The sequence below is a fragment of the Ctenocephalides felis genome, unplaced genomic scaffold (assembly GCF_003426905.1).
Source record: "Ctenocephalides felis isolate EL2017-DRISC unplaced genomic scaffold, ASM342690v1 CF-g0.4_SCAFFOLD_01886, whole genome shotgun sequence".
Lineage (NCBI taxonomy): Eukaryota > Metazoa > Arthropoda > Insecta > Siphonaptera > Pulicidae > Ctenocephalides > Ctenocephalides felis.
The window spans coordinates 133,374,140-133,446,228 of NW_020538040.1; the positions used below are offsets into that span (position 1 = coordinate 133,374,140).

General features: G+C 30.0%; 1 long non-coding RNA gene across 1 annotated transcript; it reads left to right on the forward strand.

Moving 5' to 3' along the window:
- Positions 1 to 22,305: 22,305 nt before the first annotated feature.
- On the forward strand, positions 22,306 to 55,051 carry LOC113377907. The gene is made up of 4 exons (XR_003367120.1): positions 22,306 to 22,363; positions 22,622 to 22,719; positions 22,800 to 22,952; positions 54,850 to 55,051. It is a non-coding gene; the product is annotated as an uncharacterized LOC113377907 (long non-coding RNA).
- Positions 55,052 to 72,089: the final 17,038 nt, after the last annotated feature.

Below are 72,089 nucleotides of genomic sequence, written 5' to 3' on the forward strand. Positions count from 1 at the left end.
TTTTTTAAAATGACCTGTATAAAAGCCTACATATGGGTAGAATATCAAAGTAAATTAACTTAAAAAAGCAATTTATGGATTGAGGCATTGGATCTGTTTACCCAACCTGCGGGATAAAAAGTGACAGATGACAATTTTTAGAAAAATAGTAAAGAAACACATTTTTCTAATTAGGATTGAATTGGGAATTATATTGAGCATAGTTCGATAGTTGCGTTATTTATTAAAGTGAATAATACATCTGCCAAAACATTACTATATCTTATATTATTTTAATTTCTGGTACATTTCACCTACTTTTTGGCAATAATAATGTAGAAATTACATTTTTCTTGTATATTATATTCTAATATTATCTAGGCTAGTGAATTGATATTTCCACCAGATGACAGTTCGAATGTTTTCAATATTAAACAATGATAAGTGGTTTTTTGTAATTTTTGCCATTTATTTCTACAATATTACTATAGTTTTATCGTTCATAAATCTTAGAAATTTCCTTTGACAAACTCCAAAAAGAATTATCAAAATCCGAATAACCATTTAGAAGAAGTATCAAATCATACATCCGTATATATATTTTTAATTATACAAATATATCAGGGTAGGGCGAGGCACAAAAGTCCAATTTGACTTTCAGTAATTACACTGTGTAAACTAAATGAACATGACAACACATCAAACTATATCAAAAAAAACAACTGTTGAATTATGTTCAGTAAAATTTCCAGTTAATTCCTAAATTCTGTCACCTGTACCTTTTCGCCCCATAGGCGGTGTAAGAAAGGACAGCCATGGAGAGAACAGATACAGCGTCTTTTTTTAATTTTAAAAAGATTTTACTTCATAATAGATACATTACTAAAATGATTAACTAATGTGAAATACAAATTTTATTCGTACATGTTTATACTAAGATTAAACTCTTTATATAACCTTGATCTTGGTGTATAACCTTGATCTGGTATTTTGATAGAAATATTTGTCATCAGAGTTTGAACAACTATTAATTTAATATATATATATATATATATATATATATATAAACTGATTTTTTCACACTCAATTTACTTTTTTATTTACTATTTCTATGTTAAAGGTGTAAACAAAACACAAAAAGATTAAAGGTGTAAATAATACACCTTTGCAAATGAAAAAGTTTAGTTGGTCCTATTTACCTTACCCGCATGTAAGCTGTTCTTGATTATATATAAAAAAAAACTATTGAATCTAACTTGAACATAAAAATACATCTTACAAAACGATTAAATAACATATACCTTAAAATTTATATAGCTATCATGAACTAAATGCAAGAGCTTGAAACCAAAAAAATAATACTAACAACAAAAAATACTTTTGGTATGAATGTGGACACATTTCCATTTATCTCCTGATAATGCGACGTTAAAAAAATTAAGGTGATGGGTGATTACACAGCTTTTGCTTTCTATTTTAAAATAGTATCACTAAAAATTCTGTACTTTGCTTGTTTTTGAAATAATGATGATGAACCTTTTTACCCGCGGACCTTTGAGCCCCGTCCCACCCTACCAATTAAATGCTTTACTTATGTATATTTTTAATAATTCTTAAATCACTCATTGAAATTAATATTCATTTATTAATAAAAATGTAGTATTGGGAAAAACTATACAGAAATTGAAAATGTATAAAAAATGTATTTGAAAGTCTATTTTGACTGACAATAAAAAGTTCTGAATTTTTTGTCAACGGCGGACTGTTAAATGATAGGATGACAACAGTGTTTTACATTTAATATTTTGTATAAAAATTGATAATAACTGAAAGGTACTTACTGTATTTTGCTTCAGAAAGCTTCAATAATATCAAAGCCAAGATAATCCTCCTCATAAGCATTTTCACTAATTTTCAATTCATTACCACTTAACAAATTTGTCTTCATTTACACATTACTTGAAACTTCAATATCACAATTATTTGTAAAATAATAAAATGTATTTTCATTTTTAATCATATCACAAAAAGTAATTATTTCATTATTCACTCAATATTGATATTCGATATCACTGAATCGATTTATTGAAACTTTTCACTACTGATTAATTTAGTGCTTGACAAGGAATGAATGAATCTTCGATGTCAAAGTTCAATGAAAATAAGACGAATTCGAAATAACATTTTTTACGTATCAGATATCTATACATAGGGGAACTGGGGGCTTATTGTAACAGTTTTTTTTTAATTTAATATATCTTGAAATTCACTGATTATATTTTTACAAAATGAATATGAATAGTTTCTATAACTATTCCTCTACTGAATCCAATAAACAAAATTGTATTACTTTTGTTCATTATTTCACAACTAATGATTTTCTAGAAAAAGTGTGGTGTTACAACTTACCCCTTGTTTGGGGGTATTTATAACATCGACCGGGGCAAGTAGTAATGACGAAAATACCTCTGATAATTTATTTATTGTTTGTATTTCAGAATGCTAATGTTGCTCAGTACTTTTATTCATAAATTAATGTAAACTTTGATTAATTCACATAAAATCTTCAAAATGTCCTGTCACAGTTATTCTTATCATGAATCAACGCAAACAACAATTAATACAAATATAAGATATAGTGTCTACTGTAACACAATTTACATGTAGGTACCCGTATCTTACAAACTATATACGTTCCACCAAATTATCTTTAATTGAATTTGTAGATAATAATTTTATCTCACAACTAGCCCCAAGGTTTTGTTTCAATTAATAGCCCCAAGTGTTATTTTTGTACATTAATGAAGGTGACTAATTTAGCAATTTACCAATCACAAAAAATGTTACGCATTATTAAAAATCAAAGTAAGATATTTAAAATTTAAAATCAGTCGACAATAATAACAAGAATCAAAGCTGTTTGATAGTGCAATTTCATATTACATGTCAAAAATGACGCACCTGCACAGTTCTGTTTACTGCGTCAGCCTGCGGGCCAGTAGCTATTGGCAATATTATGCAGGATGTTTTACATGTCCAATCGATACAAAAAATATATTAATATTGTTCAATATCCTATAGAAAAACGACTGTTACTACTCACCCCTGTTACAAATTGCCCCTACCTCCCCTACACATACATATATAAATAGCTGGATTATTCAAATAATGAAATATCTGTCAATAATTTTATGTTCACTAAAATTATTAGTGGAATTATTCAAATTAGAGTTTATTTGAATATTCAAAATTGATTTGAAATCCGAAAATTCATTTATTATCTTATTCAATTAGCACTATACAAATTTTATTATTTCTAAAATTGCTGGTTAATATATTATGATGAAATAATTTTATGTTTACACAAACAAATTCGAATAATTTTAAATGAAAAGAAAAATAAAAATAGTATTATTATACATTATTAATATATATTTTTCTATTAGTATGAACTACTTAATAAATTTGAATATTAAAGTTTGATAGTATTAACAATAAAATTATTTAAATAGTAAAATTTGATAATTTCAAAAATAGCTGAATTAATACCAAAAAACTTATGTTTACAAAAAATATCAATAAATTTTATTTTACTTTTCATATAAACTATTTATAGAGAAATATCAAGGTTTTTTTACTATAAATAACAAAATGATTCCAATTGAATTAAAGAGATTATTATTTGAATATTTTAGTTTCGTGACAATAATATTTAAAATATTAAGACAAATTGAAAATCATGTTTTTAATACTATATTTATAAAAATTTCATTTATTTTACTATTCATATAAATTAAAGAAATATAAAAGTTGTATGTTATTAATAATGAAATGTTTCAAATTGCATTCAAGCGATTATTATTTTAAATATTTAATTTGTGATAGTAACATTTAAAATATCAAGATAAATTAAAAATCATTTTTACAATATTATATTTATAAAATATATTAAAAGTTTCATTTATTTCGCTATTCATATAAACTAAAGAAATATTAAAATATTATGTTATAAATAATGAAATCATTCAAATTGTATTAAAGAGATTATTATTTAAAATTTTTAGTTTCGTGGCAGTAATATTTAAAATATCAAGACAAATTGGAAATTGTTTTTATAATAATATATTTATAAAATATTATATTAAAAATTTAATATTTATATCGCTATTTATATAAAAGTTCATATTAATATAAACATATAAAGGAATATTAAAGTGTGCATTATTTTATTAATAATTTTATTAGACTGTATTACGTTGTTAGTAATGAAATTATTCAAATTGTATTAAAGAGATTATTATTGATTTTTCTTAGTTTCGGGACAGTAATATTTAAAATATTAAGACAAATTCGAAAACATTTTTTCAATATTATATTTATAAAATATTATATTAAAAAATTTAATTTATTTTACTATCCATATAAACTATTTATAACAAAATGTTATTAATAATGTAGTGATTCATATTGTAATAAAGATATTATTATTTTATCTTTTAATTTCGTGATAAATCAGTACATGTTTATAATATAAAATATTATATATAATAATATAAAATATTATATATATATATATATAATATAGAATATTATATTGAAAAATGTCATTTCTTTTACAATTCATTTAAATTATTCATCAGTGAAATATCAAAGTTGTATATTATTACTAATAAAATTATTCAAATGGTTTTATAATATTATATTTTATAAAAAATAAATATTTTTATTAATATTTAATTCTTCTATTTTTATTCATTTTTTTATTATTAATAAAAATTTGGAAAATTGAAAATTGTACAGTAGGTACTACATTGACAAAAATTATTTCTTGTAATTTCAAGTTATTTCTTGTGAAAATATTACTTGTATCGTTTTGTGCTGTGATTTATTTTATATTAAATATATTTAAATATTATTTTTTAATACATTAAATATTTAATAATATTTGAATATATTTCATATAAAATAAATCACAGCACAAAGCGAGGCAAGTAATATTTTCATATTTAACTTACTTACATGTTTAAAATTTTTAATAAAAATATAATGAATAAATGAAAATAGAAAGTAAAACAGATTTCAAATGGTAATGGAAGACAAGTGTGTATAATAACTAAAAAATGTTATTATTATCACATAAGTTTATAAAACAAAAACAATAACTGAGTTAGTATCATTACCTAAAATATTTAATTAATTATTAAAATTTATTAATTTACGATGCACACTACACAATTTATTTCAACTGCACAGAATTTATTTCGAAGTTCTCACAAGGATTTTAAATGACGAACTGTTGTATGATTATTCTTGGACAGTATTCTTAGTTTTCTTACAATTTATACAAAGAATCTCCGATAAGATTTATCAAAAAGTTGTCAAAGGTCATAAACGTCACTGGGAAACATTTCGAATATACAAATATTCCGAATGCAGAATTCTATTTACTCATGCCAGATCTTGTCATAAAGTGTGAATGTTGACATAAAACTGACTAACTTTTATTAGACAAACTACACAAACAATAAAGTGAACAAGTGATTTTTCGTTAAATAAGTTAATATTATTTTCAAAACGCAATAAATTTTTTTTAGTTATATTTTTTGCAAAAAGTCAGATTTGTTAATAATTTGTTAAATTTTTTCTCGACGTTTCAAGGCATTCTAAATCATGAGACCAAATTTGGAAAAAAGTATGTGTGTGTGTATGTGAGTCGATTTTGACCTTTCGTCGACGTTTTTTCAAAAACGGCTGAACCGATTTCAAAAATTTAAAAGCCATTTGACGTAACTAGATAAAGACTAGTGTTTATTAGTTTTGCATGATTTTGAAAATTCAAAAACTATTATTTGGGATCATGCTGATTAGTTTTGGACAAAGATTGGCCAGGCCGTTTCTTTGTAATTGATTGTTAAATGAAATATCGACGATTTTAATGAATCTTTGTATAGTGCGTTCAGTACGTGGTTTTAATAAACATACTAAAACATTATAGTTCTACAAAATATAATTATAAAAAATCATTAAAATTTTGTTTATTTGCCCGCTTTTTTAAAAAATACTCCGTATATGTATTAGGCTCACTTTTCCATAATGTGTAATAACAAATTGTGGCAAATTTCTGGAACTTTCTTCACCAATAAATAAAATAAGTCATAGTCATTAAATAATTTCAAAACTTTAAATTTTTTGAAAACTTTGAGAAAGTTAGATTTTTATTTATGTTTGTAGAAAGTTTTTATTTTGAATTTTTTTAACTTTTTTCTCAAAGTAATCGCGTTTCGTAGATGTCTTAGAAAAGAAATGTCGAAGCGCGTGGGCGCCGTGTCGCGGTCTAACGGTTAAACATTAGCATGGAATTCATAGAAATGTAAATAAAATTTGTATTTTGTTATTAAAATCTCTATATAATATCTGAGAATTTGACTTTTACATTAGTAGTTCATTTTCACGTTTATAGAGTCATTATATTAAATTAATAAATTTATTTGATCATTGATATATTCATATTTAGATATGTAGAATAATTTTTACGTTAGTTCACTTATTTTAACATTTATAGGTTCATTTTAATTTTAGTAAATTTATTTTAAAATTAGCATATTTATTATCAGTATAATAATAGTAAATAATTCTTTATATAAGTACATTAATATTTATATTAGGAAATTGGTTCTAATTGGTTTTTATGGTAGTAATTTTATTAGCATTAGAATTAATATATAATTTTAGTATTTATTACAAATTATAGATACTCTGCTAATAAAAACATGTTTTAAAAATTTATTTGAACAAAGCAATTATTTGTTTAATGCACATATTTTAACTAAAGGTTATGGTTAAATATTTTATTATCCATCGATGATAATCTGTACAGTTTGACAAAAAAAACAAAAACAATATAAATATTGATGAACAAACGCAATTTCATTACTTTTGTGAATACGTAGTTTGGCGAATAATCCTTAATTAACAATATATTTGTCAAATCTGCTACCCAAATCTAGATACAAACAAAAAGGGTTTAAATGAAACACTATATACTGTTCACATAAATTCTATTTTGGTACACAGAAATAATTAAAAAATGTTACATACACATATACATTTGTCATTTTTGTTACTTAAAACATTCATCCAAACCAAACTATAATAGGTATCTTAAGAATAAATTATATTAATTACTATATGGTTTTAATAACAATTTTAATTACGTACATAATACAGATTTATTTATTGGTTATGATCATTTGGTTTACGAGCAGTTTTATATATTACTATAGGGGGAAGTCCCTAAGTGGCGGGCACCTAAGGTTATTTATAAATAAATCAAAAATATTTTACGAAATGTTTATTAAATTATGATTTATATTAGATAACAAAGTTAGAAATCAAACTAAATTACAAAACCGCAATCTTTGCTAAAAAATAATTAATACTATCAATCAAACTTTGCTAAAAATATGAGTTTAAACAGTGGCACATAGTACCGGACATTTCAAAATAACCTGCATTGATCACATATGTAGCTATCTCCACGCTCTGGAATGTCTACACATGTGTCTTTGACGAATGTTCTTAGATATTGCAAAAAAAGTTACTATTTATCCACCCTTTTGGTTGGGCGACGCCGATGCTCTCAGCTTGATGGTACCTACTAAAACTGGTTAAAAGATCTAATGATATTCTACCATTTTACAGATAACAATCAAGTACAACTTTTATCTTTGCATACCACTCAAATGTAAATGCATAAATATGCTAGAATTACTTCCATTGATCTTCAGGTGACGCCTTAATTTTACGCCTAAAACAGGAAAAGGTTGCTCTCGTCGTAACCGTGTGCGTCACAGGCGAGGCTTGGCGCGTGATCTTGTACCTGTGTGCCCCCAGTGCCCCTTTCACCTGTATTTTGAAATGAAAAGATCGCTTAAATAATACGTATTAAGTAGAGTGTCCGGTGCTTGGTGCCGTCCGGTGTTACGGGACTTTCCCCTAATATATTTTTTCTAAATCCGATATTGCCGGACAAGGAGAACCTTAGGCTTACTCTTTTGGGATTTTCATGAAATTTCGCATGGTTATAGAGTTGATAGCTAAACCGAACACCTTAAAATTATATGGGACTATGAGAAATGGTTCATTTGTAAAAATTAATTCAAGTTTTGAAAAATAAATACCGAGTCAACTTTTTTGACAAAAGTGCAAGCCAGCTCTTACACTCACTGAGCTCATACACTGTACGCGAATGTAGTGAGCGCAGTCTTTTTTTTTTTCAATACTTTAATTATTTTTTATAAGTAAACCACTTCTCATAGCCCTATAAAATTTTAAGGTGTTCGATTTGGCTATCAACTCTATCACTATGCGAAGTTTCATCAAAATCCCAGAAGAGTAAACCTGAGGTTCTCCGAAAAACGAAATGATCGTAACGTATAAAAAATCGTTAGCCATACCTTTTATTGAATTAACAATAAATAAATAAATACTATTATAATAAATACATAATTATTTCTACAATAAATAAATATCATTACAATAAATAAATAAATAATCTTAGACATATTTACATTTGAATGCAGGTTCTTTGGAATGCAACGATTTGGATTCGTAACTGGTCATATTTTGATTGTCATTATTTAGTATATTAATTATTGGTACTTCATTTATCGATTATTTGCTACAATACGAAATTGAATTTCTTTCAAAACTGATTTTGTTAAGATTCATTACAGACTAGTATTTTCATAGAGTATGTCTTATAATAAATATAGTCATATAAATAAATACAAATCAATAATACGTCATGTGCAATGGTGAGAGCTTATCATGGATGGAACCGATTATTTCTATCGATTCGTTCTTCAATAATGCAGTTTCTAGGAAATTCGCTACGACCATAGATATTTATATCAGGGAATCTACTTTTGAAATTGAAAATGTCGATCATATTATATTTACAAGTTACTGGAGCAATATTTACGCTCAGTGCTTTTGCTCAGGGATGGAATTATGCAAAAACCAATATATTATTCTACCTGGTATTCAATACACGTTGATTTGATAAGTTTTCCCATGGTAACTTAATTCTATGGACGATAACATTTTACATAAATTTATATGCAAACGATCTCATGGTCGCGTAGCACCACTAGGTTCTTTAAATTGGGTTAGTGTCACAAAATTCTGAAGCGAAAATGATGTAAATACTATATATTGCCATCTGATTTTTTTTTAAATATTACATGCAACTTGGAATGAACCACGAGAAGTATGAACCACGAGACTGACAATTATTTGCCTTAGAGCAATGAACCAAAAAATATTTTTTAATAAGGAAATTAGGCTAATCATAAAATACATTTGTATATAGATCACAATAATCAATAGAGTGTGTATATTTTTTTCTGTGCATTATGTCGATATCTATGGTGTCAATATAGTTCTGTTATTTTGAGGCATACGACGGATTTATCTATCAATTATCTTCTTTATTCGAGCCAAGATAACTTGTAATAAGTAATATGACAATAAATTTGAAAAGTTCCAGGAGTTGTCTCTCCGTCTATCGTCTATTTGTTGCTGAACCCATGTACTGTATATTGATGTGCCGTAAAATAGACCAATGTTATGGCAAGGCCATATTACGTTGCAGTTTTCATACAAAATCGTACTAAATGTTGTCTCATATTCGACAAAAATCTGTTAAGGCAATCTTTGCAGTTTTTAGTTAATTTTTTTGTCTTATTGTTAAATTGTATTTTTTGCTATCTATAAAAACCAGGTATGTTAGCTCCTGGAAAAAGGCGACAAAATAGTTTTCTTCTTTCTATCTTAATAAGATCTTCAGGTTGACTCGCCTGGATTTTGGCGAACCTTTACATGGTGATAGGGTGGTAAAAATAATTTCTTTAAAATATTATAAACTTATGAGAAGTAAGTGGTTTAATTACAAAAATGAAATAAGTTTAAAAAATTGGTTGTGAGCTCTATCTGTTCTTATGGTCATCATTACGTATAGGCCACGATGGGCTTATTTTCAATTGGAAACGTATTCTGAACTATATTTTCAACTGAAAAAGGACATCGCGTTGCCCGATGTCAGATTGCCAGAGCGAGGAATCGAACGCGCGACCCCATCCACATCGGTTCACGAGTTAACGATCGGCCACGACAACTATATTTCATATAATGTACTAATTTTTTATTTTGTTCACTTTATTTTTATATTGTCATTCATAAATATTGTATAAAATATTTATAATTAATATTTTTTTATATATACATGTAATTAATATGTAATCGCTATTAAAAATTGACATATCCGAAAAAAATCTGTCAATGTTACATTAGTTCTGAACTTTGTCGGTAAAACAATTTCATATATTTTAATTGCTGCTATATTTTACGATATTTCTGGAAAATCGTACCTATTGCAATTCAAATCATATCAGTATCATAATCATATTATAATTCAATCCCCGGAAAGCATATTTGATTTGTGTTTAAAATTATTTTGCTAGTTATGACGATGCATTATTTTTGAAATAGCATATAAATTTTAACAAATCATTTTCTATGGTTTAATTTTCTATGGTTAAACCACATGTAACCACTTTTTGGTTAGTTTGGTTAATTTAGTTAACTTTGGAAGAGAAACCCTAAATAACATTTCTATGACCGAAATATTGACAAAACTGCTCCAAGCTTGTTAGAATTAAGACCATTTGTTAAACTCTGAATTTGAAATTTTCAAAATTTGTCGATTTTGAAAGGCCATCCTTTAAAAAAAAAGCTTTAAGAATTTGCGCATTTAATCAGGATTGTAAAATGGAACTTAGTTTGATATTAAGAAATGAGCATGAACATATAAACCGAAAAATAACCTGATATTTGTTAACGCATTTTATTATGCATGACCATTATCAATTTCTTTCATTATTGAGCTTGTGCCAATGAAAAACATTTGAACTGAATACGTATAATATATGTACCTATAGATTCTTTTCAATTATATCAATTTTGTTCCCAAAATATATGAAATTAGTTAATAATAATAAGCAATCATTGCAATATTTAACCATACAAACATAAAACTAGATTAAAAAAAAATGTACACCAATGGGATTCGAACCCAATCATTTTTAACTTTCTTATCTCTGAACAGGGCGCAAAAATTGGTAGAAAATCTTGCATAAACGAGCGGTTGTTTTTTTTTAAGTTTAATTAATTTTTATAATTAAACCGCTTCTCGTAGGCCTATAAGATTTTAATGTGTTTGATTTGACTATCAACTCTATCGCCATGTAAAGTTTCATCAAAAACCCAGAAAAGTAAACCTCCTTGTGAGTAAAGTGCCTTAGTTAGTATTGATTGGGTTATTTTTCGGTTTTTATTTTCTCACTTCATCGATATGTTAATAGAAAGTGCGCAGCCTATTTATCTAAACTTAAATTAAATTTTATCATCAAACCACTTCTCTCAGGCCTATAATATTTTAAGGGTTTTGTTTTCACTAATAACGGTATCACCATGCAAAGTTTCATCAAAGTTCCAGACGAGTAAACCTGAGGTTCGCCTTGTAATTTCCGGAGAAAATCAATCGCTACCAAAAGGAAGCTGCAAGATAATCTATCGTTCTACATTTTCATTCAATAGATTATTCTGGTGATAAATATATCGTATACCTCGAGCTTGGTTCTTTGTAAGCAGAATAATTTATATCTTTTACCGCGTCATAATTATAAGCAAGATATTCTATTGCGAATCTATGAATCATAACGGTTTCAAATATTTGCATATATTATATAGAAATTACTATATGTTGTTTTGGTCAGTAACATGCTCTACAAATTATCTTATGAATAATATGCTAATACGTACTATGTGGACATTTTATAGCTTTACATATTATTATAGTATCACGTATCATTATCTGCAATACACTATTATTAATTACAATCAAATACATTGTTAGTGTTACTTAATTCTAAGAGGCGTCATCTGCGAAAAAAATAAATTTTCGAGAATGGAGTGCACAATAAAACGAGTTTTACAAAATCATCAGATAAAAAATACAAGTTAAGTTTCTGACACAAAATATTTCCTTGTTGGACAACATAGTTCTTTATTGTGATGCAAAATGTATCACAACATTGTTTTACATAAAGAATACGATAAGAATACATTTTATATAATTAAGTATAATTTTAAATTTATATTTATGATAGAAACAATAACAAATAATTGTATTTATAAAAAAATCTTGTGTCTCAATCTTTATAATTTTTTCTTTTTGTTTTGCAAAACAAAACAACATTGTGCTCCAGCTTCTTTAAGAAATAGCCCGTATCTACAAAAATGATTATAAATTTCTATTTTTGACTGCCGATCGGCTAATACCAAAAATTGAAATATCACTTTTTCATCGGACATAGACTATGGCTTTGTGGTCTCCAAGATCAGAATAATGTGCTACAATCAGTAACTTGTTTTTTTTTTAAGTTTTGTGTATTATTAACACAATTATTTTTATAAAACACAACTCCTATTTGAGTATACAGGCATATCAGCTACATGTACTAATAGCAGAAAATTGAATTAAACGTGAAATTTATAATTCTTCTGGAAGATTTAGTAGCAAGATGTAGTACATTAGCTATACATACACAAATAAATTAAATATTGTACCATTTAAATTTATACATTAGAATAACCTCCCAATAAATTGGCAATACTTGAAGGTACACTTTGTTTGTCCTGTGCCACCACTGGTGGTCTACTATGCCAATATGCTCGCCTTCTATAATACGGTTCCGCATATTGCGGATCATCATAATAATTTGCAAATTGATCACCACGATCATAAGGTCCATAATACCCCGACCCCGTATGGTGACCCCCATTATGAATATGCACGTGCACATCTTTGTGATGACCAGAAGGCTCCTCGCCCCATTGGGATTTCGCACTGTGCGCCCAGAGATAAATTTTCCCAAATACTGCACTCAAATTCAGCAGCAGAAGTGTGGCACCGATCAGGAGTCCTTTTAAAGAGATGGCGGTGAGAACCACCAAAAGTGTTGACATCACACCCATCTTGTACATTATTGGCAGCATGGCGAATTGAAGTTTCTTGATGCGACCGAAAGTTCGAGGTTCTGAAAATATAGAAAAGAAAATGTCAGGTTTATTTTAATGATACATCTAAATAATTGCAAACAAAATGTTAAGTAGGATTGTAAGAATAAATACACTAGATTTTATTTTTCTTCGTGAAAAAAGTTTGGGGAAAATCCTGTCTGTATCTGACTAACTTGTATACAATTTAATCAAAAATCCTGAAGTCCTAACTTAATCTGTATGAGTCTTTTATTGTCAACACCAAGGAAGCAACCCTTACGAAAAGGTCATATTTCTGATGAAGAAAATGATTGTGGATTTGAAAAAGTAAGGATGAGATATGTGTGAAAAGTCTTATTGGGACAGTACAAAATGTAGAGTGAGGAAAATAATTGGGAAGTTTCAATATACTAACAAAGATGTAAATGAAGAAATGCTGCATAGTGAGGAAGTAAAAAAAAAAACTATATTAATAAGTAGCACGATTATAAAATGACTAGACAACTATATTGTAACCACATCACAGCTACCCGATAGAAAAAAAAATAGAAAAACTGAAAATATTGTAATAAAGAAGAATGAAGATGGCATCTTGTTGTGGGAAATAAAACACCGATTCTGAAAAGAAAAAGTTAATGAAATATTTAATTTACAGTGAAGAATAAATAGTGCTCTTCGGATAAAATACCAATAGATATTTGCTTGATGAATTCTGGATTTTTTAAAATTTTGTGCTTATTTTCTGAACTGCAATTACATGAAAAGCAAAAAGGTTTTTGAAGATAGTTCAAGAACTAATATATTATAATAATGAACAATATTGTGAGAAAACTTAATACAGAAAAAATTGGTTAAAAACTGGTAAAAGCCATATTATGTAGAAATTTATTAAAACTAGCGATGTATGGCACCGTGCCTTAATACTGGAACTTCCCGTACCGTAACTTTCATTATTCGTATTTTATAGACATATTATAAGAGCTTATGAATCGGACGACGACGTTTATGTATGTTTACATAAAAAGTGAATAAACAAAACTTGATCAAGCGGAGTTAGAATGAAGGAATTTATCTCATACTTCTAAGAATTATATAAACTGAATTGCAAAGTTATAAGTATTTATTTCAACTCTATTTGTGAGCTTTAGAATTTTAGCTAGAATCAAATTTAAAATCCGAGTTATTTTCGATATACAAAAAAAATTTTTTTTTTTAAATAAAAAAATGCCTTTCTCAAAAGCGTATCGTTTCTTCACACTGTCACCACAAGCAAAATGTTTTTTGAATCATTCAAATCAGATGCTTCGTTCTCTCAAAACTACCATGTTTTGCACATTTGGTTTCGTATTTCCGAAACAGTCGGACCTCTCTGTCAAAACTTATCAGCACCTCTCTTCATCAATAGAAATCGAATGTTTTATTAGTTATTCTAATCGGTTGATCCGTGCGCCCGAAATCGTGGACGAAACTACATGCATACGCACACACATCAATTTTTTGTAAGGCATGCTAAAATGTTCAGAAACCTTGGATATGTAAAGATATGCAAAAATTTCCATTTTCGACTTTTAGACGATTACAAAAACTCACCCTACGGAAAGTTAATAATGTTAACATTGAAAAACAAAAATTATATACCTGTGTGTCCTGACCAAGAAAGAAACAAGTTTCAAAGAAACTTTTTGTTTTCATTTGAATTTATTTTTCAGAAAACAAGCACAAATATATATATATATATATATATATATATATATATATATGTGTGTGTATTAGGAGACATATCTACCACAATAATATTGTAAAATATTGTATTTTGGCTTGACTTTAGTGGGTACTCGAAATTTTATGATTTTGCTGAAATTGAAAAAGTTTTTTGCAAGATATTTTATGGAATCACTTGCGGTCGGCGTTTTCTATCTAGAAATGAATATATTTTTTTTGCTATATGACTTTTGACTTTGTATGAAATCAATTTGAATATTTGGGAGAAGTCTCTTGGTATGAATGTTTTGTTCTCGACACATAACTAAAACTAGTTGTAAGTAAATAATCGACTTAATTAATAACAATTGAGATTTAGTACTTTTTAAAATTGTGACGAATAAATTCTCAACTGTTTAAATAAAGTTTTCACCACAAAGATATAAAATTTATTTTTTTCAGACAAACATATAATATTTTTAATTGTTTTAATTATAGTGCACAAACACGCGCTTCTATATACAAACACGAAAAAACGGTCCGGCCGATCTTCGGCAAAAACTAATCAGCAAAATCTTAAAAATTGGTTCAGGGCTTTTTGCGAAAACGTGGACGAATTATCCCATAGGCTGGGTAAAAAGGGACAGACATCGGGTAAATAAATACAATGTCTTATTTTTAATTTTGAACGAAATAATAGCTAAAATATTTAACCTATGTAAATACAAATTTCATGCGCATATTTTCATAAAGATTATACTGTATAGTCCGTATATAACATTGATCTGGTATTATGTCAGAAATATTCATCTGCTATCTTCAACTTAATTTACTTTTTCATTTACTGTTTTTCATTATTCACACATTTCCATGGTAGAGGTTCAGTAGTTTCTTTTTATCCCACACATCTGTTGAATCTAACTTAAAACTAACAATATATCTTATACAACAATTAGATAAGGTATACTAAAAAATTATGTAGAAGTCCAATAAACTAAACAACAGTGCTCATATCAAAAAAAAAACTCCAAAATATTATTGCCAAAAATTCTCTACTTTATTTGTTTTTGAGATATTGGTGGTGGACCTTTTTATCCGCGGATTTTTAAGCCCCGCTCTACCCTATATATGTCTGTGTGTATATATGTGGTTACTATGTAACTTTTACAAAATAAAATATTGCGGAATCATATTCGTTGTCTTGAATTTACATTTGTTATTTATTTCCACATTCTGTATGTAAAGATTCCTCCTAATAATTCAATTTATGTGCAAATGTAATTTATACGTAATGACGTTTTTGGAATTCAGATTAGACCAATTTCTTTGTATTTTTCAAATATCTTAATAAGGACAGAAAAGCCCTAAACTCTGAATAAATAAAGGAATATAATATTCGTGGATAATTTTTTGAAAGCAAAAATATTCTATGAAATTCGATGGCATGAATAACACATTTTGTGCTCATTTTATTCGTTTTTCACATTTATAATCCTGTTTTAAAGTTAATTTATACAAATTTAAAATCTAATAAATGTGAAACTTAGTGAAAAAATATTGTTGAAAATAATAAAAGCAACTTATAATTAACTTCCCAAAAATTTTTGTTTTAGTCAGACAATGCGATTTTCTCATCTTACGTTTACTCGACATTTCAAGTGATTCTGAATGGTCCGTGTGTATGTGTATATGTGAGTCGATTTTTGAACTTTCGTCGAAGAGAATTTTCAGAAGAGTGCAAACAATAAGTAAACTAGTGGTGTATAGCATCGTGCCTTAAGGCAAATTGCTGGAACTTCCCGTACTGTAATGAAATATTCGAGAAATTTTAAATGTTTTCAAATATATTATTACAAATACTGTAACTTTCATTATTTTTGCTATCTTGTTGTATATGAGCAAATCAAATGTAAATCATAAATGACTTTATCTCCAGAATATTAACAATCGTCATTTCACTTCGAATTCAATTTCAAAAAAATAGTTGCCTAATTTACACAAAATTGAAAAAGTGAGCATTTGCAAATAATTCTGTGCGGCATTTTCACTTATACTGTGCTTAGCTTGGCAGCATTTTCACATTTTTCAATTGTTTTCACAAAATTGGATAAGTGCTCCAGTACATAAACAGTCTAAACGCACTTGGGTAAGCATTTGTACCAGAGTAGCGCTTAGACTGTGCTTACCTGGGTATTTTTTTGAATTTTTAATCCAAAATTACAAAAATATTTTATAGAAATTAAAAAAGATGTAATAATTTTTTATCTTCAAAAGCAATTGTTTTGTCAATACAAGCAAAAAGTTTTTTAGATCATTCAAATCGGACGCTTAGCTGTCTCAAAAACTGCCATTTTTTGCACATTTAGCTCTGTATCTTCGAAACGGCGGGACCTGTTTTTGCCAAAAACTAATCACCTCTTTTCCCAACCATTACAAATAGAATGTTTTTTAGATCATTCAAATCCGATATTCCGTTCTCTCAAAAACTCGATTTGTATTTTCTGCACTCTTTGCTCTGTATCTCCGTAACGGCTGGACCTGCCTTTGCCAAAAACTAATCAGCACATCTCCGTATCAATAGAGATCGAATGTTTTTTAAACCATTCAAATCGGTTGATCCGTGCGCCCGAAAACGTGGACGAAAAAATGCGGACATACAAAACACACACACATACACACACATCCATTTTTTCTGAGGTATGCCAAAATGTTCAGAAACCTTCAAAACGTCGAGAAAAGCAAAAATTTTCATTTTCGATTTTCGGCCCATTACTGTAACTACCCTACGGGAAGTTAACAAGAAATTTTACACGAGATAAATTAAATTAATAGTTATTCGAACTCTGATGATGAATTTTTAGGACGGAGGAGCAGAGCAAGGTTACGTACAGTGTTACCTTTGTAAAAAAATGTACCCTTGAAATTTGTCTTTGGCATTGGTTGAATATTGTAACTATTCTTTCGTAAAACATCTTCAAAATTGAAAATAAGAAATTGGACCTGTTTGTCCCCTGGCCGTCCCATTTCACCCCATGAGGTAAAAAGGACCAGGTGACAAATTCGAGGAAAACTGCAAAAACAAACACATTTTTACAGTGATTAAAAAACAGGTTTTACTGAACATAGTCAGATAGTTGTTTGCTTGATATATGTCATTTGTTGTGATATAATTGGTTCGGATTGCACAATATAATTGCTCGAATTTAAATTGGATTTCTGTGCCCTAATACACAAAATTGAATTAAACTTGAATACATAAGAAACTTTATATTCGATTGTTTGTCGATTTATTTACAAGGATTTAAAAGCTTACTATTGCATGAAAGAATCACAGTAAAAGAACCGTGCAAAAATAACTCGGAATGCATGTAGGTTTTATGACATCGAAATGCTTCCAATCTCATTTCTCAGGAAATGTATTGATGACATTGTTGATACGTTCTAGTTTGATGGTTGCACGTAACTAGAACACTGATGCTACCTAAAATAATGGAAATTTATGTCGAAACTTGAGTACGAGCACGCGAACACAATTTATTACTGCAACTATTTCTTCATGTGCAAGTTTCCGATACTTCGCCAACACGAGAGTGCAGTTTATTGACGATGGCGGCTTTCGGCATCGATCTTTAACAAGGAATTCTACTGCCTTGAAAAGGAACGTTAAGATTCTTTCTAGATTTTATTCTTTACGAAGTCACATTTTTATGTGTTCTTTTTTACTTCTCGTAGGGTAAGTTATAGTGATCGCAAATAATTGAAAATGAAAATTTTCATGCTTTAGAAAAAATGAATTTTTGTGTGTGTGTATGTGTGTGCGTGCGTGTTTGTGTGCGGATACAAATTTTTGTCGACGATTTCGGGAATACGGATCAACTGATTTGAATAATTTAGAAAACATTCTATTCGTATTAATAAGGAGACATGCTGATTAGTTTTAGGCAAAGGCAGGTCTAGCCGTTTCGAAGGCATGGGGAAAAAAGAACGAAAGAAGGTAATTCTGTTTTTGAGAGAACGAAGCGTATGATTTGAATAATTTAAAAAAAATTATTTGTATTGACTAAACGAAGAACTGTTTAAATTTTTGTAAAGGCAGCGGTTATGAACTCTCGATATTCTCAACAGTATGAAATAGCCGATTTGCATTATTGAAAAAACATTCGGTACTCGATCGCGAGGCGTTTTTGCAAAAGGCACATCCTGCCGTTCCGGAGGTCAGGAGCGCAAAGGGTGTAAAAATGGTCATGCAGTTTTTGAGAGAACGGATCATCCGATTAGATAAATTCAAAAAACGTTTTGCTAGTGTAGAAGGTGTGCAAAAAATGGTTTTAGAAAAAATGTTGTAGTTTTGAAAAATTTCAAACAAAAAAAAATTCAAAATTTTCAAAAAAAAAAATTAAATTTTCAAAAACTCAAATTTTTGAAATTTTTCATTTTGAAAAGAAAATCTAAATTTCGAAAAATTCGAAAAATATCAAAATTAAAAAAAAGAATTTTTACAAAAATTTGAGAATATGTTTGAATTTTCAAAAAGATCAGATATTATCAAAAATTTCCAAATTCTAAAAACAATAAAAAAACGATTTTTTTCGAAAATTCTAAAAAATTTCGAACTTATAATAAATTTCAAAAAAATCAAATTTCAAAAAAAATTGAAGTAATTTCTTATAACATACACATAAGTTGTTTGTAGAATACGCTCGTCGCCCAATAAGCACTTATTAATTTACAGTAAGTAGTTATAATAAATAATGATTTGAAATTATTTAAAACAATTATTGATTATTTTCTTTCCTCGAATTTTTAATTACGATATGGGAAGTTCCAGCAATTTGCCTTACGGCACAATGCCATGCACGAATAATAGACTATATCATCTAATGAGAAAAAATCAATTGCTTAGCGATCAATTATGGGTGCACCTTGGTGAAATATTCAACATTGGATTTGGTTGACGATGACGGGGTTTTGTGTCGATCTAGGAAAAGGAATCTTACTTTTTCTAGAAATAACATGTTTTAAAAAGAGATTGCTATTTGGAAAGTCAATATTCTTGAAAGCGTTTTTTCCTTGAAATACTAACTTGTATTCAACGTAGAATTCTATTCGAAATAATGCTTTGTTTTTTCAGCAAAAATATCAATTATTGACTATATTAGAATAAATTTTTCGTTTTTTGCATGATAAAAGGGCATTTCTTAAAAATAAACTTTACTGCAATAAGTTTTGCTGCGGATGCCAAAACAGATATATCGTGCATAGATGCATTTTTCCTGGGAAATCACTTTTTCATGAGAATGGTTTATGTATCATAATCATAACATATAGGGTGTAAGATATATTATGAATAATATTATTAAAGGTATAAAGTGGTACAAATTTACCTTCTAATGACACTGTCTCTCTAAATTCTTCAGTATCTTGTGATTTTGTCGAACTTTGACAATCAGCTAGAGACAAGTACAAGCATATGATTAAACATAGCCAAAATACTCGTGAAAGTGGTTCCAAAAATACGTTTTTTGACATCATGAGAGTTGTCTGTGGAAGAAAAATATAATTATTAGACAAAATAAAAGATTAGATAAATCTATATGTGTATATATATATATATATATATATATATATATATATATACAGAGAGTCCCTGAACTTAACGTCAAGCCAAAACGGGATGAAAGTATTGACCTTAACTGTTCTGACAAAAATTATCTCACGTTGTTTCAAATTATGAGCTTTTAAGTGCGACCTGGAGCTTTAGTGAAATTATGATCATTTTTCGGTTATTGTGGTTAATTTTTTTTAAATTTAAACTTTACAATTTTCGATTTACTAATTTCCCGTAGGGTAAGTTATAGTAATCGCAACAAAATCGAAAATGAAAATTTTTGCATATCTTTACTTTTCAAAGGTTTCTGAATATTTTAGCATACCTTACAAAAAATGGACGTATGTGTGTGTATGTATGTCTAAATACAATTTTTCGTCCACGATTTCGGGCGCATCGATCAACCGATTTGAATGATTCGATTCCTACAGATGGGGAGATGTACTGATTAGTTTTTAGCGAAGGCAGGTCCAGTCGTTTCGAAGATACGGCGAAAAAAGTGCCAAAATTGGTAATTCAGTTTTTGAGACTGATGACCCTTCGAGATCGATTTTTGATACTTTTTTTGAGCAGTATGACCACCTAGAGAGACTATTGCTTTGCATTTAGCATGTGTGGTAAGTCGGTGAGTGGTGTACATCGATTACGCTGTCGATACTTTTTGAGTACTATCGACGAGAACTATCGATACCGGCAAATATATCGAGCTTAAATATCGATACCAAAAGTACTTACTATCGACCGCAAAGTATCGATCTTTACTCAATACTCGATATATCGTTCTAAAACTAGTTTCGGCTTGACGTTAAGTACTGGGATGCCTGGTATATATTCATATGCAAGTAATGTACTCATACTATTCTGCACATCATAATGTTATAGAATTTTATAGAGATATCCATATTATAATTTATTATAAAATATTTTTCTCGTCAAAGATATAGTATGGTACATAAATTCGTCGACTTCTATTCTACGTATATCTGGATTTCAATGTCGATTTCAGTGAACATTGATTTGACTTCAAGATAAGAACTATAGATGGATATACAACAATGAGGAGCAGTTTCTAAAAAGGAGAAAAAACCTAATCAGGCTTTTTTCTGCACACGTATCATTAAATAGTATAATAAAATTTCTAAAAGCTTCGCTTTCATTCAATTACACAGTTCATTTGAACTAATGGAATTTGCGTGTACAATTTCGTTCTCACTCATAAACGCAAGTAAAGATATCATTAAAACTAAAACGACTTCATTCTGCAGAATAAAATTTATTTGATAAGGATTCTGAAGAATACTTAATTGATAAGATTTAATATCAAAATTATTTATTCTTACCCTGAAGTTTGATTTTGCTATTATCAAGTATATCATATGATATCATAAACTCGTATAAGTACAAACAAGAGTGCCAGTATATTCTAGTTTAAAAGTTCATAAGGGTATATGTATATGGGTCATTCTTTTACAAATCGTACAGATTTTGGGCAAAAAAATATATGACATTTTAGAATTCTGAAAATTTGTTTACAGATACTATTCATAAAATCATTTGACACGTATTTCAGGATTTTGCTTTAAAAATTTTTTTAAATGAAATATTTATGATTGAAATTTGAATAATTTGCTCAATTTTGATGGTCTTCCTCTGCATTAATCTTAACATCTCCAGTTGTGGTGAACAGATCAGTATGTTTTTTTTTATTGTACTCATTTTGAATTCAACTTTCTGTTAATTGAAAAAAATAAATTGTTTTTGCAATTTTTTAACAAAAAAACCAGTCTATTGTTAACATAGGATTTACATACCCTTTCCCCAATTCGGATCGATTGAAATAAACAACATAATTATATCCGAAGAAGTTGTCTTTGACAGAAAATAGAAACAATTGGAGTATTCTAAAGATTCGGGCGCACATGTTTGCAGGCAGTCCTAATGAAACAACATCGGGTAAAAGTTTCAATTATTTCATAAAACAGTATTGTTAGGATTGTTAGATATTAATTATTAGATATGTACTCATGTTTCTTGGCCTCTGATCAACCCAGATAGATGGGCAGGTTTCAAAGAGCAAAATACATCTATTTTTTATATTATTTTCACCTAAAACTGAAGTAAATGTTTTGTACTTTTTAAATTATAACAAAAGATTTTGAATCAGATAATTGCATAATTGAGATGATTTTAAACGCCCATGGATCATTTCAGGAACATCTATCAACAAAATATAACAATTGCTCTATAAGTGAACATTGCGCTCAAATGATGATAAATGGATCAGTTTCTGGTTAACCTTTGACCCACAGGTGAAAAAATAGGTTTAATTCATAATATTTTTTAAATATGCGATATAGTGTTTATTATTTACACAACTTGTTTATTTTAGATTATTGCATTTGATAATCAGCAAAAGATTGAGATGCTGCTTCACAAATTGGTGTAAATTCTTGTCAGATATGTTCCTTAGTATATTCAGAATTGTTTGCCATATATAAGAACAGAATCCCAAGTTTTGCAAGGGATCTTTTCATTGAGCAAAGTAAGTAGTATTTTATTTTATATAAATAGTTTATTTTTGCAATTAAGGGGCCGTATCTTCGGAACGGCTGGACCTGCCTTGGCCAAAAACTAATCAGCACGTCAGCCGATCAATAGGAATCAAATGTTTTTTGAATAATTCAAATCGGTTGATCTGTGTTCTCGAGAGCGTCGACGTAAATGTGTATTCGCACATACATACATACATACTACACACATATACATTCATTTTAATTAATATTTTTGGCTTATTAGGATATGCCAAAATATTCAGAAGACTTTCAAACGTGAAAATTAAAAAAAATTCATTTTTGAGTTATTCGCGACTACTATGACAAACTCTACTAGAACTCAAAAAAAAAAATTATAGTAACGCGAACCAAAATTTTATGATAGATCGTTTTTATATTATATGCCAAAAATGACGGACTTACACAGTTCTGTTTATTGTGTCAGCCTGTGGGATAGTAGCTTTGACAATATTATGCAGGACATTTTACATGTTCATTGAAGACAAAAAATAGTTTAATATTCTATGGAAAAACGCCTGTTACAGATTGCCCCTAGCTCCCCTACATGCAGTGTGGAGTATTAGTACACTAGAACTTGAAAGCTTATAATTATATATGTCTATAAAATATTGTTCAAACTACATAATAGTTGATATATGATAATATTGCGCATAATGAAATTCTAGTACAAGAATGCATAATAGCATCGGAGCGCGTATTTGTGTAGTAGTGCTAGTATAGCATATGAGTATTCGATTGATCAGTACAAAACAGATTGATAACACGTGGTTTGTAAATCACTAATTCCAATGCAATTTCTCGTCTTCGCGCCTTGTTTAACAATGAAATGAAATTCCTTCAAGGTGAATAATAAATTCAGCATACTTTCTGTCAGTTTATACAAAAATCTACGTGACGCTCGACTCACCTGGAGTTCATTCCGCGATCTACGAGCAACAAAGAACGCATCAAGTTTTACTCTTAACGAAGATTTGACCGAGTAACGGTCGAAGAATGAACACTTCGGCACACTTTCAATTCACTAAGATAGATCAGAGATAGATAGATCGACGTACAAAGTCTAGGAATTCAATAGTTGAAAATTCAGAATGGTATTTGAATTTGTTACGCACCTGACTTATAAGGAGAACGTCAGGTTTACGCGCTCGCGAATTCGACGGAACTTCGCATAGTGATAGTCAATTTTTTAAAAATATTATATGCCTATGGGAAATTAGTAACGCTTTTTTGATATTACACGACTTGCTGAATGCTTCGTTAGATTTAAATACGTTCAAAATTTTCATAAATATTGAAAATTATTAACTACCCGTAGGATGAGTTATAACAATCGCAAAAAAATTGAAAATGAAAATGTTTATTAACTTCCCGTAGGGCAAGTTATAGTAATCACAATCAAAAAAATCGAAAATGAAAATTTTTGCATTTCTCGACGTTTCAAAGGTTTCTGAATATTTTGGCATACCTTAGAAAAAATGGATGTATGTGTGTGTGTGTGTGTGTGTGTGTGTGTGTGTGTGTATGTATGTATGTGCGGATACAAATTTTCGTCGACGATTTCGGGAACACTGATCAACCGATTTGAATAATTCAAAAAACATTTGATTCGTATTGATAAGGAGACGTGCTGATTAGTTTTTTGGCGAAGGCACGTCTAGCCGTTCCGAAGATACGGGGCAAAAAGTGCCAAAAACGGTAACTCAGTTTTTAGGAGAACGGAGCGTCCGATTTTAATAATTCAAAAAATATTTTACTTGTATTGACAAGGTGAAGAACCATAACCAGGTGAATTTTCATAAAGGTAGGTCGAGCGGTTTCGGAGATCTAATAAAAAAAGTAAAAAAAAAAGTCATTTGACGGTCAAAAATAATCATTAGACATATGCATATCAAATTATCAGATATTTTATAGAGATTTTAACGTAAAAAAAGTATAAATTTGGCTTACATTTCTATGGGTTCCGTACCAATGTTTACGCGTTAGACGGCGACGCGGCGCTTACGCGCTTTGATATTTCGTCTTTATGAAGTTAAAGCAGTACGATTGCTTTGAAAAAAAGTTTAGATCTTCCAAAATATGTCAAAATAAAGAAAAAAATTTTTTTCAAAAAAAAATTTAAAAAAAAAAAAAAAAATTTTTTAATTTTTTTTTCAAAAAAAAGTAATTTTTTGTCCAATGTATAGTTTCTCAAACATCTTATTTTTTTTAAGTAAAATTTTTTCAAAAATGTTAATTGTTTTTAAACAAATAATAATTTTTGGTACGGAAAGTTCCAGCAATTTGCTTCAAGGCACGATGCCTTAATTGCCTTAAGACAGAATTCCACTTACAGCTAGTATATCTTTACGTTTGAGAAGTTTCTGAATATTTTGGCATACCTTAGAAAAAATGGATGTATGTGTGTATGTTTGTGCGGATAAAAAATTTCGTCGATGATTTTGAGAATATGAATCAACCGATTTGAATAATTCCCGTAGGGCAAGTTATAGTAATCGCAAAAAAATCGGAAATGAAAATTTTCATATATCTTTACGTTTCAAAGGTTTCTGAATATTTTGGCATACCTTAGAGATATTGGATGTATGTGTGTGTGTGTGTGTGCGGATACAAAATTTCGTCGACGATTTCGGGAACGCCGATCAACCGATTTGAATAATTCAAAAAACATTCGGTTTGTATTGATAAGGAGACGTGCTGATTAGTTTTTGGTGAAGGAAGGTGGAGCGGTTCCGAAGATATGGGGCTAAAAGTGCCAAACACGCTAAGTAAGTTTTTAAGAGAACGGAGCGTCCAATTTTAATAATCCAAAAAACATTTTACTTGTGTTGACACGATGAAGAACTGATTAAATTTTTGGGAAGGCAGGTCTATGGGTTACGGACACTCAATAAAAATAAATTTAATAAATGTCATTTGGCGGTCAAAAAAGTTTATTGCACATATGTACATCAAATTATCAGATATTTTATAGAGATTTTAATAATGTGTACACATTTTGTTTTTTTTTTGGGTTCCGTACCAAGATTTTTAATTACGGTACGGGATGTTCCAGCAATTTGCCTTAAGGCACGATGCCATGCACCCCACTAGTTTAAAAACCATTTAGTTTACTGTGATAAGGAGAGTTGCTGATTAGTTTTTGGCAAAGACAGGTCCAGACGTCTCGAAGATACGGGACAAAAAGTGCTTAAAGTTGTAATTCAGTTTTTGAGAGAACGAAGCATCCGTTTGAATAATTCTAAATTATTCAAAAAACGTTTTATTTGTATTGACGAAACGAAGAACTGATTAAATTTTTAAGAAGGCAGGTCCAGCGATTTCGGAGATCCATAAAATAAGTAACAAAAACGCGATTTGGCATTCAAGAATGATCATTAATTATATACAAATCAAATTATCAGATAGCACATATAAATTTTAATAATATGTACAAACTTTGTTTATATTTCTATGGGTTTCGTACCAATGTTTATCCATTGGACTGTGATACGGCGCTTACGCGCTTCGATATTTTTTCTCTAAAACAGCCACGCAGCACGATTCCAGCAATTTGCTTTAATTTAGTACGTTTTGACACGAATTATGTACAGTCATTGATTAGTTTATACCGTTCATAAATTCTGAGAGAACACAACAAAAAAGTATTGATCTTTTTCGGAGTTTTAATTAATAGTGGAATCTCCAAAACAAAATAAAAATTATGATATTTCTTAGGTGGGCACATGCATTTCCAATACTAATAGATGTGTATTGATGACGCAAAATAATAATGAAACAAAAGCAAACAGCAAAATGAAACAATATATTGTATTACCGCATAAAAATATAAAAAAACACCATAACCACAACCAATGAACCAATTACGTTTATTACAGTCATATTTAATAATAAATATATAAACTATTAGTGCATAGTATAGTGCCTTAAGGCAAATTGCTGAAACTTCCCGTACCGTAATTTCAAGTTTTTAAAATCTTTAAATTTTTTTGGATTTTGAATTGAAAATTCCTTCCCGTAGAGTAAGTTATTATAATCGTCCAAAAATTGAAATTGAAAATTTTTACATATCTTCACGTTTTCTGAGGTTTCTGAACATTTTGACAAACCTTAAAAAAAATGGATGTGTGTGTGTATATATGGATACAATTTTTCGCCCACGATTTCGGGCGCACGGATCAACCGATTTCACGGGTTCAAAAAACATTCGATTCCTATTGATAAAGAGATGTGCTGATTGAAAAGTCAGTCCAGGCGTTTTAGAGATACGGAGCTAAATGTGCAAAAAATGGCAGTTTTTGAGATAAATAAACATACGATTTAAAATTACTCAAAATATTTTAATAGTCTCATGTACATTTTTGTATCTTTTGTATTATAAATCGTGCCTGATTTTAATGCAAACTATTTTGTTTTATTATTATGTTTTACCTTCAAGTAATAAATACCTTCATTTGTGTACTATATTCAGATTGTAGATAAGAAAATATATATTTTGGTTAATGGTTAAATCATATTATATAGGATCAAATCATATAAATTTTGTAGGTTATTCAAATTAGTAAGTAACGTTGATAGTTGTTTTTTCCTAAAGAAATATTTATAGGTTAAATTCTAACTGTACATCCATTAGCGATGAATGATTGAAAGAAAGTCAAATCGCTCGAAAAACATGAGGAATGCCGAATGTATAAATATATTTTTCAATAAAGCTAAGCAAAAACTTCTAACTTTTTTGTTAAATTCCACGCGAATGAAGTCGCAGGTATAAGTATATATATATATATATATATATATATTAGGGTGGTCCTTAATATGGAAATTTTCGAATTTCCTTGCTCCCAAGGGCTCAAATGGTTCCAAATTGATAAAAAATGATTCTCTGAAAGTTTTAGCTTTGAATATTAACTTTTAGACAGTGCGCAATTCAATCAAACTTCGTATGGAATTAGCATTGAAAATTTTTTGAAAATAAAAAAAAATTTTTTTAGGTATAACTTAGCGAGAAATGAATTGAAAGTAAAAATTTTTCATTCTTCATTTCCAGTCATTTTTTATTGAAAATTCGACGCTTTGCAAAGTTTTTGAAAATTTTTTCATGCTATTTCCATACAAAACTTTGATTTGAATTGCGCTCTATGGGGCGGGGCACAAAAGTCCAATTTTACTTTAAGCAATTTTATTGTGAAACTTATGTGAAGTAATTGTAAATCAATTACTTCACAACAAAAAACACATCTCAAACAAACAACTATCTAACTAGCTCAGTACAACTCCAGGCTAATTCATCAAACAGGTTCAATGTCTTATTTTTAATTTGATTTTACCAAATTAGCTACATACAAGCTACATTATTTGACCAATATAAATATAAATTTAATGAAAATATTTTTTTACAGAGATAACACTGTATATAACCTTGATCTGGTATTTCGTCAGAAATATTCTCCAGCAGAATTGGAATAAATATTAATTTAATTCTTCCTTTGTAAAATTGATATTTTTACCTTAATTTACTATTTTTAATTTGTATTGTTTACACCTTTTCCAAGGTAAATGTTCTTTCAGTTAGTGTTTTTACCCCACCCACGTGTAAGCTTTTATAGAGGTTATATAAAGAAACTATTGAATCTATCTTAAAATGAACAATGCATCTTATAGAGCAATTATATAACGTATACTTAAAAATTATATCAAGGTCTCGTAAACTAAACAACAGTGCTCACAGCCAAAAAAACTAACAACGACAGAAAATACTCTCGTTATGGATTTTTAAATTTGCCGTTTATTTCTCGATAGCAACGTCGAAAAAATCAAGGTGATGGCTGATTATACATTTTTTCCCTCTACTGTGTAATAAGTTGTTAAAAAATTCTTAACTTTACTTGTTTTCGAGATGTCGGCGGTGGAAATTTAAGCCCAACACTATTCTATATATGTGTGTGTGCAAAAAATAATTTTGAATTTAATTTTTTTTTCCTTCTGATATTTGTTTTTAAAACAGAAAGTTTGAGTAACTTGTTTTAAGGTACAGTGAGCATCGTTATTTTAATTTCATGCATATATGACTTTTCCTACAAAAAGTCGTTCATAACATCATGAAATGTCGCAAAAGAAAAAGTAAACGAAAATGAAAACACCAAATTGTCTGTTCTACTTTTTAACTTAATCAACTGTTTTCTTATCAGGAAGAAAATAATAGTTTTATTTACTGAAATATTTACACTGAATTTCTGTTAATGATATTTTAATATTTTGAAGATACAGGCTAAAATAGCCGGATATCATCATATGTTTATTTATGCAATGAGTTAGCATATATTTAAATAATTTTAAATGAAAATATTTTAAACACTTTCAAATATCTCAACAAATTGAGTAAATAATACTTTGAAATAGACGACAAAAGTGTGTCACGTAATTATTACTCATATACACTGAAAGTGCAAATCGTTTGGACAGAAATTAAAATTTTTAATTTAACACGACAGTTGTTGTTGTAGTCACGTGTAATTGTAATATTTTATTTTTTTTAGAGCGGACAGTAATCATAATAATAAATCATGTTAAACATAAAGCTCGTACATGATGAGTTTTGTATAATTATTTTTTTTCAACAGTGTGCTGGATTTCTATGAATTTTTTAATGTATTTACTCTTAGTTTATACAATAATAAATTTTTGAATACTAGGGCATGTTACATGGTTTCGAGAAAATTACAATGTTGATCATGAACAATTAATATTTCTTGAATTTTGTGAAAATTGTGACAAATACAAAGAAATATTTCGAATCTTTGTCGTAGGTACTGTACGGTTCTAAAATTTTCAATATAAGTTTAGGTTCATGAAAACTTTAATTTTCTGTTATTTTACTGTTAATGACCAATAAACGATTGGGCCGGATCGTCATGTAAAACCAATCAAAAGTTATTTCCAAAATCATTCATTTATTTGAACGAGGAGAACATAAGACTAGCATAACGGATTCAATGAGAAAAGAACTTCTGCTTTTAATTTAAACAAGTTTTCAAAATCGGTGCAGTAGTTTTGAAGAAAACGTCCGCAACCCTTGTCTTAGACGCTTCAAAATAAAAATGAAAATAAAATAAAATTTGAACTATCTACAATGCGACAAGCATACATTTTTAATGGTAAAAGGAAATTAAAGGCCTGAAAAATACTCGGGCATGATCTTGTAAAAATGGCCTTTTTTTAAAAAAAAAAACTAGTGGGGTGCACGGCATCGTGCCTTAAGGCAAATTGCTGGAACTTTCCGTACCGTAATTAAAAATCTTGGTACGGAATCCAAAAAAAGTTACACAAAATGTGTACACATTATTAAAACCTCTATAAAATATCTGATAATTTGATGTACATATGTTCAATAAACATTTTTGATCGCCAAATTATATTTTTTTAACTTATTTTTATTGAGAGTCCATAACCGCTGGACCTGCCTTACCAAAAATTTAATCAGTTCTTCATCTTGTCAATACAAGTAAAATGTTTTTTGAATTAATAAAATCAGCACGTCTTCTTATCAATACGAATCGAATGTTTTCTGAATTATTGAAATCAGTTGATCGGTGTTCCCGAAATCGTCGACAAAAATTTGTATCCGCACACACACACACTCTCTCACACACACATACATCCTGTTTTTCTAAGGTATGCCAAAATATTTAGAAACCTTTGAAACGTAAAGATATATAAAAAAAATTATTTTCGATTTTTTTGCGATTACTATAACTTGCCCTATGGGGTTGATAAAAAATTGGCATAATTTTTCCAGAGAAACATAAACTTTTCTTAATTTTAAAGTTTTTAAAAATCGGTGCAGTATTTTTGAAGAAAACGCCATCAAAAACAATATCTAAGTTCCCATACAAATACTTTTTCCAAGTTAAGTTTCAAACGATTTAGAATGACTTCAAACTCGAGAAAAAAAAAACAAAAATAGCGCATTTAATTAATTTAGAGAAATATAAACTTATTCTTTAAATTTAAGTTTTAAATCGGTGCAGTGATTTTGGAGAATCCCTCATCAAAAACAACATATGTGTTCACATACACATACTTTTTTCAATTTTTGTGTCGAACTTTTCAGAATAACTTTAAACGCGGAAAAATATAAAATTAGCATATTGAATTTTATGAGAAAAATAAACTTTTCCTTAGAGAATTTAATTAAAATTTGCAATCCACATAAAATTGTACGGTACTATGTGAACCGTCGACTCATATAAATGATAATTTTTTTAATATTGAACAATGTTTCTGAATGCAGAATTGTAATAGTCATATGTAATAGTTATTTTCAGCCAGGTTTTATATACAAGCGCAAAATAAATTATTTTTTAAATAAAAAAGTTTTGAAATATAGTTGCATACAACACAAAATTAATAAATAAAGCTCTCATACTGAAGCGCTTTAATATAAGTAATTTCTATGCAGTTTGCTCATTAATAAAGTAATGAATCATTAGCTTTCACTTTTATCTCAATATATTTTTTATAACGTCTCCATCAGCAAAAGTGCATTTTTAATAGTTTCAATATGCAACATGACCATCTGCCAAGAGAAAGCGAGAAAAGTCATAAAGTTATTTTCAGTTTTTAGATACAAGTACTTAAACCAATAATAACTTTGCAGTAAAACACGTATGAATCTTAAATTGCGTAACTATGGAATAATGGATATTTTACGATTATATGTTTAAATGAGAACACATGCAGTTCCATTCAACGAACTTTATGGAACATAAATGAAGTTAGTGTGAATTTAATCACCCAATTGGTTCCAATTTATACAAAACGAATATTGATTATTCATTCTGGTGGTGTATGGAAACGTGTCTGAAGGCAAATTACTTCAACTTTCTATATTATATGAATAAATTGAATAACCAAACAAATTTAAGTATACATAGGTACAGGTAATATAATTAGACATTGCGGTTTCTCAGCTTTAGATAGTTTCAATTGAACTGTTAGGATTGCTGACGTAGTCTAAATGTAAAATACCTTTTGTTAATAGATAGTAGCCAATTTAGATATCTATTAATAAAAAAAGTTTTTTGATTGATTGCATAGTTTTCGTTTCGCATTTTTTGAAAGGTGGAAAATCAATTTTTGTCATATCTTGCTTCTGTATTTCTACGAAAGTAAAGAGGCATTTAAGCTTACAAAAAGGTATGAGCTGTTTGTGATGACCAAGCCTTAAAAAACGGCAGTGTCAAAATTGGTTCTGGTGATGTTTCATTCAAAAATGATAAACGCTCTAGTCATCCAGTTGATGTTGATAACAAAGAAATTGTCTACTTTTATTCTTACCACCCAACCGAATGACCAATTCTGAAGTCTACATTACAACAGCTTATAGAACTCTTATATTCTGATTGCTGTTTAGAAATAATACAAATCAAAAATAAATGAAAAAGTATCTGCTTGTCGCCGATAGTTTATTAGTTGTTTGTACCTACATTTGTCAACAGGGTGAAGTTGTCAACTGGATATGGCACCATATATTGAATTATTCCATTATATCACCATGACATTTATTTATATGTTTATTTATTCATAAGCAAGAAGAAATCAATAAATGTTATTTTTATTGTGGTATTTCTCTCTATTGTGGTATAAATAAAAGTTGTATCATCTATAGTAGGTCTTATTTGTCTTATTTCGAAATTGGTTTCCACTATAAATCAAACGAAATTTTACCTTTAGATTGATCTTATTTTCGAAGCTATAACTGCCAAAGGGCATGATATATCCACTCACATCACAATATCCTTGCACTGATTCAGAGAAACAATAAAACTTATTATATATAATACCTATTTCGAGTTCAACAACAATTTCTTATTCAAATGTTCAGTACCTCAATGGGTCCCCCAATTTTTTCCTCCATAACGGAAATAGCACTTCAATACGTTGAGTCCACAAGTTTCAAATTATCTTTATTATCGAAATGTAGACCACATAACATGCCTTCCAAACAGTGACAAAACAATTCTGGTAAATTATCATAATTCCAATAATAAACACTCACAATTTACTTTTGAACTAGGAAACAACAATTCCATCAGCTTCTCAGATATACAAGTTTACCGCCGAAACAATAATATAATTACCAATTGGTATCATAAACCAACTCACTCTGGTCGTTACATTAACTGTCTTTCGTACCATCCCCTCTCTACTAAAATATACACAACCATCAATTTAAAAGATCATGCTTTATTATTGTCACATAAGAAATTTTTGTGAGAACAATCCTAATATCACAAATCTCAAGAAACAATTCTTACCTACAACGTCTGATCCGATCCACAACCAGAAACGGAATTAGTACCTCCAAAACCGACACAAAATTTCAACCGAAAAACCGATCCGTGAAAACTACGTCGAAACCAATTCACTTTTTGTGAATGATCTGTACTACATGTGGGAAAAACTCTTTACTAAGCATAATATTAGAGTAGTCTTTGTTTCTGAAAACACTTTTTCAACGCTATTTACAAAATTTAAAATTAATCCGAAAATCTTAAGTAATCCAGTTTTATAATAAATTGTCTCAACAGCGACAAAGTTTATATAGGCGAAACTAGGCAAAATTTACATAAAAGAGTTTCTCAACATAGAAATATGTAATTAAAAATAAGAATCAGAACAAAACAATGCTCACAGCACACATAAATAAACTTCAGCATAGCATCGATTTCCTTAACCGGAGTATCTTACATTTTGAAACTAATTTATTTGAAATTAGTATTTAAGTATGAATAAAGCTTAGAATAAAGCATACATTTAACAATAATATATTTATTTATATATTTACATTGCATGTAATATGGTCACAATCAAGTGATAAGTGAATAGAATTCGGTAATGGGTCTGGCTTATATACCCTAACCTCAACAATGTGGACGTTTTCTATTGGCCATTGTACCATTGGTTGCCATTTCTATGGTGGTCATTTGGAGGGTCGCTACAAAGCCATTAACAAACGTACTGACAGTAATTCGCTTTGTAATGAATACAAGATATTCCTCGACAAATTTTCAGACCGCATTGAAAACGGAATGAAGCGTGTCCCCTTCTTCTTACCTTCGGAAACCATACGTTTTACCATTTTACACATTTAAATAAAATCTTTGTAAAAACAATTCATTCCATGCTCAACCTTATAACAAATATGTACACAAATCTAGTTTTTTTTTAACTTAAAATCACATTTAGCTTTAAATGTTTGAAGTAATGATAGCTTGTCGTTACCTTTTGTGGTAATTAGTGTAATGTAGTATTATTTTGTCTGTACTAGTTGTTCCACTGAATGACGGTTTCGATGTAGACCGAAACGTATGTATTATAAAGCTATAAGAAATATTATATATATATATATATATATATATATATATATTTCAACTGCAACAGACCTACTCAGAACTACTCGTCCTATAAGCTGCTTACTGAATACTTTACCTAATGATTTACGAGAGGCTAGCCGTCTGTTAACCATTCTCCTATGAGTGGCGATTATATTAGATTTAGATCTATTGTCTAATAGTTATGTACGTTAGTTACAGCTACGCCAACGAAAGCCGAGTTACACTAGATATTATATTTGAGATCTATAACCACAAGTGGAAATTTGTTATCATTCTGCCAGATATTTAGCCGACCCGGGTTGAGATCGAACCTCGTTTGTGCTAGCTCAGGGCCTTAAGATTATGACTTTATGTTTGTTTTCTGGGTATATATTATTGATTTTATTTTAAACTTCTGAACTTCTACAAATCCTCCTTATTTTCTTCAAAAAAAATTGTTTATTTGAAAAATTCTAATAATTTTATTAACTTTTCAGGAATATGAGATGTCTCTTTCTTCGGAAACTTAATGGCACCTAGCAAACATCACTCAAAAATCATCAAAATACACTAAAAACTATTATATATTTGAGAATACATCTTTATTTCTTTGAGGACTTATTTATATATAAAAAAAAAAAATGAATTGTTTTTGTTTGTTGAGTGATGTTTAAATTGTTGAGCGTCATTACATTCTAGTAGAAGGAGACATATTGCATATCCTCCCGAGACGTTAAATAAAATAATTGAAAAATATTTTTTTCATAGAAAAAAATGAGGTTTTGGTACAAAAGTTAGATAGAGTACTGCATGTTCCGGGGGTAAAAAGGTACACCATCATTGTCTCAAAAAAAAGCAAAGTATAAATTTTTTTAATGATACTGTTTTAAATTAGGAGGTAAAAAAGTGTAACCACCCATCACCTAAATGCTTATGAGGTCGCTTTCAAGAGATAAACGGAAATGTATAAATTTTTATACCAAAAGTATTTTTTTTCGTTGTTTTGATTGCTTTTGAGCTTTTATTGGATCTACTTTTTGATACTTCAATGTATTTTCAGGTGTACGTTATTTAACAGTTTTTTTTATATAATCTCTAAAAAATGGGGTGAAGAGGACCAACAAAACCTTCAGGTGTAAACAATAAGAAATAGTAAATAAAAAACTCAATTAAGTTAAAAAAATCATTTTTACAATTGATAAATTAAATTAATAGTTATTCGACCACTGCTAATGAATATTTCTTTTGCAATAACAGATCAAGGTTATATACAATGAAATCTTTGTAAAAGTGTATCGTAAAATTTCATGAAATTTGTAATTTGCATTGCTTAAATAATGCAGCTGTTACTTTGTGAAATCTCTTTAAAATTACTAAAAGACGTTGGATCTGTTTGCTCCCAAGATGTCCTCTCTTACCCCGCCCATGGGGCAAAAAGGAACATATGACAAATTTTAGAAGTGAGATTAAATGTAAAGTCTCTATATAATGTGTGATCTTTTAATGTGCATACATCTAATGATCGCTTTCGACCGCTAGATTGTATTTCTTAAAACTTCTGTTTATTAGATCTCCGAAATCGCTAGACCTGTCTTCCTAAAAATTTAACCATTTTTTTCATTTTGTCAATACATGTGAAATGTTTTTTGCATTATTCTAATCGGATGCTCAGTTCTGTCAAAAACTAAATTACCAATTTTGGCACTTTTTGCTCTGTATCTACGAAACGGCTGGACCCGCCTTTTCCGAAAACCAATAAGCACGTTTCCATATCAATAGGAATTGAATGCTTTTTAAATTATTGAAATTAGTTAATCTGTGCTTTTGGTATGCCAAAATGTTTATAAATCTTTGAAACGTAAAGATATGCAAAAATTTTCATTTTCGATCTTTTTTACGGGAAGTTAAAAAATATGTTAAGATGATTGAAGAAAATTACTAAATACAACAAGAGCGATGTTCTTGATAATCATGACTATTTGTGAAACAAATTAATATTATATCCTAAATGTTTATGTTCTATTTTATTTTCAGATTTATTTATTCATTAAAAATTAGCACAGTCTAGGTAGTACCGAGTATTTGTCCCATGATTGTTTTTTTTCTGAAGAAGACTTCAATGCTTTATAAGGCGCGTTGACAACGGAATATGTTGTGTGATTAACGTTCGTCTGTCTGTTTAATTAACAGTGCGTCTGTTCTCATAATTAATAATGCGTGTTTAAAATTTATTACATGACGACCATGTTAAAAGCTTTTATGAATGTTTGATGAAATGAGTGGAAACTGTGTATGCTCATTCACAGGCCTAATCATTTGCCATATAACATTAATTGTCATTAGTAAAATTAGGTGTGACAATTTGTATATCCAACAATGCAAATATAATGGATATTTTAGACTTTCCTTGCTTCCAGGGGCTTAAATGCTTCCAAATTGATAAACAAAATTACTCTGAAAGTTCTAGCTCCTAATATTAACTTTGCGATAGCCCGCATCTCAACCAAAGATTCTTGATTCTTCTTCCCAAATAGATACTTATTTTATACAAAAAAACAAATTTTTGTTGTTGCAAATACAATGTTATTCTCTTCAATATAAATTTTGATTCACTTGTCGCTTAATTATAATATTCTAAAACACAAATGGAATTTTCCCCATGTTATTTCCATAAGAAACTTTGGTTGAAGTGTGGATTGTCTTAAAATTAATATTAAGATCTAAAACTTTCAGATAATTTTTTTTATCAATTTGGAAGCATTTGAGCCCCTGGGGGTAATGAAATTCGAAAATATCCATATTCTCAATGTTATTAATATGCTAAATCTTGTTTTAGATTATGAAATGTCAATTGTCATGGATTTGAATTGATTAAATTAAATTCAGAAAACTTTTGAATTTTTTGAAAGTTTTGTAAAACATTCTATATTTTATAAGAAAAAGAACTAAAACTAGTTCTACTTCAATATAATTAATATGCTACATATTTTTTTTTTTTTTTGATTACGATATGTCAACTATCTTGAATTTGCATAGGTTGATGCATTAACCTAAAAGACACACAACATTATTTCAAAATTATACAAAATGATTATTGAAATGATAATTATAATTTAATTTTGTGCACACAAATGTAGGATTCGCACATTTGCAGAAAATGTACTTTGTATCTTTACGTATATTATGTAATATGAAGTTAATTGTTTTCTATTTAGAATTAAAAAGTAGAAATTTATACTTTCGTCCTTTTTTATACATGAAAAATAGAAAAATGCGATTAAAACAAAGAAACACGTTTTTATTATTCGAAAATTAAAATAAATAATTTAATTTTAAATCATTTGATAAAAAAAATTGTAATGTGTAAATAAATATTTGCACTAAATAATTCAGATTTTCTTGAGTCTTAAGCCCAAAGTTTACTTCGAAGAATAATTAATTTTCATCCAGAGTTGTCCCAACCTAAGATTTTTTTTAATTTTCTAAATTTTCATTTTTCTACCACAAATCCCTAATTTATAAGTGGTTTTCTAAAATTTGTTAGACCTACATTTGCCAAAAATTAATCAGCACGCCTGCTCTTCAATAGGAATCGAATGCTTTTTAAATCATTCAAATCGGTTGATCCGCGGTCCTGAAAACGTCAGCGAAAAAATGTATCCGCATATACATACACACACATACACATATGGCGTCCCCTGACATATAGCCAAAAGTGATCATAGCAAATAGGATCATCTTTTGTTATTTTTGTCATTAAAATATTGTTCTGATCATAAAAGTTTAATGTTCATATTTTCTCATCGGATTAAATATTGATCAAAGTAAAATCGTGTTTTTAATTATTTATAAAGTAAATATATAGTTTCAACAAACTATACACATACCCACACACACACATGTATGCATTTTTTCTTAGGTATGCCAAAATGTTCAGAAACCTTTGAAACATAAAGATATATGAACATTTTCATTTTCGATTTTTTAGCGATTATAGTAATCGCTAAAAAATCGAAAATGAAAATGTTCAAATATCTTTATGTTTCGAAGGTTTCTGAACATTTTGGCATACCTAAGAAAAAATGGATACATGTGTGTGTGTGGGTATGTGTATAGTTTGTTTAACTTACCCTAAGGGAAGTAAAATATGCAATAAATATTCTTTAGATTTAAATTAATTTTTAACTTTCGTGGGGTAAGTTATAGTAATCGCAAAAAAATCGAAAATAAAATTTTTTGCATTTCTCGACGTTTCAAAGGTTTCTGAATATTTTGGCATACCTTAGAAGAAATGAATATATGTGTGTGTGTGTGTGCGTGTGTGTGTGTGTTCGGATACAAATTTTTGTCAACGATTTCGAGAACACGGATCAACCGATTTAAATAATTTAAAAAACATTCGATTCGCACTGATAAGGAGACGTGCTGATTAGTTTTTGGTGGAGGCAGGTCTAGCCGTTCCGAAGATACGGGGCAAAAAGTGCCAAAAACGGTAACATGATTTTTAAGAGAACCGAGCGTCCGATTTTACAAGTTTAAAAAACATTTTACTTGTATTGACAAGATGAAGAATGGATCAAAATTTTATAAAGGCAGGTCTAGCGGTTTCGGAGATCTAATAAAAAAAGTAAAACAAAAAGCCATTTGGCGGTCAAAAATGATCATCAGACATATGCACATCAAATTATCAAATTATAGAGATTTTTACAATAAGTATGAATTTTGTTTACATTCCTATCAGTTCCGAACCAATGTTTGTCCGTTAGGCGGCGATGCGGCAGTTTGCAGTTAAAGCAGTATTATTGCTTTGAAAAAAAGTTCAGAATTTCCAAACTATGCAAAAATAAAGAAAACTTTTTTTTCAAACATTTTTTTTTGTTTCTCAAAAATCTAATTTTTCCGAAGTAAATTTTTTTCAAAAATGTTATTTGTTTTAAAAAAAATAATAATTTTTGGTACGGGAAGTTCCAGCAATTTGCCTTAAGGCACGATGCCTTAATTCAGATTCCACATACAGCTAGTTAATTTAAAAATTTGCTTTGCACCTATTCTAGGAATATCATTATACTATCATAATATTATATCTTTCTACTATCACAATATCTTTAGGTATAATTTTTTACCTGTAATATATTTATCCAATAATCGTTCTCGCCAAGACAATAGCAGCGCGTGCTCGAATGATTTCCACTATATGCACATACAGTTCACATTATTTATCGACACGCCTAACAAAATCTGAACACCGATATCACAAATAGAAATATAGTTTAGGTAAACAGCTAAAATGACTTTGTTGAAATGATTGTTCTTTCCGCGAGCACGTGCAAACCGCACTAAACTGCGTCCGATTGACGTACTGAGCATCGAGCCATCGAGTCATCGAGTGTATCGGCTTCTCGGCTTCTCGTCTCTTCGGCTCCGGTTGTATCGAGGTTGACGCGTAAAAAAGAACGCCGAGAGAAAAACCGTAAATTCGTCTCTGAGAGCGGAGGGAGAGGCCGAGCCGTGCAGCAGATCGAACGATTCGCGATAGTGACGGAGTTGGAGCGCGGACGATCGTCTTGTGGTCACGCAATCACGGTAGTCGGGGACCGTTGACCGTTGACTTTTCTAAAACAGTGGCTCAGGGCAAATTGCTGGAACCTCTCATACCGAAATTTTTAAAAGCTTTACATTTTTTAAAACTAGCTGTAAGTGGAATTCTGTCTTAGGGCAATTAGGGCATCGTGCCTTAAACTTCCCGTACCAAAAATTATTATTTTTTTTAAAAACGATTAACATTTTTGAAAAAAAAATTACTTCGAAAAAATAAGATTTTTGAGAAACTATAAATTTGACAAAAAATTACTTTTTTTGAAAAAAAAAATTGAAGAAAAAAATTATTATTTTTTTTTTCAATCTTTTTTTTTGAAAAAAAAATGTTTTTCTTTATTTTGACATATGTTGGAAGATCTGAACTTTTTTTCAAAGCAATCGTACTGCTTTAAATGCATAGAGACAAAATATAAAGCGCGTAAGCGCCGCGTCGCTGTCTAACGGGTAAACATTGGTACGGAACCCATAGGAATGTAAACAAAATTTATACTTATTGTTAAAATCTCTATAAAATATCTGATAATTTGATGTGCATATGTCTAATGATCATTTTTGACCGCCAAATGGCTTTTTTTTTACTTTTTTCGTTATATCTCCGAAACCGCTAAACCTGCCCTTATAAAAATTTGATCAATCTTCATCTTGTCAATACAAGTAAAATGTTTTTTGAATTATTAAAATCGGACGCTCCGTTCTATTAAAAACTGAGGTACCGTTTTTGGCACTTTTTGCCCCATATCTTCGGAACGGCTAGACTTACCTCCACCAAAAACTAATCAGCACGTCTCCTTATCAATACGGATCGAATATTTTTTAAATTATTCAAATTGCTTCATCCGTGTTCCCGAAATCGTCGACGAAAATTTGTATCCGCACACACATACATACTACGCACACACACACACACACACATACATCCATTTTTTCTAAGGTATGCCAAAATATTCAAAAACCTCTGAAATGTAAAGATATATAAAAATTTTCATTTTCGATTTTTTTGCGATTACTATAACTTACCCTACGGGAAGTTAAAAATTGAAACTAGCTGTAAGTGGAATTCTGTCTTAAGGCAATTAAGGCATCGTGCCTTAAGGCAAATTGCTGGAACTTCCCGTACCAAAAATTATTATTTTTTTAAAAACGATTGACATTTTTAATACTTCAAAAAAATAAGATTTTTGAGAAACTATAAATTAAACAAAAAATTACTTTTTTTTAAAAAAAAAATTTTTTTCAAAACAAAATCTATTTTTTTTTTTTTTTTAATTTTTTTTGGAAAAAATAATGTTTTCTTTATTTTGGCATATTTTGGAAGATCTTTTTTCAAAGCAATCGTACTGCTTTAACTGTATAAAGACAAAATGTCAAAGCGCGTAAGCGCCGCGTCGCCGTCTAACGAATAAATATTGGTACGGAACCCATAGGAATGCAAACAAAATTTATACTTATTGTTAAAATCTCTATAAAATATCTGATAATTTGATGTGCATATGTCTAATGATCATTTTTGACCGCCAAATGGCATTTTTTTTTACTTTTTTTGTTAGATCTCCGAAACCGCTAGACCTGCCTTTATGAAAATTTGATCAATTCTTTATCTTGTCAATACAAGTCAAATGTTTTTTGAATTATTAAAATCGGACGCTCCGTTCTCTTAAAAACTGAGTTACCGTTTTCGGCACTTTTTGCCCCGTATCTTTAGAACGGCTGGACCTGCCTTCGCCAAAAACTAATCAGCACGTCTCCTTATCAATACGAATCGAATGTTTTTTGAATTATTAAAATCGGTTGATCCGTGTTCCCGAAATCGTCGACGAAAATTTGTATCCGCACATACATACACACACATACATACATACACACACACACACACACACACACATACACACACACACACATACATCCATTTTTTCTAAGGTATGCCAAAATGTTAAGAAACCTCTGAAACGTAAAGATATATAAAAATTTTCATTTTCGATTTTTTTGCGATTACTATAACTTACCCTACGGGAAGTTAAAAATCAGCTTTTTGATAACTTTTAAAGTTTTGGAAAATTTGATTTATTTTTAAATTTTGTTTTTTTTTTGAAATTTTGATTTTCTTTTTTTAAAGCAATCAAAATATCGTGCACTTTTTGCTCCATATCTCCGAAACTGTTGGACATTTTCCCAAAAATGTATTGAATTATTCTCTCAATCAATGCGAATCGAATGTTTTTTGAATAATTTCAATCGGTTTTGCCGTTCTTTTGATTGTATTGCGCTTTTCGTTCCATATCTCTAGAACGACTAGACCTACATCTGTCAAAAACTAATTAGCACATCTCCCCGCCAAAACGAATTGAATGTTCTTTGAACCATTGAAATTAGTTGATCCGTGCTCTCAATTTCGTGGACGAAAAATTGAATCTAAATATATACACACACACATACATCTATAAAAGATAAGTATAAAATCAGTGCAAAAATGATAACATTCTAGATCCTTCCCCCACAAAGTAATGCCTAACGGTGGTTTCCGTGGGAACCAGAGGCAAGGGCAAAGCGGAGGTTTTAGTTGGTATTATACTCGGGCGGTATTGAGTCCGATATACCCAGGCAGAACACCAGTCTGGGATGCATGAAGGCATTTCCTTCGCTATACAAAAAAACATACATACATCATTTTTTTTCTGAACTATGCTATAATGTTCAGAAATCTATCAAAAAATAATCAATAATCAATATAAATTATTCAATAATTAATAATAATTGATTGAAATATTTTTGAATTGTTTAAAATATTCTGTAAAATTATAAGTTCTTTAAATTGGGGACGAGCGTAATCTAGAAACAACTTAGATGTATGTTTACAAGATTTTTTTTCATAATTTTGAATTTTTTTCTGATAATTTCGAAATTCATTGGAAAAGCCTTTCTTTACACCGTTGTTGTACCATTAGCGTAGAAATTAATAAATATACATTTGGTTCAGAATAGTTGAAACACTTAGTAATCTTTATAACATGGTTTATTCACAAAATAAAAATATAGAGTTGAAATTAATAATTCTTGTCTGCGATGTATATGTTATGGCGGTCCAAATCAGAGAGAGTTAGTCGGCTTCTTCTTTGCAAAAACTTGGCGTCCTGAGTTGCCATAGCAGTCATGAGTGTCCTTCCCAAAGCCTCGTGTACAGGTTGCCAGAGCAATGACATCTGTCCTTTCAAGCTTCAGGACCATAGATAAAAGAAGAGTATGTTCGGGACGGTGAACATAAATGTCAGATGGCATAACACCGTGAACACATGCACAATATTTTTCGAATCATTGTAAACGAATGATCCGTTCTATCAAAAACATCATGACCATATTTACATCCTTTGCGCTCCGTACCTCCGAAACGGCTAGATGCGCCTTTTGCTAAAACTAATCAGTACGTCTAGTGGTCGGTACGAACCGAATGTTTTTGAATCATTCAAATCGGCTGTTCCATACTGTCAAAAACTTCGTTTAAAAATTAAAACTCTTGGTGCGGAACCCAAATGAATGGGAACAAAAATATTATTAATTATTATTTTTTCAATAAAATATTTGGCTTTTTATGTATATGCGTCCAGTAATCATTTTTCATCACCAAATGGCTTTTTTTAAACTTTTATTTCAAGATGTCATGAACCTGTGTTCACAAAATCATAGTCAATTCTTCATTCTGTTCATGCAAGTAAACTGTTTTTCGATTAATTCAAATCGGCCGCTTTGTTCTATGACAAACTGCCATTGTTGTCACTTTTTGTTCCTCATCTTTGAAACGGCTGGACCTGCCTTTGCCAAATCAGTGCGTCTTCTGATCAATAGAAAATCGAAATTGAATCGTTCAAATCGGTTCATCCATGCTCTATAAATCGCCGACAAGGAATTGTATCCGCACACACACGCAAACACAGACACCCACTGGTACATACACACACACGCACGCACACATAGAAAATTTGTTTCTATGATATGCAAAAATATTCAGAAGGCTTTGATACAAAGATATATAAAAAAATATTTTCGATTTTTTGCGACCACTATAACTTACTCTACTGAAAGTTGAAAATTAAATATTCGAGGATTTATTTTTTTAATTTTTTTAATATTAGAAATGTTATTTAACAGACGAACGAAATGAATAATTAATCAATTATAATACGTATATAGTATATTATCATTAGGTATATATGGGGGCATAGCAAAAAATAGCTATTAAACATAATTCAAGGCGTTCAAAATAAAATTCTGATCATGAGCCACACATTACACGCCAACATGGATCATACATCAAGCCACGACACGCTCACCGTTAGTGTTCAAATCGCAATCGCCGTGTCCAATTACTAAAGCAGAATCGATGTCTATTCAAACGATTCAGCCAATAAAGTGTGTCCAGTAATCCAGACAAAAGCGATCTCTGATCTCATTTAGATAGATGTATTCATATATTTTTTATTTTCTATAGTAGGGGAGACTGTGTAGGGGTGTGACGGGGTACGGTAGTGACAATTACTTCATTTGTCCTCGACGACTTTAAAATAGTATCGTCAAAATTATCCACACTTTACTTGTTTTAACCGTCCTTTAAGCCCCGATTTACTCTATGCAAAAAATATATTGTGTAGTATATCAAATAAAATAGATAGAAAACTAGGGGCGCATGGCATCGTGCCTTAAGGCAAATTGCTGGGACTTCACGTACCAAAAATTTTTTTTTAAAGATTAACATTTTCGAAAAAAATTTACTCTGAAAAAATTTGATTTTTGAGAAACTATAAATTTTTGACAAAAATTTACTTTTTAATAATATTAATATAATATAGATAGCTAAATGCCGAAGTCGAAACAAAATTAATTATTAATAATTATTAATTATTACATATTAAATATTCGATAAATATTAGAATAATTTAATTCGATTAGATGAGATTTAATTGCTTGTCAGCATGTTCTAATATATTTTAAACTCTATACACCAGTGAATAAAGTTAAGCAAAATTTCAAAACAACATTAATTTAGTAACAGCTGCTGATAAATTAAAGTGTTATTGGATTATTATAATGGAAAATCGCGTCAGAACACTTTTGCGCAAAATTTCATTTACTGAAGTCAATATTTATAGAATTAATCGAAAAGGGAAAAATAGAGTCTATACATTTTTTAAAATGTCATATAATTATGATTTTGTTGTTAATTTGCAAATTACATCACATAAATATAACGGTCATAGACATCTTTTTACATTGTTTTTGTTTATTGTGATAAATCGTAAATTGAAACTTTTATATATCTCGCATTTTATGTAGCTGACACTACATAATTCTTTGGTTTAACTTCGAAAAAACTAGTGGGGCGCATGGCATCTAGCCTTAAGACAAATTGCTGGAACTTCCCGTACCAAATATCATTATTTTTTTAAAAACGATTAACATTTTTGAAAAAATTTTACTTCGAAAAAATTAGATTTTTGACAAGCTATAAATTGACAAAAAATTACTTTTTTTGAAAAAAAATGTTTTCTTTATTTTGACATATTTTGGGAATTCTGAAGTTTTTTCAAAGCAATCGTACTTCTTTAACTGCATAGAGACAAAATATAAAGCGCGTAAGCGCCGCGTCGCTGTCTAACGGATAAACATTGGTACGGAACCCATAGGAATGTAAACAAAATTTATACTTATTGTTAAAATCTCTATAAAATATCTGATAATTTGATGTGCATATCTCTAATGATCATTTTTGACCGCCAAATGGCATTTTTTTACTTTTTTCATTAGATCTCCGAAACCGCTAGACTTGCCTTTATGAAAATTTGACCAATTCTTTATCTTGTCAATACAAGTAAAATGTTTTTTGAATTTTCAAAATCGGACGCTCCGTTTCCTTAAAAACTAAGTTACCGTTTTTGGCACTTTTTGCCCCGTACCTTTGGAACGGCTAGACCTGCCTTCGCCAAAAACTAATCAGCACGTTTCCTTATCAATACAAATCGAATGTTTTTTGAATTATTTAAATCGGTTGATCGGTGTTCTCAAAATCGTCGACGAAAATTTGTATCCGCACACACACACACGCACATACATCTATTTTTTCTAAGGTATGCCAAAATATTCAGAAACCTTTGAAACGTAAAGATATATAAAAATTTTCATTTTCGATTTTTTTGCGATTACTATAACTTATCCTACGGGAAGTTGAAAATTACTTTATTTGTATGTTTTATTTTTCAAATATTAACTTCCCGTAGGGCAAGTTATAGTAATCGCAAAAAAATCGAAAATGAAAATTTTTATATATCTTTACGTTTCAGAGGTTTCTGAACATTTTGGCATACCTTAGAAAAAATGGATGTATGTGTGTGTGTGTGTGTGTGTGTGTGTGTGTGTGTATGTATGTATGTGTGTGTATGTATGTGCGGATACAAATTTTCGTCGACGATTTCGGGAACACGGATCAACCGATTTGAATAATTCAAAAAACATTTGATCCGTATTGATAAGGAGACGTGCTGATTAGTTTTTGGCAAAGGCAGGTCAAGCCGTTCCGAAGATACGGGGCAAAAAGTTTCGAAAACGGTAACTCAGTTTTTAAGAGAACGGAGCGTCCGATTTTAATAATTCAAAAAACATTTTATTTGTATTGACAAGATGAAGAATCGATACAACTTTCATGAAGGTAGGTCCAGCGGTTTCGGAGATATAGAGGAAAAAGTAAAAAAATGAGCCATTTGGCGGTCAAAAATGATCATTAGACATATGCACATCAAATTATCAGATATTTTATAGAGATTTTAACAATAAGTATACATTTTGTTAACATTCCTATCGGTTCCGTACCAATGCTTATGCGTTAGACAGCGACGCGTCGCTTACGCGCTTTATATTTTGTCCCTATGTAGTTAAAGCAGTACGATTGCTTTGAAAAAAAAGTTCAGATCTTCCACAATATGTCAAAATAAAGAAAAAATTTTTTTTTTCAAAAAAAAAAATTTTTTAAAAAAAAATTTTTTTTTTTTAATTTTTTTTTTTCGAAAAAAACTAATGTTTTGTCCAATTTATAGTTTCTCAAAAATCTTATTTTTTTAAAGTAATTTTTTTTCAAAAATGTTAATCGTTTTAAAAAAAATAATAATAATTTTTGGTACGGGAAGTTCCAGCAATTTGCCTTAAGGCACGATGCCCTAATTGCCTTAAGACAGAATTCCACTTACAGCTAGTTAGTTTAATTTTTGTGAGTATTTCTCCTGGTGTAATACTGTATATACATCAAAAACTTACTGAATGATGATATACATACCGTGTCAGAACGTAGAAATAAATATCTCATTATTTACTGTTTTTTTTAACTTCCCGTAGGGCAAGTTATAGTAATCGCAAAAAAATCGAAAATGAAAATTTTTATATATCTTTACGTTTCAAAGGTTTCTGAACATTTTGGCATACCTTAGAAAAAATGGATGTATGTGTGTGTGTGTGTGTATGTATGTATGTATGTATGTATGTATGTATGTATGTATGTATGTATGTATGTATGTATGTATGTGTACGTGTGTGTATGTAGGCGCGGATACAAATTTTCGTCGACGATTTTGGGAACACGGATCAACCGATTTGAATAATTCAAAAAACATTCGATTCGTATTGATAAGGAGACGTGCTGATTAGTTTTTGGCAAAGGCAGGTCTAGCCGTTCCGAAGATACGGGGCAAAAAGTGCCGAAAACGGTAACTCAGTTTTTAAGAGAACGGAGCGTCCGATTTGAATAATTCAAAAAACATTTCACTTGTATTGACAAGATGAAGAATCGATAAAGGTAGGTCTAGCGGTTTCGGAAATATGGAGGAAAATGAGCCATTTGGCGGTCAAAAATTATCATTGGACATATGCACATCAAATTATCAGATATTTTATAAAGATTTCAACAATAAGTATACATTTTGTTAACATTCCTATGGGTTCCGTACCAATGCTTATGCGTTAGACAGCGACGCGGCGCTTACGCGCTTTATATTTTGTCCCTATGCAGATAAAGTAGTACGATTGCTTTGAAAAAAAGTTCAGATCTTCCACAATATGTCAAAATAAAAAAAATAAAATTTTTTTTCAAAAAAAAAAAAAATTAATTTTTTTTTTTTTTAATTTTTTTTTTATTAAAAAGTTATTTTTTGTCCAATTTATAGTTTCTCAAAAATTTTTATAAAAATAATAATTTTTGGTACGGGAAGTTCCAGCAATTTGCCTTAAGGCACGATGCCTTAATTGTCTTAAGACAGAATTCCACTTACAGCTAGTTTATTCGACGATTAGCTGCAAATTAACACATCAAGAAGACAAGAGTAGAGTGTCGGAATCTAGAGGTAAGTGGATAGATAAACTCTTAAAGAACCTTTCTCTAGGCGATATAAAACCATAGCAGTTCCTAAAGGAGGGGTTAGTGAAGATATCATACTCAAACTCTGGTCAGAGCACCTTCCACACCACATTCGGCCGCAGCTCATAGTATCTCGGCATCTTGGCTTGGAGGCCCTTGCATAAGTAGCCGACATTTTAGTCGATCACTGTGGCCTCAGATCATATGTCATATGTGTGTCATAGCACACAAGACTTCATTTGAACAGGACCGCCATGAAACGCTGCTTATGTCATGCGTCCAGGAGGGCATTGTTACAGACTGAAAGGCAAACGAATGAACAGCAGGAATTACACAATCGACCAAGACCAAGAAGTGGTTCTAGACATATTTCCAGGACACCTATTCGGGGAGCAGTTTGTTTTCATCATTATATATTCGGTGACAAAGCCATGAAGTGTGTGGAACCCTACATGCTAAAATCTTTAAACCGGCCGGAAAACTGGCTTCACCGTCATTAATAGTAGCATGCAATGATGGTGAAATAAATTCTGTTTGCTCTGAGCTCTGCTCATACATAGCAGACAAAAAAAGTTCAATCCAATTACTCATTGATTCAGGTTCAATTTTGTCTGTATTACCAACAAAAAGTTTTCAAATTTTCAATCCAGGGACGAACTAGTTTTATATCAAATTTTTTCAAACTCCAGCAGGATATCCACGTGTGGCAAGAGGACCTTGGAACTGGATTTATCGCTGTGCATAATTTTTACCTGGCAATTTGTTGTTGCGGACGTAGCCACGGTCATCATGGGAGCTGACTTCTCAAACCACTGTAACATGTTGATAGACTTAAAGGGCAGGAGATTGATAGATTCGACCACAGGCTTTACTTCTGATGGTCAGGTACTCGAGGCACAGCAAATAAATAAATCTACGGTTAACTAGGCGGAGTCTTTCAAGGATCTACTCGCACAATATATCTCAATATCAAAACCATAGGTGATCACCAGTCTGAAACCATGTCATTTTCCCCATAGAATGACAACAACAGGTCTACCAGTAGCTGCCAGGTTCAGGAAGATCTTCGGAGAAAAAGCTGCTGCAGCTAGGTCCGAAATGGGTAAGCCCTATACATATGGTTTCAAAGAAGGATGGCACATTCAAACTGTGTGGTGATTATAGGGAGCTGAACGCATCACGCTGTCTGACAGATATTCTCCACCTTCAATCCAAGATGTAATTACTGCTCTGCATCAAAAAACAGTATTCTCAACAATAGATCTAGCAAAAGCATGCTACCGAATACCCATGCAAGAAGAGGATGTTAAAAAACTGCAATTATTACTCCATGGGGACCCCTTGAATATCTTTGTATGCCATTTGGACTTAAAAACGCCACCAGACATTCCAGAGGTACATCAATCATATTTTCCAAGATTTTAATTTTGTATTTGTATACATATATAGACAACTACCTGGTAGCATCATCGTCATCTTCAAATGGTTTTTGAGAGACTGCAAAAGTATTCACTTATAATCAACGTAGAGAAATGCGTCTTGCGTAAACATGAGGTAAATTTTCTGGGATATACCCAGATATGCAGCAGGATATTCTCCTTTACCAAACGAGTAGAGAAAATCATAAATTATCCACAACCTTCTACAGTACTGGAACTCCGAAGATTTTTGGGCAAACTACTATTGCAAATCAATACCACAATCAGCTAAAATTCAAGGACTACTTTATGATTATTTGAAATCTCCAGTGAAAAATGATAAGGCTCCTATCATATGGAATGACAACCTACAATTAGCTTTCAATAAACTTAAGGAAGCTCTAGCAAATGCAGCTTTTCTGCATTATCCTGCAGGTATAGCTAACATTAATTTAATAACGGATTCATCAACCACGGCTATATGAGCTGCATTAGAACAAGAAGATAATGGTGTCTGGCATCCAATAGGCTTTTTTTTTTGAAAACTTACATCTACAAAATAGAGATACTTTACATATGACCGGGAACTTTTAGCCATTTTTGCTGCAATCAGATACTTTGAATATCTTGAAAACTGATCACAAACCAATTACATATGCTTTTCAACAGAAACTGGAAATGGCTCAGATCGAAAGCAGCTAGAATACATTTCACAGTTTTCCACTGATATCATATATGTAAAAGGTAAACAAAACGTGGTTGCAGATTCCTTGCCAAGGATCAATTTCATTCAAATGCCTACAAAGTTGACAGCAGAAGAAATTTCCCAAGAGCAGAGCAAGGATGTTGAGATGCAGACTATATTAAATGGCAATACTTCTCTGAACTTACACAAATTGACATTAAATTATGTAGTTTACTGCAACATTCAAGATAATTTTATGAAGCTCTATCTTTCGCAAAGTCTTCGCAGAATTGCCTTTAAGATAGTACATGGAAATTCACTATGCATGGAAAGCACTGGGATTACTTCAAAAAAGTTTCTAAGAAAATATGTGTGGCCTGGGATTGGAAAAAATGTCATAATGTCGACCCGCCACTGCATTCTTTGTCAAAAATCCAAAATCCATTACAATCACCTCACTCCTATTCATATTCCTATTCCTGAAAACAGATTCTCTCATATCCATTTTGACATAATTATATTACCTAATATTAATAGATTTTCTTATTGCCTTACTATCATTGACAGGTTTACAGATGGCCAGAAGCCATACTTATCAAGGACATTTCTGCAGACACTATTGTACAGACCTTATTTTCAAATTGAATATCGAGTATTTGTATACCTTGTGTGATAATATCTAATCAAGGAAGCCAATTCGAATCCGCTATATTCAAATCATTAACTCAAGCATCAGGTGCTGAGAAACTGCGAACAACGGCATACTGCTTACAATCCAATGGTTTGATTGAACGCTGGTATAGAACCCTGAAGGCAGCTTTAATGCGTTCCCCTGAGCACTGGATCTATTTATTACCTGTAGTCTTACTAGGTTTACGTGCTTCATACAAGGAAGATCTAAAATCATCTCCTGCTGAGAAGGTATATGGAACCACTTTAAGACTACCAGGCGATTTCTTCACATCTCAAGAACTGCCATCCGATCCACAAGTTTTTCTGGACTTTCACAGGGAAGCCAACGACCACTGCTCACCATAATAAAACCAAAATGTTTTTACTGAAGGACATGGATACATGCACTCATGTATTTGTCAGAGCAGATCCGTTACTCATACCTCTTGAGCCTCCATATAGCGGAACATATAAAATTCTAGAAAGGTTTTCAGGTAGAGTGTACAGAGTGTAAATTTCTATAGACAGCATTAAAAAACATATTGGGTGACAGATTGAAACCAACATATACAATTAAAACAGATAATAAAATTGAACCAAGCATAGCACAAGAATTTAAACCACATCACTAGGGATCCTCCAAGAAAGACTTACACCAAAAAGGTCTCCTTCAAATTATGAACAAATAAATTTATTTATTCTTACAGATACTACACTATACTTCTCCTTACATTTTCGGAAAACACGGCGAATACACTTTTTTTGTCATTAAAAACAAGAGACTATTCCAAACGAAATTGCAAGAATCTGCTACGATAAAGAATTCAAGTATCTGCATTTTGGAGTACTTTACAACTACAAAAAATAAGAAAATATTTGCATTTTGAACAATTTTACGACCAACAATAAAAACGTGGCCACCTTCTGTTCGCAGCACCCTATATATTTATATATATATATATATATATATATATATATATATATATATATATATATATATTTATATATATATATATATACATATATATATATATATATATATATATATATATATATATATATATATGCATATGAAGTGGTGGAACTATAAAAAGAGTGCGCGTGAGGTTCACACGCGGTTGAAGTAAAATTCTTTTGCTATTGTACGAGATGGCATTTAAGTTAAAAATAAATATATCATATAACAATTTTGAATAATGTTCATCAGTAATATGGTAACACTCGTGATGCACACATCATTTAATGTCAACCATTATACATATTTACATAATAATAAATTCTAAATTTATAATAGCATTAAAAATATTTATAAAATTTGAAAACAATAATGCAATTAAAGTCATACGACATGATTCGTTTGTCATTGGAATTAGCATCTAGGACTTGAAATTTCATTAGAGAAACAAAGTAATTGCTGATTAATAAATTCTATAATATTCGTTCACACAGTGGACAGCTGTAATATAACAATCTTGAATAATTTCATTAACACTAGCAATAAATAAACTGCATAGATATTCGTTATAAAGTATATATGTATATAAATGATATACAGCTACACAAACTACTGTTGTGCTTTATCTCCTGTTTATAGTAATAAATCTAAATATCCATTCATTTTTCATCATTTATAAAAATATGCAACTTTGTAACACTTAATAGCCGTCTAAAAAGTTTCTGAGATATAATTCTAAGAAAGATATATTTTCGACATGTTGAAATAAAGCTGTACTGCTTTAATATTTTTTAATATCTTTAAAAATGCAGAGGTTTATTATGTTAAACAACGCCTAAATATATATTATTTTCATAATTTCACTTGTCATGTAATTGTGTTCGAAGAACTTCATGTAAATAAAATTAACATACAATCATTATTGATTGCTCATTTTTTTAATTTTTTGCTGGCGATACAGTTTCATTCTTTGTACAGTTGTAGTATCTGTCTTGCATATAAAAATAATTTTTATTTCAGTAACCTCAAAAATATACAATAATATATAGTAACCACGAATAATACAAATTACTTCAATAAACTTACGTTTCTTATACGGCATAGATTGTTCATTTTTATTATTCTTTGCACTATAATTATTTATGGGGGACGGGATAAAATATTCTTCTGATTCAGACATTTTTTATTAACTCAAGATTTGTACTAATATTTAACCTTGAAATGTAATGACATAAAACACCGAATAATGAATAATATACTGCGCGCTTTCGGTGACGTACGCGCGTATAAAGTCACGCATATAAAGAAGACGACCAATCAGAATCGACCCATATAGAAATAATCTCATCTAAAGCGAACGACAAATCTTTGGCACTCGACCTTGCCGTAACTCACTTCCGTTGCATTTGTACGGATTTACACCCATGTCGCGCCTAAAGAAGTTTTACTTCAAAAATCACAAAAAATTGGAATGATGAGTCGCGTTTCTAGGGCAGTCACTAACTAATAATAATACAATCACATATATTATAAGTTTGTTCTATAGGTAGTAATCATTAAATATTATTAACTTCCCGTAGGGTAAGTTATAGTAATCGCAAAAAAATCGAAAATGAAAATTTTTATATATCTTTACGTTTCAGAGGTTTCTGAACATTTTGGCATACCTTAGAAAAAATGGATGTATGTGTGTGTGTGTGTGTGTGTATGTGTGTGTGTGTGTGTGTATGTATGTATGTATGTGTGTGTATGTATGTGCGGATACAAATTTTCGTCGACGATTTCGGGAACACGGATCAACCGATTTGAATAAATCAAAAAACATTCGATTCGTATTGATAAGGAGACGTGCTGATTAGTTTTTGGCGAAGGCAGGTCTAGCCGTTCCGGAGATACGGGGCAAAAAGTGCCGAAAACGGTAAGTCAGGTTTTAAGAGAACGGAGCGTCCGATTTTAATAATTCAAAAAACATTTTACTTGTATTGACAAGATAAAGAATTGATCAAATTTTCATAAAGGCAGGTCTAGCGGTTTCGGAGATCTAACGAAAAAAGTAAAAAAAATGCCATTTGGCGGTCAAAAATGATCATTAGACATATGCACATCAAATTTTCAGATATTTTATAGAGATTTTAACAATAAGTTTAAATTTTGTTTATTTTTCTATGGGTTCCGTACCAATGTTTACCCGTTAGACAGCGACGCCGCGCTTACGGGCTTTATATTTTGTCTCTATGCAGTTAAAGCAGTACGATTGCTTTGAAAAACAAGTTCAGATCTTCCAAAATATGTCAAAATAAAGAAAACATTTTTTTTCAAAAAAAAAAAAAATAAAAAAAAATTTTTTTTAAAAAAAAATTTAAAAAAAAAATTTTTTTTTTTCAAAAAAAGTAATTTTTTGTCCAATTTATAGTTTCTCAAAAATCTTATTTTTTCGAAGTAAATTTTTTTCAAAAATGTTAATCGTTTTTAAAAAAAATAATAATTTTTGGTACGGGAAGTTCCAGCAATTTGCCTTAAGGCACGATGCCCTAATTGCCTTAAGACAGAATTCCACTTACAGCTAGTTTTTATTGATTAAGTCGATTACTTATGTGTATACAATTACAATTAAGAACTTGTTTAGTCGTACAATTCTGAAAACCTTACTAGTTATTCAGTTTGAATGTAAGACTTTTTATAATGATACGTGATTTGTTTCTTATATTAGTTTTAATTACATTTAACCGGTCTATTGATTTATTGTTTAATTATATTGTTGTTTTTTTTTCAATTTCTAGTATGTACTCGCGCGCTGCTTGTGTGAGGAGGGTTGTGGGTTCAAGACGCATCTCTGGACCACCTGATATCGTGCAGTAGCGATGTCCATTTTCAATTGAAAATATAGATCAAAAATATATTTTAAATTTTCGACACTGCGGTGCGCAATGGCAATAGAAAATTTCTCATACTATTCTTCCTAAATGGAGTTCAACTCATCTCACGGACCTGCTATCTGTTATTTAATACTGAAATGATGATTAACTATCATTTATAAAATACTTTTTTATATTATTTTATATCAGAGGGTGCGGTCTTAAATAGTATTATCGTTCACTATTAGCAACTAGTATTAGTTTACTATTATAACTACTATTAGTACTGGTATTATTTACAACAGTTTTTTAAATATTGCATTTTATTTTTCTATTTTTTGTTTAGATTTCCAATGAAGTAATCTGAGCGTAAAAATTTTTTCTTTGTATTTTTTGGGTCGATACAATTCAACACCATTGTAGCACGTCAAAGTTTTCCAGAAAATGAAATCCGTAACAATGAACGATGTTAGTCGGATTAGATGTAAGCTGCTCTCCTTCGTTTAGGAACTTTGTAATTCAATAAGAGTAAAGTGCTTTGATACCATGGCATATATATATATATATATATATATATATATATATATATATATATATCTTTAGATTTGTTTGTTTGACTTTATACGGCAATCTTGTTCTTCACTTCATATTAGTTATCAAGCAATTATTAACCACTTTAAAGTTGCAACTTCTCTTCAGTACATAATATATCCTATCATGTTACGCACTGCTCTGGTTTCAAATATTGCTTTGTTTGTACCTTCTGTCAGTATATCTATTATTCAGTAAACGCATAGTTTGGCATTTCTTAGTTGACTTGTTAGTAAAGTTGTTAGTTAGTTTCTATGTAATTTTTATTACTAAATTTTTTATTAAAGCTCTAAATTTATATACCCTTAGTATAGGTTTTCAAGCACAGAAAAATTAATAAAAATTATTGAAGTAAAACTTCTTTAGGCGCAACTATGGTGTGAATCCGCACAAATGCAACGGAAGTCCGTTACGCCCGAACTGTTTATCATTTGCTCTCGATGAGATCATTTTTATACGGGTCGATTGTGATAAGACGTCGTGTATGTGAATAGAGATTTGTCGTTGTATATATTGGCATCAACGTTGTATGCGTTTCGATATCGACAAGGAAATCGGCATAGATAAATAAACATTTTACAGTTACATCATAGTACAGATCTTGATTTAATGATCAATGCCTGAATTAGAAGAATGTTTTACCATGTCCCTTGAAAATAATAAAACAAATTAAACATTTGGACCGTGTACTGAACGTAACTTTATTGATTAGAAATTATTTCTATATTATTCGTACTTTCTATAAATCTTTAAAGTTATTAAAATGGAAAATATGTTTTAGGCAAGACAGATATTACAGCTGTTCAAAGAATGAGATTATATTGCCCGAGAAGAAGTAAAAAAAAATACAAGCAGTCAATGAATGTGCGTTAATTTTAATCATATGAAGTTTTTCAAACATAATTTCATGATGAGTGAAGTTGCGAAAACAATATTTGTTTAGGCGTTGTTTAACATAATCCACTGTGTGAACAAATATTATAGAATTTATTAATCAGCAATTACTTCATTTCTTTAATAAAGGTTCATTTCTGAATGCTAATTTCAATGACAAACCGATCATGTCATATTTGAAGTATGAATTTAATTACATTATTGTTTTTAAATATTATACATATTTTTGATGCTATTATAAATATATAATTTATAATTTATCATTATATAAATGTGCATAATGATTGACACTAATAAATATGTGCATCATAAGTGTTACGATATTACTAATAAACATTATTCAAGATCGTTATATGATGTGTTTATTTTTACTTAAATGCCACCTTGTACAGTAGCAAATAAGTTTCACTTCAATCGCGTGTGAACCTTTCGCGCACTCTTTTTTTCAAATAATTAACTTCTCGTATAGTGTGTTATAGTAATTGCCAAGAATGAGAAATGACAATCTTTGCATATCTTTACGTTTCAAGGTTAACTATGGATACAATTTTTCGTCCACGATTTTGAGAACACGGATCATCCGGTTTGAATGATTAAAAATCATCCAATTTCTGTTGATGGGGCGATGTGCTCATTAGTGTTTGAAAAATACTATTTCAAGCGTTTCCAGGATACGGGGCAAAAAGTGTAGAAAATAAGAATTTAATTTTAGCGAGAACAGATTAGACAGGTAAACTGATGAACAAGTGGAAAGGTAAACGAGTGGTAGACAAGTTGCAACATAGACAGGTAAACAAGTAGCCTTTTAGACAGGTAGATTATCTTATATATAAAAATGGAGCTCTCGATCAAATGATTCGGAAAAACTCGAAAACGGCTAAACCGATTTGGCCAGTCTTAGTCTTAAAAAATTCGTGCCCATGCAGAGATGGTTGAAAAGGTGAGATAATATTTCAAAATCGCGTAGAAACTTTACATTTTTAATTTGAAAATTTTTGTAGAAGCGTAAATTAAATAAAACTATGGACGGTGGCTATAACGTGAAATGTCAAACGATTTTGACAGATGATGCTCAATTACGTTTAATATGATGTTTTACGTGAATATTATTCAATTATGATTAAATTGTAGTAACTAGTTTTGTTTGTAGTTTTATTTATATACAAAAACGTTAGTAAACGGGCCGCAAGTGTTACTTGAGACTCAAAATATCAACTTTTTTAAAATGTTAATATGAAAATGCATTTTTTTGGCATATTTTTTTCAAATACGGTGCTCTGAAAGATTTCATTTGTATAATTATATACTCATTTTCTAGGTTATATTATTTTTTAATCATGTTATTCAAATTCAGAACCTAAATTTGGTATCGATCAAATGGACATTTTGTCGAAAAAAATTTTCCCAGTTATAATTTCCCAGAATTTATCGAAAAAGATAGTATTATATGAAGGTCCGGGGTTAAGAAGGTTCACTACCGATGTGTCAAAAATCAGTAAAGTTAAGCATTGTTTAACAACAATATTTAAAAGTAGAGTAAAAAAGATGTATAACCAGCTACAACCTTGATTTAAAAACGGTTTTAATCTTTGAAATGGCGGAGATAAACGGTAAACTTTGAAAATCTATAATAAAAGTATTTTTTTCCGTTGGTAGTTTTTTAGCATTAGTTAAAAATGTAATTATTTTGTAAAATACCTTTAAAACTATAATAAGGCTTTAAACCATTTTGCCACCTGCCCGTTTATAGGGTAAACAGATCTAGATAACAAATTTTTTAAAGACATCAAAAAAGCACACTTCTACAATGCTGAAGTAGAAGGCAGTTTACTGAACTCAGATAATTGCTCGTTTGATATGTGTTATTTGTTGTGATATAATTGTTATGGTTTTCACAATATAGTTCATATTTGCTCAAAGTCAAATTGGACCTTTGTGCCTCGCCCTGTTCTACATATATACTTTTTATCAAATTTACTTTAATTTATCGAATGTTACTTGAAACTTTTCAAAAAGCAGGTAAAAAAAGTAATACTTAATTTATTTTCTATCTCTCCCCGCAAAAATTTAAAAATTTTGTATAAGCTCAGTAGTATTATTTACAATTATACACAAAATCCAAAATCCAAAATCCAAAAAGAATTTGAAAAACTTGAAACGTAATCAATAAGTCGAAAGACCAAAAAATCCTTGGATTGGATTACACCGTGTTTTCTATAGAAAGTGTATAAAACTTCCAGTTCGATTGTATTGACAAAATATAGACAAACTAATGGGGTTTCTTGTTTTTATAATACCTCATTGTATATAGCATTCAAGCAACACATCCTTATACACTTCAAGTATTAATATTTTTGATTCTCTAGAAATTGTTCAGGATATACCTAACTTAGCAAAGCAACGTTTGCCGGGTCAGTTAGTAAATTTATAAAAATTCAAAACTCAAAACAGATATTCAAGAAAATCAATAATTGATATAATAACAATATTTTGCTTTTATTCTAAATTAATTATATAATTTAAAACTACAATGAGTAGCTCACATGAATTACTTTTGTCATTGCGCTGATCAACATTGGCGAATTATGAAAGTCATCTGGATTGAGGAGTATTTTCTTTCAGATCATTTTGTCAATAAAATCATATATTGAAAATCAAATATGTATTTATTTTAATCAGAGACATTTAGTTTAAAAGGTGACATTTGTTTTGATTATACATGCGGTATGTCATTCGGTAGCTAACTTCTAGAAATTTTTAGAGAGTTTTGCGTACAAGAATTTCACAAAAAGGGTATTTCAGCGACTGCAGCAAGTATGATTTTATGCAATATTTGACAGAATTGTCATTTAAATGACGCGCCAAGTCTTAACTTCATTGATAAATGGTTCCCGAAGTTTGAAGAGACCTGTTCAACGCTGGAAAATCAAAATCCTTACGTGCAACAATCGAAAATGTAGACAGTGCTTCTCAGTCAGTACATGTTCAGACATTGTTACAGTGAACTCGAATTATTACATGGAGATGTTAGACAACTTCTTCGTGCCTGAACTGCAAAACTTTCCTAGTTATATCCAAAGAACATAGTTTCAGGTAGAGAGAGCTACTTCACATGCAACCAACAGGTGTTCATCATGAGTTTGTGAAAAAAATTCTTGCAAGTTTATATTCAGGAGAACTGATTTAAATTGGCCTCCTCGTTTAGTCCTGATTTAACCCCAACAGAATTTTTCCTGTGTTGGTTACGTCAAATTTAAAGTTTATGCCAACAAACCAACTTCCCTGGCACAATTAGAAGGAAATATCCGCCACAAAATAACAGCTGTCAAGTACAAGACATGCCAAGCTTATGGCAATTTCAGAAATCGATTAAATAATTGCAATGGTTTACATTTGGACGGTATTACTTTCAAGAAATAGCTTTCCTGGAAGTGCATTTTGAGATGTAATAAATATTTGATTTAGTCAAGGTTTAATAATTAAATCATTTTTGATCAAAGTTGATATTTATTAGCTAATTCGCAGATCAAATAGGTGTTATGGTGATGCTATGTAACGTGTCTATAATTGTATGAGTTGGTAGTCACAAACTGTCAGAAGTTATGTATTTGCTGTGCGATTTACACATGTAACCTTTATTTAATGACATGTAAGTGCAAGTAAGTCTTAAGACAAGTTGCATGAACTTCTCGATATGTCAATATACACATATATATGTTTTGAAGTAAAACTTCTTTAGGCGCGACTTGATTGTAAATCCGTACAAATGCAACGGAAGTGCGTTACGGCAGATAAGATGAGATAAGAGTCAAGTACCAATAATTTGTCATTCGCTCTTGATGATATCATTTTTATACGGGTCGATAGTGATTAGTCGTCGTGTATGTGAATAGAGATCTGTCGTTATATGCGTACCGAAATCAACGAGGAAATCCGCATAGATAAATAAACAGTTTGATGTTACATCGTAGTACAAATCTTGATTTCATGAAATTAATAAGAGTAATGATTAGTAAGTTTATTGATTAGAAATTAATTCTATATTATTCGTAGTTTCTATAAATCTTTGAAGTTATTAAAATGGAAAATATTTTTTTTAGCAAGACAGATATTATAGCTGTATAAAGAATGAGATTATATCGAGAGCGAAAAAGTAAAAAAAATACAAGCAGTCAATGAATGTGTGTTAATTTTAATTACTTGAAGTTCTTCAAACACAATTACATGATGAGTGAAGTTGCAAAAACAATATTTGTTTACACGTTGTTTAAAATAATCGATTATGTGAACGAATGTTATAGAATTTATTAATCAGAAATTACTTGATTTCTCTAATAAAGGTTCATTTCTAAATGCTAATTACAATGACAAACCGATCATGTCATATTTGATGTATGACTTCAATTACATTATTAACTTCCTGCAGGGTAAGTTATAGTAATCGCAAAAAAATGAAAATGAGTTTTTTTTATATATCTTTATGTTTCAGAGGTTTTTGAACATTTTGGCAAACCTTAGAAAAAATGGATGTATGTGTGTGTGTGCATGTGTGCGGATACAAATTTTCGTCGACGATTTCGGGAACACGGTTCAACCGATTTCAGTTATTCAAAATTGAACAATTCAAAACATTAGATTGCCATTGATAAGGAGACGTGCTGACTAGTTTTTGGCATAGGCAGGTCTAGGCATTTTGAAGATACGGGGCAAAAAGTGCCACAAACGGTAACTCAGTTTTTAAGAGAACGGAGTGTCCGATTTTAATAATTCAAAAAATTATTTTACTTGTAATGACAAAATGAACAACTGATCTGAACAAACATTCGATCAGAAAAAATATTTTTTTCAAAAAGTCTTTTTATTAAAAAAATAACTTTTTTTTTAAAATTTATAGTTGTGATTAGTTTTTAGTAAAGGTAGGTCTAGCCGTTTTCGAGATACCGAGCTAAATGTGCAAAAAATGACAGTTCTTGAGAGAACCAAGTATCCGATTTGAATGATTCAAAAAACATACTGCTCGTTTTGACAAAATAATTGCTTTTGGAAAAAACATCTATTTCAAAATTTTCTTTTTTATTTTTTTTTTGTGTTTTAACTTTAATTCTAGCTAAAACATTAAAAAATATTTTGTTACGGTACGGGAAGTTCCAGCAATTTGCAATTTTTAAATATTGATTCTCTTTGCTTGTGGCAATAAATTGGTGATATAAAATCATAGATCAAAATTGCAGGTGTATAATTTTTGCATCTCAATTCCTAATAATCTACAATCCTTACCAGCACTGATTCAAAAACAATCTACCAGCAACTAGGTGCCACATTCTTACGAAAACGTACCTGCTATAAACACGATATTATTGTGTATGTTATGCAATTTGTTTTATATGCATTTGTGGACATTGAAGAACATATATTCATTTACATAATATCTAAATTTATTCTCTGCAGCATGTTAAAGTTTGAAACAATTGCCAAAAGACAACGAGTTGATATCACTGTCGTTATAATTAATTACCGTGACATTTTTTTTTATCATTCCACAGTAAAGTGTAATATATTGTGTGTTATATGTGTCTTTTTTGAAAAAAATTTAGCTTTTTCAAAAACAGCCAAATGCTGCAGAGGAGAAGCTAACCTTATGTTGTTTGTGACTTACGTTGACAACATGTGTTGTCATAAAATTTCAGTTTGCATTATTATTATCAACTAATTTTAGATTTTATATATTATTTTGTTTCAAATTTATCAATATTTGAGAATGTGCAATAATTGCTGAATTATTCAAATATTTATCTTGAATGATATAAAAAATTCACACCTGGGGCTAGTTTGCACTATATCTTTTATTTGTATTGTGATAATTGCAGTTTAGGTTGATTTATGATGAAAAATTATATTATAGGAAACAATGTGAATTTTATTTGTATAATTATAGTTTGCGTTCATTAATTAAAAATAATTAAAAATTACTTAAAGACAAGTCAATTTTCTTAAAAATAAATAAATAAGAAATTATCCTAGGCATTATTGTTGTTACCTTGGTAGATGTTGCAACTAGCCGGAAATACGAGGTAAGTTGAAACACCGCACTAGAAAGTGATTAATTGTAAAATAATGAACAGCAGTTGTGGAATTATTTTGACTTGGTTTAGTAGTGTATTTGGTGGTATAGAGGAATAGTTACAGGAACAACTCATCTTTATTCCGTAGAAATATAAACAGATTTCAAGATATAATAGTTTAAATGAACTGTTGCAACCAGCTTCTAGCACCACCATTCATAAATCACACACACACACAAACACACACACACACACAAACACACACACACACTTACACACACATACATATATATATATATATACATATATACATATATATATACATTCTTTTTCCGAATTTGGTCTCATAATTTAATATATAAACTTCCCGAAGGAGAAATTTGTATTTTTATAACAAAAAACTCGATTTCGACGTTTCAAGCCATTCTGAATCGATTGAGACTAAATTTGGAGAAAATATGTGCGTGTGTGTATGAACAGATTTTTTACCTTAAATCTACCTTATTATATATTACCTTGAAAATTTAAAATCCATTCGATGTATCTCGTGAATCTTTTGATCCACGTTCTAGCTCACAATCCTGAATTGATCTTAAAAAATCAAAAACTTTTCGAAAAATATTGGTTGTGAATGATACTGATTAGTTTTAGATAAAGATCTAACGAGCCGTTTTCTTGTAATTAACTGTTGAAAAAAAATTTTTGCCAATTTTTTTTGCATGGAATCGTGCCTTAAGGCAAATTGCTGGAACTTCCCATACCAAAAATGATATTTTTTAAAAAGATTAACATTTTTCAAAAACAATTACTTTGAAAAAAATGGATTTTTGAGAATATATAAATTTTTGACAAAACGCCGCATAGTCGTCTAACGGATAAACATTGGTACGGAACCTATAGAAATGTAAACAGAATTTATACTTACTGTTAAAATCTCTATAAAATATCTGATAATTTGATGTGCATATGTCTAATGATCATTTTTGACCGCCAGGTGGCTTTTTTTTACTTTTTATACTAGATCTCCGAAACCGCTAGACCTGCCTTCATGAATCAGTTCTTCATTTCGTCAATACAAGTAAAATGTTTTATGAATTATTAAAATCGGACGCTCCGTTCTCTTAAAAACTGAGTTACCGTTAGTGGCACTTTTTGCTCCGTATCTTTGAAACGGCTAGACCTGCCTATGCCAAAATCTAATCAGCACGCCTCTTTATCAACAGCAATCGAATGGTTTTTGAATAATTGAAATCGGTTCAACCGTGTTTTTGAAATCGTCTACTAAAATTTGTATCTGCACGCATACACACACACATACATGTACACATACAGCTATCGAATATTTTCAAAAATTTCCAAATTCTCAAAATATTTAGCAAAACTTTTTTTTTAATTCCAAAAAAATTCTAAAACTTCTAAAAAAAAATTGAAATTTTGAAAAAAAATTTAAGTTACCAAAAAATTTCTAAATTATCAACAAATCTAATTTAAAAAAATAAGAACTTTTGCAAACGTACACATAAGTTGTTCATAAAATACGCTTGTCGCCTAATTTAAAAAGCTCTTATAAGTTCACAGTTTGTAATAAATAATCTATTTGAAATTGTTCAATACAATTATTGATTATTTTCATTCCTCGAATGTTTAATTAAGGTACGCGAAGTACCAGCAATTAGCCTTAAGGCACGATGCCATGCGCCCCACTAGTTTGTTCATTTATTCAAAAATCTAATATTTTTGTCGCAAGTATAATATGACGGTGTGCTTGTCACCTTATCAACACTAGCGCACCTCAATTGTATTACCCGAAACTATTGTTAGGACAACAATCGAAGATAGATCGAAGATAGAAGGACAGTATTTCGCATCATAATGATCGGTACAGTGTTTGTGATATTGTGACAGTAAAGACATGGTAAGTCTTTTGATATAAATCCATATTACCTTGGTTTCTAAAAATATTATTTATACATGTGTACTGTTCCTAATATATAGAATTTGTGTTTTGATTGATTGCACTTGAGTTTCTATTGAACTATAATCAAAAGGTTTGAAAGTAATTGAAGAAATGTGGGTTCTTATACATGCGTTGGCCCTTATTAATTGTTATATTTTAATATAACTATAACCGAGGAGTTGCCCTAATGTATTTAATGTAGGCGCAAGATCTCGTAATGCGTATAAATAAATAAATGCATTTTAGGTTGTAAAGTATACCTATTTGCTAAGGTCCATTTTCAATGACAGTATGACATTACCCAAATTTGTCAGTGGCGGCGTTAGGCGTCGGCAGTTTTTATCATTGAAAACTAGTGAGGCGCATGGCATCGTGTCTTAAGACAAATTGCTGGAACTTCCCGTACCAAAAATTATTATTTTTTTAAAAACGATTAACATTTTTGAAAAAAATTTAGATTTTTGAGAAACTGTAAATTTGACAAAAAATTACTTTTTTTTGAAAAAAAATTTTTTTTTTTGAAAACAAAACTGAAAAAAAAAAGTTTTCTTCATTTTGGCATATTTTGGAAATTCTAAACTTTTTTTCAAAGCAATCGTACTTCTTGAACTGCATAGAGACGAAATGTCAAAGCGCGTAAGTGCCGCGCCGCCGTTTAACGGATAAGCATTGGTACGGAACCTATAGAAATGTAAAAAAATTATACTTATTGTTGAAATCTTTATAAAATATCTGATAATTTGATGTGCATATGTCTAATGATCATTTTTCACCGCCAAATGGCATTTTTTTTTACTTTTTTCATTAGATCTCCGAAACCGCTAAACCTGCCTTTATGAAAATATGATCAATTATTCATCTTGTCAATACAAGTAAAATGTTTTTCGAATTATTAAAATCGGAAGCTCCGTTCTCTTAAAAACTGAGTTACCATTTTTGGCACTCTTTGCCCCGTATCTTCGGAACGGCTAGACCTGCCTTCGCCAAAAACTAATTAGCACGTCTCCTTATCAATACAAATCGAATGTTTTCTGAATTATTCAAATCGGTTGATCGGTGTTCCCGAAATCGTCGACGAAAATTTGTATCCGCACACATATACACATACGCACACACACACACACACACACACATACATTCATTTTTTCTAAGGTATGCCAAAATATTCAAAAACCTTTGAAACGTAAAGATATATAAAAAATTTCATTTTCGATTTTTCGCAATTACTATAACGGGAAGTTAAAAAAAAGTTACTTACGGAAAGTTAAAAAAATATATTCTTTGTTTTAAAAATTCTGAAATATTTTTCAAAGCAATCGTACTGCTTGCATAGACACGAAATGCCGAAGCGCGTAAGGGCCGCGTCGCCGTCTAACGGATAAACATTGGTACGGAACGTAAACAAAATTTATACTTATTGTTAAAATCTCTATAAAATATCCGATAATTTTATGTGCATATGTCTAATGATCATTTTTGACCGCCAAATGGCATTTTTAACTTCCAGTAGGGTAGTCATAGTAGTGGGCCGAAAATCTAAAATCAAAGGTTTTGAAGGTTTTTGAACATTTTGTCATACCTCAGAAATAATGGATGTGTGTGTGTGTTTTTGTGTGGCCGCATTTTTTTGTTCACGTTTTCGGGCGCACGGATCAACCGATTAGAATGGTTCAAAAAACATTCGATTTCTTTTAATAGGCAGATGTGCTGATTAGTTTTTGGGAAAGGCTGGCCTAGCCATTACGGAGATAAAGAGCAAGGAGTGCAGAAAATTGGAATCGAGTTTTTGAAGGAACGGAGCATCCGATTTGAATGATCTAAAAAACATTCAATTATTAAAGATTGGGAGAAATGGCTATTAGTTTTTGGCAGAGGCAGGTCCAGCCATTTGGAATATACAGAGCTAAATATACAAAAACTGGCAGTTTTTGAGAGAAATAAGCACCCGAATCGAATGATTCTGCTTGTGTTGACAAAAAATTGCTTTTGGAAAAAAAATTTTATTCATTTTTTTTGGTATATTGAAAATAATTCAGATTTCAATTTATATACTAATTTATATACTAACTTTCAATTTATATATATTAACTTATATACTTTAAATAAATACTTTTGACTTTGTGATTCAGTTTATATAATTCTTATAAATATTATGCAATGTTACAGTATTTATAATAATCTATTTGAAAATATTCAATATTCCTCGAACATTTCGTTACGGTGCGGGGAGTTTCAGCAATTTGCCTTAAGGCACTATGCCATACACCACTAGTTTTTTACTTCTTTCACTAGATCTCCGAAACTACTAGACCTGCCGTCATAAAAATTTAATCAGTTGTTCATCTTGTCAATACATTTATTAAAGAATTATTAAAATCGGACGCTCCGTTCTCTTAAAAACTGAGAGACCGTTTGTGGCACTTTTTGCCCCGTATTTTCGAAACGACTAGACCCATATATACTAAAATCTAATCAGCACGTTTCCTTATAAACAGTAATCGAATGTTTTTTGAATAATTGAAATCGGTTGAACCGTGTTCCTGAAATCGTCGACGAAAATTTGTATCCGCACACACACAAATGTACATACACACACACATACATCCATTTTTTCTAAAGTTTGCCAAAATGTTTATAAACCTCTAAAACGTAAAAATTTATTTTCGATTTTCTTGCGTTTACTATAACTTACCCTACGGAAAGTTAATATCTGTGGTGCATGGCATCGTGTTTTAAGGCAAATTGCTGGAACTTCACGTAATAATAATAATATAGGATATATTATGATGAAGAAAACTAATGAAATCTAATCAAAAATCATCACAAATAAAATCAATCAATACAATACATTAAACTTTGAGAATATTGTAAATACAAATGTAATTAATATTACAATTAAAGTGTTTTACAACAAATTATTGCTCCTTTAAAAAATCAAACCAAACAAACAACACGATGGCTTTTAAATTTTTGAAATCGGTCTAGCCGCTTTTGAGCAAACGTCACACACACATAATTTTTAAAAAAGGAAACATAAAATTAGCAAATCGGATTTTTTATGAAAATGTAAACTTCGGAAAGTTAATAAAGTTGGAGTAAAGTTGCAATGAAGACAGAAATATTTAAAAGTGAACTTGCTCATCATAAAATAATTCAATAATTTTCACTTTTTGTTAGGTTGACAGTATTTGTGAAAAATTTGTTCTGTATTTGATAAACTGTATAGCACGAAGCATTTTCTTATATTAAACAACTTAATGCAAATTAGTCCCTCGATAACACAAAATAAAAAAGTTTGCTGTTTTAGTTCAATGTTTTTCTTACCACTCCATTCTTCTGTAAGTCTATGCAATTTCTTCTTACTTTTATATCGGCCCTTATAAAACCCGATAAAAAGAAATAAATTAAATTAAATCTGTTGATGACATCAATCAAAATACTAATATTAATAAAGAAATCCTATTAATCAACAGGCTTATGAAAAATGTTTTGACAGGGCGATAATTATGGAGCGAATTTAGGAACGAAGCTCATAGACTAAAAGAGTTTATTAAATTTTAGTAGTTATTTTTTTAATTAACTTCCCGTAGGGTAAGTTATTGTAATTGGTCAAAAATCGAAATTGAATTTTTTTACATTTCTCGACCTTTTAAAGGTTTCTGAACATTTTGGCATACCTCAGAAAAAATGGATGTGTATGTGTGTGTGTGTGTATGTATGTATGGATACAAATTTCCAGTCACGTTTTCGGGCGCACGACTCAACCGGTTTGAATGGTTCAAAGAGCATTCGATTCTTATTGATAGGTTAGATTGATTAGTTTTTGGCAAAGGCAGGTCCAGCCATTTCGGAGATACGGAGCAAAGAGTGCAGAAAATAGAAATCGACTTCTTGAGAGAACGGAGTATCCGATTTGAATGATCTAAAAAACATTCAATTAGTAATGATTGGCAGAAGTGTTTGTTAGTTTTTGGCAAAGGCCAGCCCAGCCATTTCAAAGATACGGAGCTAAATATGTAAAAAATGGCAGTTTTTGAGAGAACTAAGCGTCCGATTTAAATGATTCAAAGAACTTTCTGCTTGTCTTAACAAAATAATTGATTTTGGAAAAAAAATTCTTTGTTTTTTTGTTTCAACTTTTTTTTTTCAAAAAAAATTTTTTGTATATCGAAAATAATTCAGATTTTATTTTTAATTTTGACTATAGTTCTAATATACTTTAAACAAATAATTTCAACTTTGCAATTTAGTTTATATAATTCTTATAAATATTAGACAATGTTACAATATTAATAATAATCTATTTGAAAACATTCAGTATTCCTCGAACATTTCGTTACGGTACGGGAACTAGTTTAATTTTAATTTTGTTTGTTAACTTTTCGAAGGATAAGTTTGTTTTCGCCAGAAAATTCGACTTGCTAATTTTGTGTCGGAAAATTTTGTGTAATGTTTTCTCGGGGTTTCCAGTAATTTCGAATCGTTTGACATCAAAATTGGTAAAAGTGACACCAAAATTTGACTTTTCGTTGACGTTTTCTAAAAACGGTTGCACCGATTTCAAAATTTAAAAAGCCGTTTGATAAAACCTAATAATACTCCTAAATAAACGCAATTATTACATTACTGCATTTATTGCCCATGTTTTTGCGTGTGTATGTGAGCCGAAAGTTGATCTTTTGTCGACGTTTTTGCAGAAATGGCTGGACCGATTTCTGAAATTTAAAAATCCCTCAACGGAAACTGATGAGGTAATGATTATATTTGCCAGACGACGGGTCGAGCCATTTTTTAGAATTTGCAGAAAATGTAAAAAAAAATTCGCAAACAGTCTTGAACCGATTCTGAAAATTTAAAAACAGTCGGAGATTGTGCTAATTAGCCTGTGGGAAAGATCAGTGGCACTTTTCAGCAAAATTCTTCGTAATTAAATATTAATTTATACTAAATATCAGTGGTGCATGTTATTGTCTTAAGCCAAATTGCTAGAACTTTTCGTACCGCTAATATTTAAATATTCGAGAAAAAAATTCATACTCATTCTCAACTCAAATATTGATCAACGATTAATAACAATTGTTTCAATTAAATGTGAAAATTTGGATTTTTTTCAAAAATTTGGTGGTTTAGAAACTTTTTGAAAATAGAAGATTTTGAATGCTTTTTAAAAATTTTAAAATATTTGAAATGATTTTAAAAAAAATTAACGGATACCGGAACAGTATAACGGATAAACATTGGTACGGAACCCGCAGAAAAGTGAACAAAATTTGTTATTATTAGTAAAACATCTATAAAATATTTGGTAATTTGATGTGCATATGATTAGTGATCATTTTTGTCCGCCAAATGGCTTTTTTCACTTTTTTTATTGGATCTCTGAAACCGATGTACCTGCCTTCCCAAAAATTAACGGTTTTTCATTTTGTCAATACAAATGAAATGTTTTTTTAATCATACAAATTGGACCCTCCATTCCCTCTAAATATAAATTACCATTTTGGGCACTTTTTGCCCCGCATCTTCAAAACGGCTCGACCTGCCTTTACCAAAAACTAATCAGCACGTTCCTTATAAATACGAATCAAATTTTTTTTAAATCATTCAAATTGGTTGATTCATGTTTTTGAAATCGTCGACAAAAAATTGTATTTGCACATACACACACACCACACACACACACACACATGCATACATTTTTTCTAAAGTATACCAAAATGATCAGAAACCTCTGAAACGTAAAGATATACTATAACTTATACTACGGGAAGTTATTAAAAACAAGTAGTTTTTAAATAATATTAATTAGAATAATAATAAAAATTTATTGAAAATAAACGGAACTCGAATAAAATGAACACAATTTATACATAATTTATTGTTAAATTTAGATAATACACCTTCATTCATTTATAATTAGATGTTAAGACAAATAATTTGTTCAACACATGGATTATTTTAGAGGAAATGTATATAAGGAAGAATTTCGTTTAAGCATGTATATGTAGTCCTATAATAATATCAATAATATTTATTGATATTATTAACTTCCCGAAGGAGAAGTTTATGTTTTCATAAAAAAATACGATTTGCTAATTTTATGTTTTCTCGACGTTTCAATCCATTCTGAATCGTGTGTGTGTATGTGTGTGTGCCTTGAATCGACGTTTTCTCAAAAACGGCTGGCCCGCAATTTTGAATCGATTTTGAAAATTCAAAAACCGTTCGAAAGATATTTGTTGGGAATCGTGCTGCTTAGTTTTTGGTAGAGATCGGCCAAGCCGTTTTCTTGTAATAACGTGTTAAAGAATTTTTTTTCGTAAATTTTTATTATTTTTTTGACGGTAGATACCATAGTCTTATAGATCATACTAAAATATTACGGCCCTACGACAAGTCGTTTAATTTTAAAAATTTGTAAACCATTTCAATTTTGATATCTTGAATTTAAATATTGTGATTATATAGAGTGAACTTAAAAATAAAATGATCTATGAAGTAAATGAGTATAAATTAAAACAATGAAACAACAAATAAAAAAAAGACATAACTAATAAACTAAACACAATAAAAATAAATAAACATATAAATAAACAACTAAATAAGTAGTACTGCTAATTAAAATAAATATATTATATATTATGTGGAGGTCAATATGTCGGATCTGTCGAGACGGCGTTTTCTTTTTAGCCGTTCTATGCCGTGCGACTTCAATAAATTCTTGGCCAGAATATTAGGATGGTTTTGTACTCTGCTCTTATATTTTTGACTAATTAATTCAATTTCTTCATCAAAAGTGTTTATGTTTAGGCCTTGATGGACTAACCAGTTTGGTGTGTATTTAAGGGCGTTTAGTATTGGTTTCAAAAATTTCGTTTTGGAATCTTTGTATAATTGCGATATTAGATTTACGCGCTGTTCCCCAGAGTTGAAGTCCATAAGTCCATATGGGTTTAAAAACTACTTTGTATATCAGCAGTTTATTCCACGTACTTAAGCGCGATTTTCTATTCAGTAACCAATAAAATTTTCTTCTTGTTGTTTCGAGTTGTTGGCGCTTTTTTAGTATATGGTGTTTCCACGTTAATTTAGGATCCAAGTGCAGCCCCAGGTACTTAACGACATTTGCTTGCGGAAGCATTTGATTAAAGAGCTGAACGGTTGGACATGATTTTTTCCTGAAGGTAAATGTGACATGTATAGACTTCAAATTGTTTACTTGAAATCTCCAAAGTTTGAGCCAATGTTCAACTTCCGTTAGATGAGTCTGCAGTTGTGCGGATACTTGTAATGGATCATGGTGCTGTGATAGTATTGCTGTGTCATCTGCGTAAGTTGCAATTGTAGTGTTATCTGATACAGGAATATCTGCTGTATAAATTAAATATAGATATGGACCTAAAACGCTGCCTTGCGGGACACCCGAATTTACAGGGCGTTTTGCTGATGTTACATCCTTAATACTTATTACAAAGTGTCTGTTCATTAAGTAACATTTTAAAAATTGAAACAAAACGGATGGAAATATTTTTTTTAATTTATATAGCAAGCCATGGTGCCAAACTTTGTCAAAGGCTTGGTTTATGTCGAAAAATACCGCTGAACAGTAAAGCTTTGACTGGAATGAGTCCATAATCTTCTGTCACTCGGTAAACTTGTTC